We start from the raw sequence: 70,672 nt of genomic DNA, 5'->3' as shown, positions 1-70,672 counted from the left end.
GACACAACCATGTGATTGCTCAAAGATTATGCCACTCACTAGACCCCATCTCCTTAATGAGCACCATTCATTTCCACACAACAGAGTTATCTTTTCTACATTTCTCATCAAGGGTATTGATTATATATACTCATAAGATTGAGTTCTTTTGCACCTCAACTCCTCACATTCTCAAGTACTAGAGCTTTCTTTTGCGGAACTTTGAGATTTCTCTCTTTACTTACATTTTCATCTTTCTTCTTCGTTTAGAGACTTCAACAATCATGGGTTTTCGTTTTCCTGGCGTAGTTCATGCTAAGCAACTTATTCAAAGGCCTTTTTCTAGTGCAAAAGATGTCCCAAAAGGCTATTTGTCAGTTTATGTTGGGAAGAACAAAATGACAAGATTTGTGATCCCTGTCTCATACTTGAATCATCCTTCATTCCAAGAATTGTTGTGTCAAGCCGAAGAAGAATTCGGATTTGATCATCCAATGGGTGCTCTAACAATTCCCTGCAGTGAAGATGCTTTCAACAATCTTATTTCTAGCTTCAATTTCTGATGCTGAGTGTAGATAGATGCTAACTACTGACAAAAGTGATTGTTACAATTTTGTATGGCAAACAATGCCAATACCATCGCCATGTAAATATTTTTCCTTAGGCACTGAAATGAAAATGTCCCTGAGAATGATACAAATGAAACCACTAAAGATTTTCTTCAATGAATTATGTTTATTTATGTTTTAATCTCTTTATATTAAGATCTAGAATCCTTGTCCTTATTCTTGTTCTGTATTGATCTGCGAAATAGTACTGCAAAATTACGAATTTGGCACTTCAAAATAGTCATTAATTTTAGTTTTGAGTAGTCAGACTAAACAGATCAAAGAGCACCTCAGGACTGTTATGACACATTTTTCAAAATATAAAGAAGTGTGACAGCACAGTTAGAAGTTATTATTTCACCAGCTGATATGGATTAAGCAGAGAACAAATTTTGGTTCTACTCTTTGACAAAGCTGTCTCAAGAGATGTATGATTTGGGATTTTGACTGAGAATTAAAATCTGCGAACTAATTTAGTTATTTATAATACATACATCTTAGCAAAAAAACTATTCATACTACTTGTCAAATAAAGGCCATAGAGTTTTGAAGTTGGCATAGACAGAAACATTGATTAGAAGAAGATGGCAGCAAGAAAAATGGAATTACATACATATATAGCTGAATTCGACTGAAAGCAGAACAAGTATTGATCAAGTATTGGACAAGAAGACACATATATAGCTGTGGCTTGCCAACTTTCCCACTTTCAAATCCAGATTCGTTGTGTTTACATGAACTTTTTTTTGGCTTCGGTTACAAACTTGCATTCTCTCACTCATAATATGTCAAAAGCAAAATCTGTTTAAAGGAGACTTGTTTAGTACCCTAAACAAAATTGTATCAAAAAGTTTAAATCATTGAGTATGCAAGACGATAAAATTATAAGAAAACAACAAGGCAAGCTATTAAACTTTAAACCAATCCAAAAATTCTCAGCAATAATTTTCTACCTAATAAAAAGCTATTTCATTTTGTTTAAACAAAACAACACTACTTGTATTAATAATATAGTTCATAATACAAGAAATGATGGAGTGTACAATAGCAGTAACACAGAAAAAAAAATACGGAAAAATAAAATAAAAATACAATTCCTTTCCCTGATCAAATCAATATGAAAAAGAGGCTTGATGTATTATGTGAAATACAAGAGTAATAATATTATGATGTAGATTTTTGGAATAGTTTTGAGAATGAACAATTGACATACAGACAGAATTGAATGAATAGCAGCTGGTACAATAAAAAAAAGAGAAGAAATACCTTAAGAGATCATTGCAGCATGCATTTAATGGAAGACTTTTGCATCAATGTGTTCAATCTTATGCCAATAGCCAAGGATGTAAAGGAAGTAAGTTGCTGAAAGGCCTTGCTGTTCGGGGTTTCAAGGTTGCTAGAGTTCCAAATGTCAAGTTTAGTCATAGTTTTAGGGAGGTTCCCCTCCTCAAGGAAAGAATCATCATCCCAACCAGAGATATTTATGTACTCCAAAGAGGAGAGTCTTTGCAGATCCCATTGATTACAGTTCTCAAAAAGTCTTTTGGAGCTACATAGACAGAGAAACCTTATTTTCGAGTGTGAACTCCAGCTAAAAGCGACTCTAATACTGGACAGTTATCTATACGAATGGTGGCAATAGAGGGAGGGGATGTAATGGTCTGTTGTGTTCTCAGGAAGCAGAACCACCATTTGCTCACAATTACATATTATGAGATGTTCCAAGGATGGAAGATAACCAGGTAAACCAACACTAAGCTTTGGACAGTTCATCAGTACAAGTCTTTTTAGAAGAGGGAATATTTTACCACCTTGCATAGCTTCATTACTAAATGACCAATCTTTCCACACCAACATATTTTCAATCCTTAACACTTCTAGACAGCTGAATTGAGGACCTTTGTGATGAATCTCATCACCTATTGAGATCACTCTATCACATCCATCGATAATGAGAGATTTGAGAAAGGCTAGTTGTCCAACATGTGGTAAAATACAACAACTTTTACAATTGCTTATCTTGATTGATACTAAATTAGAAAATGCAAAGTCTCCAATCCAGTGTGAGAATATTGTATTTCTATAATTGTCAATCTCAAGATGTTTCAAGTTTGTATGGGGTCGAAGTGCATCAAGTATATCCTTTTCTTTTTGCGAATAATCAGCCACAAAAGTATCAACATTCCATCTCAAAGTTAGTTTCGAAAGTCCCTTCTTATCCTTCAAACTAGCCTCAGAAGCCTCAGCTACATCAATAATATTTTCCAGTCCCCAAATGCCATGTAGGTGTTCAAGCTCTGCTACCCTTTTCATTTTAATTCCCCCATTAATGTGCCTATCACTCAAAACCACATTTGATAAGAATTGCAAGTGTTTCATCTGATTAATTTGTTGTGGCATCTCTTTCAAAGGCACACCTTCAATGTCTAGATATCGCAAGTTTATTAAGCTTCCCATGTTCTTTGGTAATAGAGAAAGCTTCTTACACCATGACAACAGTAAAGTCTGTAAATTGTACAAAGTACAAATTGAATAAGGTAACTTTTTAATTTCTGTACAAGACAAGTCCAAGTACCTTAAATGCTTTATATTGCAAATTGAATCGGGCACCTTCTTTATTGAAGATTCACTTAAGGAAAGTACTCTTGATTGAACAACTTCCTTTTCTAAGCAATTTATCATTTCTTGTACAGCTCTTCCCATGTGTCACTGTTGAGATTTGATTGCTAAGGGAAGACCTTTGCACTTATCTACTATTTTTCTACCATTTACTTGAAGATCTTGGTAGTCATTGAGGTCAACATTATTTCCAAAAGCATGTTGAGTGAATAATTTCCAACAATCTTCATTTGACAAAGTTTGCAGGTGATGATTCTGCCCAGTAGCCATTTGATCCAGATTCGAAGGAACTCCTCAAAGTGTCCCAAATAGAATAAGTCTCATTCCAAACATCGTCAAGAACAAAGAGAAACTTCTACCCTTTCAATGCTTAGATCACAAGTACCCTGCTGGCGCTGCTCCTAGATTGATCATCTTCAAGCTTAGATCGCAGAGCTTCATAGTCAATCCTATCCACCAAGTCATCAGCTTCATGAATCACATCTTGAAGCTTGAAAAGCCACACCCTGACCTCCTCGTTTCGAAGTTGTTTGTTCTCAGCATCGTTGACCAGTACATGAGCTGACAACAACAAAGTGTTCAACTCATCAAGCTGGTCCAGAATGAGTTTCTTTCCATGGAACAACTGGGGTATACCCTCAGAAGCCAATCGCTGAAACAGGACCTGAAGCGAAGCAGAGAGTAAAGCAACAAGTTCAGCAGCCATATTGATATGGAATTTAGATTTGGAGACGGTGCAACAAGGGAATGACGATCAAGAATGAAGGCACATAATAGAGTCAAATAGATAGAAAATTGCAGGATTTTTCTTAAGGAGCACGGTATTGTTTGTTTAATTAGCACGGTTTAAACATGTTTAGAAGATACACATGTAATGAGTATGTTTTGTTGTATAAATATATATATATATATGTATACTGTTATTGTTTTCGGTTTTAACCTCACCACCATAGTAATATGTAGTAAAATCAGCAGCTCAATGTTTCAATAAAAATTTCAATTATATTAAAGGGACTGAAATAAATTGATTTTGTGAAGAAGTGGAGTGTTGTTAGAGACTATGTCTATGTATCCATCTTATTTGATTCTAAATTCTTCTAAAAAATGAGCTTTGAAGTTGGCAAAGGCAGAGACCAAGATTATAAAAAGATGTAACAGCAAAAAAATGGAATTCAACCGAAAAGAGAACATGTATTAATCAAATGAGTAATTTCTATTTACTAGTTTCTCAGAGAGTAAAAAAAACTCCCTTTTCTCTAAGAAAAAAAGGGTAAAAGTATATGATATACAAAATTGTGTTTCTGTCAATCTATGTCAATGCTACATAGTACAATCAATCAATTCAACAGAGATGTGATATCAATGAAGATGTCTTCTCTGCATGGAATTGTGAGTCCACCCATCGGATGCTCATATCCAAATTCTTCTTCTGCCATACTCAGCAAGTCTTGAAATGCAGGCTCATTTAGGTACGAAACAGGTACTACATAGCGCTTCTTCTGATCTTCTCCAACATAGACAGCAAAGTAGCCCTTTGGAATGGTTGAAGACTTCAAAGTTGCTTCTTTGTTGCCTGAAAGTGATCTTCGAAGAGCCTTCTTGCCCTGAACAAAGCCAGACAATCCAAATGCCATGTTGTTCTTTCTTTGTGTTTTTCTTTAGAAGAAGTATTAGAGTGCACAAAAATATTTTGTAGTGGAGAATGTGAGGACTTGATGATTCCGTTTGTGTGATTATGCACCCTTATATAGATGAATGGACTGTTGGAATGCACACATATCTAAGGCTTCTGAATAAGTGGTTCTGAAGTCATTTGGGAAGGTTTGACAAATTTGCAAGAGACATAAGCATTTGAAGTTCACATGGCTTTGCCTTCCAAATCATATATGAAAGTTTAGCTGTAATTAAGACATTTACACATATGATCTGTCTAACCATTACCAAGAGAACAAACAGCAACAGAGCCCATTTGTGCTATAAGATTTGCAACAAAGAAAAACCATTGCGAAACATATGTGATGAACTAGCTCATCATCCTTTTTCTTAATTTCTTTTTTTATTCAACCAACAAGAGAAAGAAAGTTATGTAGACTAATCCAGCTACTTATTTCCACCTTTCATTGTTAATTTCCTTAAAAAAATTCTTAAAAAAAACAGATCCATGTGATTGCTCAAGGACTATGCTTCTTACTAGACCCCATCCAACTACTTGCCTCTTTAGTCTTGACTATTAATTTGGATAAAGGAATATATATATATATATATATTTCTCAGTTGAATGCCATATTATGATATAAACAAAATGGATGACAAAAAATGTAAATATTTGTCCTTAGGATGGCCAGAAAAGAAATGTTTCCAAGAATGATGCAAATGAATGCCATTGCATTTCTTTGTCTTGAATGGATTATTTAATTGAAGTTGAAGTCTTTTTTCTCCTTGACTTCAGTATAGAAATCTTCTACATTTTCTTATTCCGTTATAAGATTAATATTGCATAGTAAGAATCTTAATGTCCTCTTTCCTCTCTCCAATTCTTCTTGACTTAAGTGTTTACAGTTCTTAGAACTGAGATCAAAGAAGATATCATCTCTGCAAGTAATTGTAATTTCACCCATCTAATTTTCATATCTGAATTCTTCTTCTTTCATACTTAGTAGTTCTTGACACAAACCTACTACATAACTCTTCTTTTAATCTTCCCTAACACAGACTGCAAAGTAGCCTTTTGGAATGTTTGTAGTCTTCAAAGCTGCTTCTTTAACATTGGAAAATGACCTCTTGGCAGGCTTCTTGCCATCGACAAAACCAGGCAATTTAAATGCCATGTTGACCTTTCTTTCTGAGTTTTCTTTTTAGTTAACAAATGATTTTTCAACAAACAATGTGAGAACTTGATGATTGAGCTTTTTGGTAATGTGCCTGTATATATAGATGAACGGTTCTCTGGCATACTCAAGCAATTGGGTATTTGAATCTTCACATGGCTTTGTCTTCTGACTCATACATGAACACTTTGTTGTGACTGTGACATATATATGTATAGACATTACCAGGTGAACAACCTACAAGGGAACCCCACTTGAAACATATGATATGTGGTCAACTAATGCATTCTTCAACTAACAATGTTTTCCTTTAGTCGCTTTATAACTTTGAATCAATAATACTGATTTGGAAGACACAACCATGTGATTGTTCAAAGACTATGCCTCTCACTAGATCCCATCTCATTTACTTCCTCTTCAATCTCCACCATTCATTTCCACACAACAGAGTTATCTTTTCTACATTTCTCATCAAGGGTATTGATTATATATACTCATAAGATTAGGTTCTTAAGCACCTCAACTCCTCACATTCTCAAGTACTTGAGCTTTCTTTTGCAGTACTTTGAGAGCTCTCCCTTTGCTTACCTTTTCTTATTTCCTCTTCGTTTAGAGACTTCAACAATCATGGGCTTCCGTTTTCCTGGTGTAGTTCATGCTAAGCAACTTATTCAGAGGCCTTTATCTAGTACAAAAGATGTTCCGAAAGGCTATTTGGCAGTTTATGTTGGGAAGAACAAAATGACAAGATTTGTGATCCCATTATCATACTTGAACCATCCTTCATTCCAAGAATTGCTCTGTCAAGCCGAAGAAGAATTCAGATTTGATCATCCAATGGGTGTTATAACAATTCCTTGCAGTGAAGATTCTTTCATAAATCTTATTTCTAGCTTTAATGTCTGATGAGTATAGATAGATGCTAACTACTGACGAAAATTGATCGTTACAATTTTGTATGGCAAACAATGCCAATTCCATCACCATGTAAATATTTTTCCTTGGGGACTGAAATGAAAATGTCCTTGAGAATGATACAAATGAAACTACTAAAGCTTTTCCTTAACGAATTGTTTTATTTAAATTTTTATCTCTTTATGTTATGATATACGTGATAATTATGCAAAGATACAATTCATAGAATTCAAATGGAGATAACAAAAAATGAAGAGAGAAAAGAGGAGTTATGATATTGGGGCAACCCACCATATTTGTTAAGATAATAAATGCTTTGCTTCTTTTAATGATACTCTCATTGCAAATACTGTCACTTTGCCCACTAGTTTGCAAATTCAAATAAAAAAAAGTCATTGTTCATTTGAATGATCACATCACTCTATAGATGTTCTCTATGGGCCACAATTCGCTTTTGTTATATGGTGTTTCTGTAGTTATTTCCCAGTTGTGCAAGCAAAGGCTGTAGCTTTGATGGTAGCTTTGGATTGGGCTTTACATCTATGTCTTTATTTATCTAGTGTAGAGATCCAAAAAATTTAATGACTTGGGTTCTTTAGAAATGATATTGCAAGTTTGTTGTTCAATTTCCTAGAGTGTCATTGATCCACATTCGTCGTTTGGCTAATAAGTCTACTCATGGATTAGTTATACATGCTTTTAGAGTGGATGAGGAACTTGCTTGGATAGAGTAGTATACTCATTTTATTCTTGATGTATTACGCTATAATTATTATCATTGAATTATTCATTGCTGAAAAAAACGAATATAAAGAAGTGGGACAGTAGCCATTTCTAGCTTGCCTTTAATAAAAATATGTGAGTTGAATTTGGATATTATTATTTGTTGTAACCACAACCTCAAAACAAGAACATAAAACACACCATAAACCAGAAACAATTGATCAATAATCAATCTATAGACAAAAAACTGGTTTAATCAAGGAATCAAATCTAAACAGAAATGAAACATAAAAAGGAACACAAAACACATACGTGGTTCGAATGAGTGTTGGCTAAACACCACTCTACTCCACGGCCAAACCAGCCCCAAGGGCTTGATAATCTCTTTATTGAGTCTGAGTTTCAATCTGTACAACAATGGAGTCTTGCTCCAATAATTCTCACTATACAGTAGTACAAAAATCTCTCTAGGCTCACTGATTTCTCACTCTGAATTGATAGAAGAGGAGCCTTATATATACACAAGAGAGGTAAGCAACTAACTTAACCTCTAAGTCCCGAGTACCAACTGTAGTAACTGAATTTTGAATATTCAGTTATGATGTCCAATAATAGCCGAGTTGACCTTGAGCATTTGACCAATACTTAACATTATTTGTGTTGAAATTTATTATAATTGAATAGAACAAGCCTCTCTTATTAGTTGTAGTTGATAATGTACATGTGTAAAAAGAGGCTTGGACATCTGTGGCCATAATACTTTTTTGTTTGACTAATGAGTCGGGACCTTGCATACTTGTTTAGCTAGCCCAATCCCATGATTCTTCTTAAATTTGTATCAACAACTAAGTTTTGCAAACTAATTTACTAATACACAATTGAGTTAGTATATCGAGTAATTATCAGTGAAATGAAATCTAAGTTGATTAGGATCAAAGAAAGTTAAGGCATCCATTGAAATCAGTGGCAGCAATTATTGATCTCAGTTACCAAAATTACATTTATAAACTAATGTTTGTGATTCAGTAATATTATTGTTTTAGTTGATTTCAAATTCTTCTCAAATAAAGGTCAATGAGCTTTGAAGTTGGCAAAGGCAGAGACATTGATTATAGAAAGATATAGCAGCAAGAAAAATGGAATTCAACCGAAAAGAGAACAAGTGTTAATCAAATGAGTAATTTCTATTTTCTAGTTTCTCAAGGACTCAAAAAATTTCCCTTTTTTCCAAGAAAAAGGGTAAAAGTATATAATCTACAAAATTGTGTTCTAGTGAATCTATGTCAAAGCTACAAATTACAATCAATTCAACTGAGATGTGATGTCAAAGAATATGTCTTCTCTGCAAGGAATTGTGAGTCCACCCATTGAGTGGTCATATCCGAATTGTTCTTCTGCCATACTCAGCAAGTCTTGAAAAGCAGGCTCATTTAGGTAAGAAAGAGGTACTACATAACGCTTCTTTTGATCTTCTCCAACATAGATAGCTAAGCAGCCTTTTGGAATGGTTGCAGACTTCAAAGTTACTTCTTTAATGCCTGAAAGTGATCTTCGGAGAGCCTTCTTACCCTGAACAAAGCCGGACAATCCAAATGCCATGTTGATCTTCTTTTATGTTTTTCTTTAGAAGAAGTATTAGAGTTCACAAAAATATTTTGTAGTAGAGAATGTGAGGACTTGATGATTTAGCTGTGTGGTTATGCACCCTTATATAGATGAATGCACACATATCTAAGGCTTCTGAATAAGTGGTTCTGAAGACATTTGGGAAGGTTTGACAAATTTGCAAGAGACATAAGCATTGGAAAGTTCACATGGCTTTGTCTTCCAAGTCATATATTAAAGTTGAGACATGTATACATGTGATCTGTCTAACCATAGAGCCCACTTCTGCTATTAGATTTGCAACAAAGAAAAACCATTGTGAAACATATATAATGAACTAGCTTATCATCCTTCTTTTTCCTTCTATATAGTTCAACCTATTTATGAAGACAAATCCAGCTACTGGTTTCCACCTATTTGTTAAATTCCTTATATTTTTTTTAAAAAAACAGATCTGAACTTTGAGTAAGTATGGATAAGTAGAAAGGCAATACCGTGTGATTACTCAATGTCTATGCTTCTTACTATACCCCATCCAACTACATGGCTCTTTAGTCTTCACTATTCATTTGGATAAAGGAATATATACATATATATATTATATCTATATACCAAATCATTTCCTAGCAAGGACATTGATTTTACAGAAACGTAATTGGGTTCCTTAGCATTTCTCTTAAATCTCTTTCTTTCCTATGCAAAAAAGACACTTATCCATATTATTTCTCAGTTGAATGCCAAATTATGAGTATAGAAAAATTGGATGGCAACAATGCCAGTACGATGTAAATATTTGTCCTTAGGAGCCAAAAGGAAAATGTTTCCAAGAATGATACAAATGAATGTTGCATTTCTTTTCTTTGAATGGATTATTTGGTTGAAGTATTTTTACTTATAGAAATCCTCTCCATTTTCTTATTTTATTATAAGATCAGTGGCTCGATGTTGCATATAAAGGACACTATTTACAATTCTGAGAACTGAGATCAATGAAGTATCATCTCTGCAAAGAATTGTAATTTCACCCAACTAATTTTCATATCTGAATTCTTTTTCTTCTTCCATACTTAGTAGTTCTTGAAACAAACATAGATTGCAAAGTAGCCTTTTGGAATGTTTGTAGTCTTAAAAGTTGCTCCTTTAACATTGGAAAGTGACTCCTGGCAGGCTTCTTGCCATGGACAAAAAAAAATAATAGAGAATGTGAGAACTTGATGGTATCATGTATATATAGATGAATGGTTCTCAAGAAATTAATGTGGCTGGAATTGGAAAAGAAACATAATAAGTATTTCAATCTTCACATGATTTTGCCTTCTAACTCATACATGGACACTTGGTGGTTTTGACTGTGACATACATAGACATCAAACCAGGTGAACAACCTACAAGGAAACCCCACTTGAAACATATGATATGCAGCAAAGAGAAACCATTTTGGAACATATGTGATCACCTAATGCATCCTCCAACTAACAATGTTTTTCTTTTGTGGCTTTCAAATAAGTCGACTTTCAACTTTGAATCAATAATAATGAGCTGGAAGACACAACCATGTGATTGCTCAAAGATTATGCCACTCACTAGACCCCATCTCCTTAATCAGCACCATTCATTTCCACACAACAGAGTTATCTTTTCTACATTTCTCATCAAGGGTATTGATTATATATACTCATAAGATTGAGTTCTTTAGCACCTCAACTCCTCACATTCTCAAGTACTAGAGCTTTCTTTTGCAGAACTTTGAGATCTCTCTCTTTGCTTACATTTTCATCTTTCTTCTTCGTTTAGAGACTTCAACAATCATGGGTTTTCGTTTTCCCGGCGTAGTTCATGCTAAGCAACTTATTCAGAGGTCTTTTTCTAGTGCAAAAGATGTTCCAAAAGGCTATTTGGCAGTTTATGTTGGGGAGAACAAAATGACAAGATTTGTGATCCCAGTATCATACTTGAACCACCATTCATTCCAAGAATTGCTATGTCAGGCTGAAGAAGAATTTGGATTTGATCATCCAATGGGTGCTCTAACAATTCCTTGCAGTGAAGATGCTTTCATCAATCTTGTTTCTAGCTTAAATTAATGTCTAATGAATGATGATTAGTATAGAAAGATGCTAACTATTGACAAAAATGATTGTTACAATTTTTGTATGGCAAACAATGCCAATACCATCACCATGTAAATATTTTTCCTTGGGGACTGAAATAAAAATGTCTCTGAGAATGATACAAATGAAACTGCTAAAGTTTTTCTTCAATAAATTGTTTTGTTTTAATCTCTCCATATTAAGATCTATAATCTTTTTCATTCTTCTTGTTTCATATTGATATGCAAAGTAATCTGCGAAATAACGAATTTGGCACTTCAAAATAGTCATTTTAGTTTTGAGTTGTCAGACCAAACAGATCATAGAACTCTGATTTACCAAATTTACAGTGAACCATTTTCTTGGAGAATGAAACTGCACGATTTCATTACTCTATTATTACATAAATAAATTTCTTGTAAGAAGTTCAATCTTTTTAATAAATTTCTTGAAACTCTCTCATTGCTTTCTACACCTCTCATCACTTAACACAGTGCCATAGGAAAATAATTAGTTGCATAACTGTGTTGGAATACATCAACACCAGCTAAGATCTTTGAAGTATTGCCTAACCAACATTTACAATCGATCAATGACATGGAAAATTCCACATTTAAAAACCAATATAGTTGTTCTAAGAATATTAGAAACTATGTCTCATTAGTCTCTTAGATTACTTCAATCATCCAATGGGAGCTCTATCAATTCCATTCAAAGAAGATTACTTCATAATCTTATTAGACATATTTCTCACTTAAATGCCTAGTAATGGGTGTAAGCGCTTATAGATAAAAATTACTAACAAAACTTATTATTATTTCAATTTTTTGTTTGCCAACGATCTTGTAAATATTTTTCCTTGGGGACCACGAGGAAGTAGTCATGAGTCCTTTTGAATAATTTCCAAGGAAATATGTTTTCTCTCATCAAATTTATTTGATTAGAACCTTTCTTTTTCCTAAAAGAATACTTCTCCATGTTCTCAGTCTACATTATTAAACTTGCACATCAAACAAGATATTAATTGTGAGGAAGTAAAGAACAATATTGAAAAGTAATCTCAGTTGTATTAATTCAATGAAGCTAAGTACACTTATATAGTAGAGGAAGCTAAGTACATTTGGTTACAACAGAAACAACTAAGTACAGTTGGTTACAACAGAAGCAACTGAAAGTAACAAACTATGAACACCTAGCTCTAACATCCCCCCTCAAACTTAGGGTAGCTAAGGAATGGACCCTAAGTTTGTCTCGAAGAAGTAGAAACCGTTGTTTTGACAGAGGCTTAGTGAGAGTATCAGCTATCTGGTCATGTGCTGGAGTGTGCTTCACCACCAACTGCTTGTGAAGAATTTGTTCACGAACAAAGTAAAGATCTAATTCGATATGCTTTGTTCTAGAGTGCAGGACCGGATTCTGAGACATGAGAATGGTACTCTGATTGTCACACCAAATAGTAGGAGGGTGTTGTGTTAAAGCACCAATTTCTTGAAGGAGAGACTGAATCCACATAAGCTCAGCAATGGCATGAGCTAAGCTTCTATACTCTGCCTCTGTACTGGAACGGGAGACAGTTCTTTGTTTCTTAGATGCCCATGAAATGAGATTTCCTTCCAGATATACACAAAAACCAGATGTTGACCGTCTGTCATCAGGGTCAAACGCCCAATCAGCATCTGAGAAAGTTGTAAGACGAAGTTGTGGAGAGTTGTAGAAAGTTAAGCCATAGTCCAGAGTACATTTTAAGTATCGAAGCACCTTCTTTACAACTTTCCAATGAATGTCTAAAGGAGTTTGCATAAACTGTGAGACTTTGTTGACTACATATGAAATTTCAGGCCTTGTAATCATCACATACTGCAAAGCCCCTACAACACTCCTATAGAGAAAAGGATCTTCCATTGGATCACCATCTTGGAGAGAGAGCTTTTCACCACTAGCCATTGGTGTAGGCAGAGAGTTAGCAAATTCCATCTTTGCATAAGTAAGAAGATGTTTTCTTTTTGGATCTTTGTAGGGAATGGATGTATTTGTGGTCTTAATCTTTATGTTCTGGTTCTTTTTCTAGGGCCTTGTTTTTGTCTTATTTTTGTTTCCACGGTATTCCTCCGCCAAAAGTGAGGGTTATAATTGATTTTGAGAGGAGGTCTTTCTGACCTCTGACTCATCTTTTCAAAAAAAAAAAGAAGATCCAATATATATTTCGTCTGACACAAGTGAAGACCTTGATCAAGATGGTGAACTTGAACTCCAAGAAAGTAGTCAATATTGCCAAGGTCCTTAAGAGCAAATAACTTGTTCAGATTAAAGACTAATTCCATGATAGCAGCATCTGAACTTCCTGTGACCAGAATATCATCAACACAGACTAGTAGGAAAAGTGTATGTTGATCTAATTTCCTCAAGAAAAGGGATTGATCTGCTCTTGAAGAAATGAAACCAAAGGAATGTAGAGCTGTTCGAAGCTTATTGAACCAAGCTCTTGGAGCCTGTTTTAGTCCATAGATAGCCTTGTTAAGTTTACACACCAACTGAGGAGCTGCTTTATCTTGAAAGCCTGGAGGTTGAAGCATATAAACCTCCTCTTGTAACTCACCATTTAAAAAAGCATTGTTAACATCTAACTGTTTTCTACAGCATGAATTTAATATATGTTTGATAAATTATAAATAAAAAATACTATAAAATACAAAAATAATAATACAGTTAGAAGTTATCATTTCACCAGCTGATTTGGATGAAGCAGAGAACAAATTTTGGTTCTACTCTTAGACAAAGTTGTCTCTTTATTATTGGTAGAAGCTGCTTGCTCCTCCTAAGCGAAATGAAACACATATTGTAGTACTTTGCCTTGTGAGTTTGTTGGTTTGGATCCTCATTAGGAGGAGATGAGGCCGGGGAAATTGTAATGTCAGCAGGGTCGATAGAATCGTAGGTCATGGGTGACTCGGGATGGTGGGAGGGAAGTGGGGTCGGGGAGGAGGTGGGAAATATGGGAGGTCGGGGTCATCGAGATGGTCAATGGGAAGAGTGGATGGTGAAGGTGGGGTCATGGTAGGGGGTGGTATCACGGTTTTGATGAATGGAGGAAGGGAATCCTCATTGCTCAAAAAAGCATAGTCACGAACATGCGGAGTGTAGTGTTTAGAATATGGAAAAACACTTTCGTCAAAAACCACATGACGGGAAATGATGACCTTTTTAGTGTGGAAGTCATAACATCTATAACCACGATGAGAAGATGGATACCCCAGAAAAATACAAGGGGTGGATCTAGGACTCAACTTGTGTGTGGTGGTTTTAGATAAATTCGGATAGCACAAACAACCAAAGGTGCGTAAGTGATGATAGCTAGCTACTCTTTGGAAAAGAACTTCCAAGGGAGTGATGTTATTAAGGAGACTAGTTGGGCGAATATATATATTTTTTTTTTGAAAAAGGAGATAGAGACCAAACACTAAGTCAGGCCCCCACTCAAAAATATAAATAACCCTCGCTTATGGCGGAGGAAAGCCTTGGTACAAACAAAAATCTAAATACAAGGACAAAGGGACACCCCCTACAAACCAGACTACACTACCAAAAAACTCTTCCACTCTCTAGAGAGATCCAAAAAGGATAAGCCCTCAAAACCCTTTGTGCGATACACCCAAGCGGCAACCCAAAACTTAATTCTCTCCCAAATGAATACACAAAGACTAGTCTTTTCATCAAAGATTCTGCTATTCCGTTCTAACCAAATTGCCCAAAAAGAAGCCAATATTGTAGCCCTCCACAACTTATTCAAACGTTTATCCCCATTAAACCACAACATAACAACTGAGAGCAAGAAGAAGGATGGCACCAGCTCACCCCAAACTCACCCCACACCTTTGACCAAATTGACTGGGCCAACTCACAAAACAAAAATAGATGAGATACAGATTCAGCCGCCTTTTTACAACAAACACACCAACTAGGAGAAAGGCACAGATACGGACGACGCCGCTGAAGAACATCATTAACACTTAGTTTCTCCATGCACAATAACCAGCTAAACACCTTTACTTTAGAAGGAACTTGACTTTTCCATAAGATCCTAGCCCACAACACATCAAACCGACCATTATCAAAATTGAGCTTCTGAAAAGCAAACTTGCAAGAAAACAACTCGCTGGGATCGGGTTCCCATACCCTCCTACCGTCCAAAATTGATGGTAAATTAACAAACTCCAAAACCCTTAGTAGCTCAATCAAAGATAGAACTTCCCTATCGAAAAGAGGCCTTCTGAACCGAAAGTCCCAATCCACCCCTTCTCCCACATCCCTTGAAACACCCATCTCAATAATTGGAGTGTTCCTAGCTTGAGAAATGATGGCCAAATCCGGAAACCTGTCCTTCAATGCTTGCCCTTTAATCCAAACATCCTCCCAAAACCTCACCAAATCTTTGTGCCCCACTTTAAAGGGAACCATCCCCAAATACTCACCATAAAGAGAGGAGATGTCCTTCCACGGGCCCCTTGCAGTAAATCTCCCTATCGACTTTGTATCCCACAAATTTTCCGCCTGGCCATAACGACTCAACACCACTTTATGCCACAGAGATTTACGCTCCAAAGGGAATCTCCATAACCATTTAATAAGAAAGGCTTTGTTCCTTTCTTCTAAATGTCCTATTCCAAGGCCACCTTGATAAAGGGGCTTACAAACATCGTTCCATGCTACCAAATGCTCGGACCCCTTATTATCTGCCCCATCCCACAAAAAATCACACATCAGCCTTTCCAAACCCTTCAAAATATTTTTTAGAGCTCTGAACAACGACAAATAATACACCGGTAATGAAGACAACACCGATTGAATCAAAGTCAGTCGACCCCCTCTAGAAAGAAAGACACTCTTCCACCCAGCTAACCGTTTTGCACACTTAGCCATAACTGGCTCCCAAAAGGACTTAAGTCTCGGATTGCCTCCCAAAGGAAGACCTAAGTACCTCATTGGCCATTTTCCAACCTCACACCCAATAATTGAAGCACGTGAAATCACAACCTCCTCCTCCACATTAAGCCCTAACAATTGACACTTTTGAAAATTGATTTGCAAACCTGAGATGGCCGAAAAAGCCTTAAGAATATCTAGCAAAGCCTGAAGTGACACCTCGTCATTTATAAAGAAAACTGTATCGTCAGCAAATTGCAAATGACTCACCTCTACCTTATCCTTACCCACCCAAAATCCTTTAAATACTGAAGAAACCTTTGCTTTGTCCACTAAGCTACTGAGAACGTTCGCCACAATGGTGAACAAAAAAGGAGATAAAGTATAACGCCCTGGATAGCCAAGACCGTTAAACTGTGTGTTTATAAAGTGCCAGACTTGCTAATCAAGTCATTTAATTAAAATCTTGTTACTAAAACTGTAAAGGAGCTAGGGTTTAAAATGGTTTGGTCTCGAAAGCCACATTTTCATTAAGAAACATTATCCTTTACACGGGATCCCAAAAAGACACAAGTTTTAAGATCGTCTACAAAAGACACAAGGTTTATACACAATATCAAGCCATGCTAAGGCAAAACAGACAATTAGGTAATCCCTGTCCTGGTCCACTCCTCGACCATGGCGATCGAACAGCTGGCTATGTACATTCCACCTCGGAGCTCTCCGTCTCAGGCTTGGTCCAACTTGCCTTTGCCTTTACCCGCACCACGTAGCACCCGTGAGCCAAGGCCCAGCAAGAAAACACAACAACAGAGCATAAGCAATAGACAGACAATCCCATATCTCACATTGTATCACAAGTTCTCAAACATATAATCATTCAGCATGACCAAGTATTCAACATACCAAGCATTTCAATTCATATCACATATCACTGCACAAATGATAACTAGGGCTAGCGCTCTCAGGCTGCTCCCGTTATCCCACTGACTCCGGCCCGCTTAAGTCGAGCTCAGTGAATATTCTTGGCTACCAGTGGCCAAGCCGCGCCCAGCGCGCAAATACTATGTACGGCACTCTTAGGCCACTTTTACATGTCCCATGGCGTAGTACCATCATTGACACGATACAAGTATCGGGAGCACTTAGTCCCATCACAAACATATAACCAGGTGCAGTTTTCTTACCTTTCAATTCACTAGCTTTGATCCCTCGACTCCTTGAGCACGATCCCCCTCAAGCCCTAGCGCTCACCTAAACACAATCATGGGCCAAAGTCATTATCGATCCTCAAGTTCAAAACCTAACCTCGGGGCTAATCCCGAGCGCCCGGGAAGTCCTAGTTCCACCAAACAAGGTGGTGGAATCAAACCCCAAACCCTAGGTCAAAAGCCCTTGCAAATAACCCTAAAATCCCCTTCAAAAGGCAGGGTAGCGCTACAGCGCTCATGGGAGGGCGCTACAGCGCTACAAACAGAAGCCAAAATCCCCTCGGCATTATGGCCTAGCGCTAAAGCGCCCAAAGGCTAGCGCTGTAGCGCTAGTCACAGACAGTCCAACACCAATTTTTCTCTTCTGCGATTTTCTCGAACCAACCTCAACAAAAACTCTTCCAACTCCTTCCCAAACTCAAAAACAACCTTATGACCATACTCCTCTCATCCCAAGCACCCCGAACACCTAGAACTCAAGTACATGCATCCACAAACTCAGAATTCACCATAGCCACTCCTAAGCTCTAAAACTCAGTAAAAACCAGCTTAACAACAAAGTTAGAGTTTAGAGTTTATACCTCTGGTGGAATTTCGACCTCAAGGTGCCTCTAGACTTCCTTGGCTTGCTTCTCCTCAACCCTTGGCTCCAACTTCCCTAGAATTCCCATCAACACAGCTTAGACAACTTGGCTAGGAACCCAAAACCAAAGTTGAAGAAACTTACAGAATTTTACCTCAAGTGCTGATGGACTCTTACTAAACCTCTGCCAATTTCTCAATCTTAGATTAGGGTGCTTAATGCTTAGTTTATCCTAGCTCTCCTCTGAGCTTTTCTCCAGAAATCCTCAAGAAACAGGTGAAGGAAATATAAACCAACTTAGAGAACTCTCTCTGTTTTTCTCTCTTTCTTTTCCTTTCCTTTTCCTTCTTTTTCAGACTTCTACATTCCTCTACACTTCCCACTAACATAAAGCCTCAGTGTATCTATTCCTTACATGCCAAATGACCCTAATGCCCTCCCCTTTATTTCTAATCCTTTAGTCCACTTAAGGGCATTTTACCCAATTTCTGCTAACTCCTCGAATGTCTCTAATATTACCCGCTTAATTCCCAATACCTATTTAATCACCATTAATATTTCTCAATGTCAAGATAGACTCCAGTATATTCCCTAAATTCCCATTTATACCCCTAGGCTCATCCCGAGCCGGGTATAAATCCCCGCCATGACTTTTTCGCTACTTTGCTCGCTAGGATCGTCTCGAGTCACAGATCACAGATATATCCACATAATAATGTGGTCTCAACAATTATCACATATATCAATACAGTTATGCCCATAATAGCCAAAATTACGATTATGCCCTTCTAACCTAATCAGGGCCTACATGCTTACTAATACACATAGTCATGCATCTCAAATACTCAAATAGTCATATAACATGCTTTAACTCATAATCATGCATCTTAATAATTAAAATCACACACATAATTCCCATTATGCCCTCCAGGCACACCAATCAAGGCCCTTAAGCCTCATTAGCGAATTTGGGTCGTTTCATAAAGGGTCCCCTTGACGAAGCCCTCAAGAGGCTCCAAAATTACCCCTCGGCTTACCATTCACAAATACTGAAAAAAAGACAAATGTGAGACAACCCTTCATCCACTTTCGCCAAAGAGCACCAAAACCTTTTTGTTCTAGCACATAATCCAAAAAATCCCACTCCACACAATCATAAGCTTTTTCAAAATCTATCTTGAACACCCAACCCCTCTTCCCTTTACTCCGATATTCTTCCACTGCTTCATTAGCCACTAGAACAGAATCTAAAATCTGTCGTCCTTCTACAAACACACCCTGAGTTTCTGAAATAGTCTCTGACAGCACCCCTTTCAGTCTATTGGCTAAAACTTTTGAAATAATCTTATACACACTCGTGACAAGGCTAATTGGTCTAAAATCATTCACGCGACAACTATTGAGCTTTTTAGGAATAAGACATATATAGGTCTCGTTGGAACCCTTCGGAATATAACCATCTTTTTTTTTTTTGAAAAATGAGTAAGAGATCGAAATGACCTCTTCTAAATAATATTGAAAACCCTCACTTATGGCGGAGGAATACCGTAGTAACATAGGGAAAAAAGAAAACAAAAGTTATGACCACAAATGCACCCACTCCCTACGAAGATCCAAAAAGAACACACCCTCAAATTCTTTCGTTCTATACACCCAAGTGGCAACCCAGAACCTGATTTTATCCCAAAGATTGTCCACTGAAGAAGAGGACTCGTCAAAAGTTCTTGAATTTCTCTCCAACCAAATAGCCCAAAATGTAGCGAGGACGGTACACTGCCATAAACGCGTCACCCTCTTTCCTCCCTCCAAATGAGAGAGAAACAATTGCGCACAGGAGGAAGGCATACACCAATCGACCCCGAATTCTTGTAAAACTTTATTCCAAATGATACTGGCGTACGAGCACCGAAGAAACAAATGGCCCACTGACTTGCTATTGTTGTTACAGTTAGCACACCGATTTGGCGACAAGGAATGGAAAGGTCTCCTCCTCTGCAAATTCTCATGGACACTTAACTTGTCCAAACACTTTAATTTTGTAGGGGACACCACATTTCCATAACCTCCTCGCCCACGGCCACTCTGGCCCTAACTGATCATAGGCTAAGCTGTGAAAGGCCGATTGGCAACTGAAAACCCCGCTACTGTCTGGTTTCCAGATCCTTTTATCTTCCAAAATTTCTGGCAGATGCACATCCTTAATCAAATCTGACATCTCAATCAAGCTAGGAATCTCCCTGTCGAATAAATTCCTTCTAAATCGGAAATCCCAGCCGAGACCTTCGGAGCTAATACCACCATCAACCACTAACAAGTCTCTGATCGAAACATTCGCTGCCTCGGACACCCTGAATAAATCATTGAACCGTGAGCTCAGGGAACATTCACCAATCCACTTATCCTCCCAGAAGCGAATCCTGTCACCCCTCCCCACTTTGAAAAAGACCCTACGCTTGTACTCCTCATACAACAAAGAAATGTCTCTCCACAGATCATGAACTGAAAATCTACTCCCCACGTTTGTATCCCAGAAACCAGCATCTGCACCATACCTACTGCTGACCACCCTTTGCCATAAAGAATTCTTTTCCAATGGAAACCGCCACAACCACTTCATAAGAAAAGCCTTATTCCTCAAAACCAAATTCCCAATCCCCAAGCCTCCGTGACTACGAGAATTACAAACATCAACCCAGGAGACCAAATGATCGGCACCTGACTTGTCCGCACCTTCCCAAAAGAAATCGCGCATCAGATTCTCAATAGTCATCTCCACATTCTTAGGGATACAAAAAAGCGACAGGAAGTACACGGGAATGGAAGACAGAACAGATTGAATAAGCGTCAGCCTCCCACCTCTAGACAGAAACGCACTCTTCCAGGAATCCAACCGATTAGCACATTTAGATATCACCGGGTCCCAAAACCCTTTGGATCGTGGGGAAGCCCCCAAAGGAAGCCCCAAGTACTGAATAGGCCATTCACCCACTTCACACCCAATCTCACTAGCTTTCTGATCCACCAGCACTTTCTGCAAATTTATCCCTAGAAGCTGACATTTCTGCAAATTGATAGATAACCCAGAAACTCCACCGAAGACCTTTAGAATGTCCAAGAGAACCACCAGGGACTCCTCATCATTTGCGAAGAAAATCGTATCGTTTGCAAACTAAAGGTGGCTCACATCCACTTTATCCTTGCCCACTGAGAAACCTCTTAGAGCCGAGGCACTTTTAGCTTTATCTACCATTCTACCCAAAACATCCGCTATCAAAGTGAACAAGAATGGAGACAAAGACTCCCCCTGGCGAATACCCCTGTAACCTTTAAACTTTCCTCTTGAACGCCCATTTACAAAGATAGAGTAAGAAGTGGAGGATAAACACCCACGCATCAACCTCCTCCAAACTTCACCAAAACCCTTCCTTTCCAAAACTAACTCCAAGAAACCCCAGTCCACACAATCATAAGCTTTAGTGAAGTCAATTTTAAACACCCAACCTTTTCTTCCTTTGCTTCTATATTCCTCCCCTGCCTCATTTGCAATCAGAACAGTGTCCAAGATCTGCCTCCCCTCGACAAAAGCACCTTGATATTCCGCAATTGTGTCTGAAAGAACTCCTCGAAGTCTATAAGCCAACACCTTTGAAATAACTTTGTACAGACTAGTGACTAGACTGATAGGCCTGTAGTCCCTTACCCGACAGCTATTCAATTTCTTCGGAATCAGGCAAATGAAAGTTTCATTGATAATTTCGTGGATAACACCATCTTTGAAAAAATCATGAAATACATCCATCAAATCCTTTTTCATTACCTCCCAATTGTTCTGATAAATTGCAATGGAAAACCCATCTGGCCCCGGGGCTTTAGAGCCATCACACGAAAAAACCGCTTGTCTGATCTCGTCTTCAGCAAAAGGACGCTCAAGGAAAGAAGCCATAACCGACGAAATTGGAGACCAGGAAATCCCGTCCACCCCCACCCAATCTCTCGGCACCGCCGAATACAAAGATGAATAAAAACCCACAATAGCCCTGTCAATATCGGGGTCTTTATCCCAAATAGTTCCATCCTCTTCCTCAAGCCTAGAAATGAAATCCCTTGCTTTCCGAGCACTAAGAATGCTATGGAAAAGTTTGGAATTAGCATCCCCTTCCTTTGCCCATCGACACTTAACCTTAAACCACACACTTCTTTCTTCTTCAAAAACAATTTGCTGCCAATCCTCCTTCACCTTTGATCGTTCCAAAAGAAGATTTCATTCCAAGAGCCCCCTTCCTCCAATATATCCAACTCAAACAGTCTTCTTTCCAAGAAATGTTTCCGCATTTTCCTCTCCCCAAAGACATGACGACTCCACTTCTGTTGAAGGAATTCAAAGCATAGTGGGATAGCACAAGCACACAACTATTGAAGGAATCACTAATAGATGGCATTTGGACAGCAATAGCACCTGAACTAGCATATTCGACACATAAAATCAGGGCATATCACAAATGGAGGAAAGTGAATATCATCATCATCGAGCGCTACGCTAAGCAAGACTAAACAAAAGTACCTCTTAATTACAAAGGCAAACAGAAACACAACAACAACTACTAAAGGGCATGAATTAAACACAAATTAAACAATAACAGAATGCAACAATACAAAAACAGTCAACTAACAGAAAATAAAAGAAACTAAGGAAAGGAAACCCCCTCTTTACTTGGAATCCTCGCCATGGGAGTCCTCTTTTTCTTCAACAATGCCATTCCAAGGCTCCAAAATGTGCTCTGGGAAAGCTGGGAATTGTGGACCAGATTTGGGCAGAGCCTTTTGCAGAACACTCCTCATTGCTGCATCCCGCTGCTGCTCATAACCCCAATGAGTGTGGAGACGCTCACAAATTTGTGTTTGCCTCATGGACAGCAGGTGCTGCATCTTTCCTTGCTTGGCCAACTGCTCCAGTATCGGATCACTGGAAGCTGAAGATGAGGCGGCGGCACTCTTCGGAGCACGAGCTGGACCGAAACTAATGAGGCCCTTTTGTGGAACCGTACCCTCCTCAGGCCAAATCGGTACACCTGCATCGCGACAGATGGCGGTGATGGTGGACGGCAGGAAGAGTTTTCCTTTGGGTCGATGCGCACAATCAAAAATCTCTTGGGCTATAACACACTGCCAATATCGACCGGCATGCCCTTCATGATGCAGTACAGCATCCACATGCGTTCCCTGCTCACCGTTGAATCATGGGACGTGGGGAGAAAACTGGATTGGACGAAACTGTATAAACACTTGATATCGTGATGCAAATCAGTCCGTCTGAAACGGAACGTCCCATTGTCGTCGATATCCCAGTCAGATTCGGGCTTGGCCAGCTCGGGGAGGATGTCTTGAATGAGCTCATCAGAGAGATGGTCACGGTTCTTGGAGAATTCACAGGGTACGGACTCCAGCAAAAATATATCATTGATGACCTGATCTGAAAAAGGCACCACTGTTCCTCGAACAGTCACTTCTGTTGGCCATTGGTCGACCAAGAAGTTGGAATAGAATTCTTTGACCAACTCGGGTACGGCTGGTTTCGGTGTTGAGCACAGGGTCTCCCAATTCCTCTCTGTGACAGTATCAATTAACCATTGTGGCAGATCTCCCAAGTTGGCGTCCTTAGCCATAATGCCTCGTTCTACGTAGAAATCCTTCTGGCGGATAGAGTTGTGGTATTTCACCTCTGCCGCCTGTGATGCAAATTTCGGCACCTCAGCAAAATTCTTTTTCTTGGATTTTTGAGCACACTGTTTCACCTTAGGCATGTTTCACTTTGCCTCACAACAGTCTTCAGCCACGAATGTACTCAATATCACACCAAACCCACACCTACACCAGCACAGAAAATTCAATTCTTCTTGCCAGACTCAGCAAGAATCAATCACAGAAATGGTAAAATTATGAGGTAGGAGATAAGCTAACAACCTAGAGAATAGCTTGAGGTAGTCACAAATGGTGGCGGTGATGATGAGCCTCGGTCTGGTTTGGGTCGCTGTTGGTGCGTGGTGGCTGGATGAATGGGTCCTTGAGTTCTTCGGAATGGTGAGGCAGAGATGCGGATTCTTGGCTGTTTCGGATGCTGGGGGTCTGAACGGGCTGGTGGGTCGACGAGGGCGGTTCGAATGAGGTGGTTTCGTGGGTTCGGTGCTGTGGGTGTTGCTGGGTTCGTGGTGTCGTGGTGGCTGGTGGTTGGGTCGATGGGTCGCGGCTGTGTGGGACGCTGGCCGTGCGGTGGCTCGACGAGGGCGGCTTGGATCGCTGGGATGGCGGGTTGGGGGGTGTCATGGCTGTGAGGTTTCTGGGTTGTGGTGGTTTGTGGAGGCGACGGTTTGGGTTTTCTGGGGAGTTTCGGGTGGAGCTGTAAATGATGGGGAAATTAGAGAATGTAGGGATAAGGATTATGGGTTATAATTTTTTTTTTTGGGGGTATTTAATTTTTTTTATTTTTTGTAAATTATTTCTCCTTCAGCTCTTCCCCCCTCCCCCCCCCCCTTTTTTTTTTTATAAAAGGCCTCAAACTTTCTCATAAAAAATGCTCATAGCATTTTTCCTCCTGCCACCTGTTAAATGCTGAAGCAATGCTATAACAACTGGGACTACCAGTTTTTTTTTTTTTTTTTGAAAATTTTCTATCTTTCACCAAACCTGTCCAGCTTCCCATATTACAGCTTCCTTTCTTCCACCTGCAATAAATCATTACAAACACCAGCAAACACACTTAGTAACCTAAAAAAAAACACAAGTATATGTATTTATATATATATTATTTTTATTTATATATTTTTTTTTTGCTTTTCTTTTTCTTCTCTTTTTTTTTTTTCCTTTTCTTTTTACAAGGGGTGGTACACCCCAAACTTAATTACATATAATATATTTACAGAGTTACAACTGGTTCTTTCCACTCCCGGGTTGCCCAAATGTGATGCAATGAGTACATTGCAACCCGTAGTCCTTCTTCTTCAATCCTCTTTCAATGTGACGGAAGTCTTTGCTCGATCGACCTCCCCTCCAAAGTAGTGCTTTAGTCGCTGCCCATTCACTTTAAATACCCTCCCGGACTGATCTTCTTTGACATCAACAGCTCCGTGAGGATAAACTTTGACGATAGTGAATGGTCCCGACCATCGAGACTTTAACTTCCCAGGAAACAACTTCAGCCTCGAGTTAAAGAGCAGAACTTGCTGTCCTTCCTCAAACACTCTATGTTGGATTCTTTTGTCATGCCATCTTTTGGTTTTCTCCTTGTACAGCTTAGCATTTTCATAGGAGAAAAACCTCATCTCTTCAAGCTCATTTAGCTGCAGCATTCGGGCCTCTCCAGCAGCATGGAGATCAAAGTTCAGCTTCTTTATGGCCCAAAAAGCTCTATGTTCCAGCTCCACCGGCAAATGACAAGCCTTCCCATACACCAATCGATACGGGGACTTGCCCAAAGGTGTTTTATATGCTGTACGGTAAGCCCAAAGAGAGCCATCCAACCTTTGAGACCAATCCTTGCGATTAGGATTGACAACTTTTTCGAGTACACCCTTGATCTCTCGGTTAGAAAGCTCGGCTTGACCGTTGGTTTGAGGATGATAGGCAGTAGCAATCTTGTGTTTAACATTGTACTTGGCCAACAAGGTAGCTAGGATCTTGTTTACAAAGTGAGTACCTTCATCACTTATCAATGCTCGAGGGGTTCCAAAACGAGTGAACACTTGCTTTTGGAGAAACTTCAACACCACCTTGGAGTCATTGGTAGGACTTGCTACTACTTCAACCCATTTGGAGACATAATCCACTGCCAACAAAATGTAGAGATTGCCATAAGATGGTGGAAATGGCCCCATGAAATCGATTCCCCAAACATCAAAAAGTTCTATTTCAAGGATGCAATTCAATGGCATTTCGTTCCTTGCTGAAATGTTGCCAACTCTTTGGCAACGATCACACCTTCTTGCAAAGTCATGAGCATCCTTGAAAATAGAAGGCCAATAATACCCCGATTGAAAGACTTTAGCGGCTGTTCTTTGACCACCAAAGTGTCCACCATAGGGAGATGAATGACAGTGTTCTAGGATGCTTGAAACTTCCTCTTTCGGCACACAACGCCGCATAATTCGATTCGCACACTGCCTGTACAAGTAAGGCTCATCCCAATAGTAGAATCTCACCTCATGGAAAAACTTTTTAAGCTGCTGCCTATTCAAATCAGGAGGCTGCAATCCGCTCACCAAGTAATTTACAAAATCAGCATACCACGGAGTGGTATCTTGATTACAACCAGAAGCTGTTCGTCAGGAAAACTCTCTCGAATTTGCACTTCATCTTGCTTGCTACAGCCTACTTTAAGCCGACATAAGTGATCAGCCACTTGGTTCTCCGTTCCTCTTCTATCTCGAATTTCTAAGTCAAATTCTTGAAGAAGAAGAACCCAACGAATAAGTCTCGGCTTGGCATCTTTCTTGGCAATTAAGTATTTGATTGCTGAATGATCGGTGTATACTATCACCTTTGTTCCCACAAGATAAGACCTGAATTTTTCTAAGGCAAACACCACAGCCAGCAACTCTTTCTCGGTGGTTGAGTAATAGATTTGAGCATCAATGAGCGTCTTACTTGCATAATAAATGGAGTGAAAAATCTTCTCTCTTCGCTGTCCAAGTACTGCACCAATGGCGAAATCACTAGCATCGCACATTAATTCAAAGGGCAAGGACCAATCCGGAGCGACAATGACTGGAGCAGTAACTAAAGCCTTCTTCAAAGTCAAAAATGCATCATGACATTCTTTGGTGAATTCAAACTGTCGGTTTTGTTCCAGCAATGAACAAAGGGGTTTTCAGATCTTCGAAAAGTCCTTAATGAACCTTCTATAGAACCCCGCATGCCCCAAGAAACTTCTAATGCCTTTGACGGTTGTAGGTGGTGGCAATTTCTCAATCACTTCCAGCTTTGCCTTGTCCACTTCAATACCCTTATGAGAGATTTTATGACCCAAAACAATACCCTCCTTCACCATAAAATGGCATTTCTCCCAATTGAGAACCAAGTTTGTTTCCTCACATCTTGCTAAAACTCGCTCCAAGTTAGCCAAACAACTGTCAAAAGACTCCAAATACCGAGAAGTCATCCATGAAGATTTCAAGAATGTTTTTTGCCATGTCTGAAAAAATCGCCATCATACACCTTTGGAAGGTGGCGGGAGCATTGCATAAGCCAAACGGCATCCTTCTAAAGGCAAAGGTGCCGTAGGGACAAGTGAATGTTGTCTTTTCTTGGTCTTCCGGCGCAATAGAGATTTGATTATATCCAGAATATCCGTCAAGAAAATAGTAAAATTCTTTTCCCGCCAACCGATCCAACATTTGGTCAATAAATGGCAGCGGAAAATGGTCCTTCCGAGTGGCTTTATTCAGCTTCCTATAATCCATACAAACTCGCCAACCAGTCACCATTCTTGTCGGAATCAATTCATTGTTGTCATTAGTCACCAATGTAACTCCTCCCTTTTTAGGGACACATTGAACCGGGCTGACCCATGAGCTGTCTGAAATCGGGTACACAATGCCATAATCCAGCCACTTAATCACTTCTTTCCGAACCACTTCCTTCATAATGGGATTCAACCTTCGCTGCTGCTCAATAGAGTTACTACAGCCAGCTTCCAGCAGTATTTTGTGCATACAAAATGTCGGGATAATGCCTTTTATGTCAGCCATAGTCCAACCAATTGCTTTCTTATGCTCTTTCAACACCTCTAGCAATGAACCTTCAGCGTCAGCTCCCAACAATGCTGAAATAATGACTGGCAGCGTTTCATTTTCCCCCAAATAGGCATATTTCAAGTGACTTGGCAAGGGTTTCAACTCTAGCTTTGGTGGTTATTGAATGGAGGGCTTTGGAGGCTTAAAATTCCCTTCCGACAGATTTAGAGACTCAAAATGCTTGCTGAATTTCATGGCTGGTTTGCTGGACTCTACCCAAGTGACTTGGGACTCCTCCTCTTTGCTAAATTCCTCATCATCTTCAAAGATATTCACCCCCAAATCAGCCTTGCAAATTTCTTTATTAAAAGTTTCAACCACAAGTGTCTCAATTACACTCAATCTAGAGCATTCTTCGATGTCATCCGGAAACTTCATGGCTTTGAAAACACTAAAGGTCACTTGTTGATCATTCACCCTCATGGTGAGTTCTCCATTTTGCACATCAATCAAAGTCCTCCCGGTAGCAAGAAACGGCCTCCCCAAAATGATTGGTACATCTCTATCCGCTTCATAATCAAGAATAATGAAGTCGGCCGGAAAGATGAACTTGTCAACTTGCACTAGAACATCTTCAATTTTTCCTTCCGGATGAGCCATAGAACGGTCCGCCAATTGCAAATTAACTGTGGTTGGTCTAGCTTCTTGAAAATTGACATAGGCATTAAATTAATACTAGCACCTAAGTCACATAGAGCTCTTCCCACATCTCTTCCACCAATTGAACATGGAATTGTAAAGTTGCCCGGATCTTTTAATTTAGGAGGAATTTTACTTTTCAACATAGCACTACAGCCTTATGTTAAAGCAACTGTTTCGAATTCACCAAGCCTTCTCTTTCTTGTCAAAATGTCTTTCAAAAACTTTACATAATTGGGCATTTGCTCCAAAGCTTCCACCAAGGGAATGTTGATATGGAGCTGCTTCAAAACATCCAGAAACTTCCTGAATTGCCCATCTTGCTGCTGTTTTTTGAATCGTTGAGGAAATGGCGGAGGTGGCTTATGTAACATCTTTTCTGCAGTAGAATGTTGACCCGATACTGTATCAACTGGGGAGAATTCAACAGCTGCACTTGCTGGTTTTTTACTCGTTTCCCCTTCGGTTTGGATTGAAGTGGGCTCCTTGCCGCCCTTTGTTTTCTCCTCATTCACTTCCAGATTTTTCCCACTCCGTAGATTGATTGCCTTGCATTTTTCTTTGCCATCCCTCCTTGGATTCTCGGTGTCACTTGGCAAAGAACCTTGGGGTCGATTTTTCAAGTCATTAGCTAAATGCCCCAATTGAATTTCCAAATTCCGAAGAGAAGCTGCCTGGCTTTGAATTACAGCGTCATTCTTGGCCATATAATCTCTCATTAAATTCTCCAAAGAACTTGTTTGAGAGCCTTGAGGTTGGTGTGGTTGTTGAGGTCTTGGTTGTTGAGAAAATCCCGGTGGAAATGACTGTTTTCCTTGTGCTGGTGCTCTACTTGAACTTGCTCCTTGACCCCCCATGACAGATTTGGATAATGCCTCCAAGCTGGATTGTAAGTGTTAGAATATGGGTTGTTGTTGCGGTTGGAGTTTTGATTACCCACATAGAAGACCGAAGCTGGATTTGAAGGGCAATTCTCAAAAGTATGCCCATCCCCACAATACACACATGATACTTCTGCACTTTGAATGGCAGCAGCTGGCTGTACATTTCCTCCCATACTCATGTTCTTTAAAATGTTGGTCATTGAGGCCATTTGAGCAGTTAGAGCGGTTAGAGCATCTACGTCAAGAACACCCGCTACTTTTCGGCTTGCAGGAGCTCGAGTATTTGACCATTGGTAGTTGTTGCTTGCTATTCTTTCCAAAATCTCAAAAGCTTCATTATAAGACTTGGAAAGAATGGCTCCATTGGCTGAAGCATCCAATACCATCCGACAGGCTGCATTGAGACCATTGTAAAATGTCTCCATTTGTATGCAATGAGGGATACCGTGGTGCGGACACTTTCTTAATAGCTCTTTGAATCTTTCCCACGCTTCACTAGTAGACTCATCTTCCAATTGCTGAAAAGACATAATCTCACTTCGAATCCTTGCATTTCTAGTGGGAGGGAAGTACTTCCTTAAGAATTTTTCAGCCAAGTTGTTCCAATTTGTCACCGAATCGGAAGGAAGGGTGTTGAGCCATGATCTAGCTCGATCCCTTAAAGAGAACGGGAACAACTTCAATCTTAGCGCCTCTTCACTTACTCCTTGTAGCTTGAAAGAGTCACTCACCTCCAAAAATGAGCGAAGATGGAGATGAGGATCTTCCGTTGGCAACCCACTAAATTGACCAACTGTTTGGAGCATTTGGAACATGATAGGTTTGAGCTCAAACTGAGGTGCTTGAATTTCGGGCCTCACAATGCCCGGATTGAGCTCGTTGAACATAGGGGCAGCATATTCCCTTATTGCTCTGGCTCTATCATCCGCCAAGATAATAGGATTAGCCATGTTTTGCGCACCCCCTGCTTCTCCATCATTTTCAGCCATGATGCAGCGGCTTTTAGCCTTTTGTGTCTTTCTCCTTCGTCTAAAAGTACGTTCAATTTCGGGGTCAATAGGAGCAAGTTCAGATTCTGCTTGTTCGTTCATGCACTAGATTAAACCTGAAATACACACAGCCCAAACAAGCAGAATTAGAACCAAACAAATAGAAATAAATTGCAAAATAGTTGATAATACACAATTTTAATTTCAATCCCCGGCAACGGCGCCAAAAACTTGTTGTGAAAATTAATATACGCAAGTATACGCAGTCACACAAGTAATATAATGATAAGTAAGATCGTCTCCACAGGGATTGCAAACAAAATTCAATGTAAAACCAACTAATTAACAACTTAAAATAAATGGAAAATATGGGAATGATTGGGTAATGAATCTAAATTTAAATGACTGTAAATAAAACCTGCTTAAAATGTGGCTACAATTACTTGAAAAATAATTGCAAGAAAAAGTATCTATGGAATGATAGATTTGAATAGCTAAATCCCCCCTATGTTTAATCTGCCCAGTTGTTATAGCATTCGTTCAGCAAAGTTGCACAGAGTTAACAGAATTCTAGATATGCTTGTGAGGTTTTTCCAAAACTCACTGATTTAATTCTACAACTTAATTTAATATATTCCTATATTTAATCAAGTTGCAAAACAGCAATTAAACACCAATTCTCAAGTTATGCAAGGTAGCAAAATATTCCTATCTTACTTACTAAGAACAACCTAACATGGAAATTCTCTTGCATCTTCCAAGTTATATCCACTAGATTTAACCTTTCCAGAATCAAATCCAGCTAAGCAAATTGTTACTCATGGCCAGTAATTAACAATTATTCAACAATCAGCTCACTTGAATGAACAAAGGCAAAGTTGCTAAACTCATGCATTCTCATTAATTAATCACAACATAGGGGTCCATAGCTATTCAAATCTCAAAAGGATTAGCTCATGTTCAAACTGATAATTACAACCCAAAACAGAAATTGTTCATCCATAGCAAATATTCAGTTCACAAATTATAGAATCAAGAGTATACACTACAGAAAAGGAAATATAGAAGAAAGAGAAGAAGTAGAATCGGGTTCTAGAGTCCTCCTTCCTTAGCCGTGGGTCTCCTCTTATGGGTACTGCCTTTTTCTGTGTATATCTCTCTGCATCAGCTCTTTTCCCTCTTTCTTGCTTGCTGAATAAAGGACTGTCCTCCTCCTTTAATATTACGGCTGTACTTCCCTTTCTCTAGGGTACAATTCTTTTCTTTTTACCCTAATTAGAAAGCCCACTTTCTTCTCTTTGGTCCACTAGTCCAATCCACATCAGCCAGCTGACCTAACTTTTAAGTGACTGCCACATAAGCGCTGAGTTAGATGAAGAAAAACCTGCTGGTATTTTGTCCACGTAATTTCCCAGTACCCAGAAATGCTATAGCATTTTGTTCTCCAGCAATTCAGCAGCATTTCCAGCTTAGTGTTCACTTTGGCCTCGGATTCATTTCTTTCCCTTAGCGATTCAAAAATTCCTTTCCTAAACAACAAAAAAAACAGAATTAATTAATTAATTACATTTAATACTGACAACTTAAAAGACTCCTAAATTAGTACACTAACTAGAAAAGAAAGATAAAAACTAATCAAACTTACAAATAACATCACATTCATTACTCTTTTCACCAAAATTCAAGTTTAAAGTTAATAAAAATAACTCTATATCATAGAGTTATCAACTTCCTAATATGACCACGAATAGAGTCTAGTTTTGACATAAATTTCATTCCCGACCCCCCTTGCCCCTTAGCTGAACCCCACCACTTCTGGAAAAGAGGAGAGAAATCCTTGTGCTCCAACCAAGCATTATCAAATCTGAAAGGAGAAGGGCCCCAAGACGGAGGATTAGAGTCCAACACTACCGGACTATGATCAAAAACTACCCGAACCAAAACCTCCTGCCGATTGAAAGGATAAAATTCCGACCACGAAGGAGAGTGAAAAAACCTGTCCAGCCTATAGCAAATTGGCTTATGTCTGAAGTTTGACCATGTATAACGACCATTTTGAAGCATTGGATCAACCAATTTTAATTCTCTAATCAAAGCGTCGAACATCTTCATGCTCCTAGTATTAGAATTGCTATTCAACTTCTCCTCAATTCTTCTAACCACATTGAAATCTCCCCCAACACACCAATTATCTCCACAAATAGCACTCAACCCAGCCAATTCATCCCAAAAACTGTCTCTGCTACCATAGACTACAGGACCGTAAACACCTGAGAACCACCAGGGACCCTTCCCCTCAGCCTCCAAGCGAATTGAAACTGAGAAATCCCCGACTAAAGAATCAATTACAGAGACACACCTCCTATCCCAAACTACCAATGTGCCTCCCGAACGGCCTAATGGATGCTGATAAATCCAAGCTTTAAACCTAGATCTCCAAATGCTTCCAATAAAACTCCTATCAACGGAGCTCCTTTTTACCTCTTGAAGGATAATAATGTCTGGGTTTACTTTACAGATCAATTCCTTAATTGTTTTCCGTTTGCCCTTATTGCCACAACCTCTCACGTTCCAAGTAAGCATCCTCATAACTTGTAACTGTGCCCCAAGCCCCTCTTTTTCCTGTTTCCATAGTTAACATTAAAGCTCAGCTTGCGTAATTCCCGGTAACTTTTCTAAGACAGACTGATAGAGTCTCCTAAACTTTCCCCTCCCAAAGCAGAATGGATCACCGATATACCCAAAGAATCCATAGACTTAAGAAGTCTAGAGGACTCACTCAACTTCTCCTCTTCCTTGCTCCTAATATTGTCGATAGAGGCTGGCCTCTCCTGCGAATTACCTGTTAGGAAAAATAATATTGCCTCAATGGAAATGGTAAGATAATGTTACAACTCTATGCAAAATATTACAATGGACAAGATTGATTAAATAAAGTGTTACAACTCTATAACTGAAAATACAAATAAAACAAAGGAAATGAAGAAGATGATGAAGAAGAAGAGAATAGTAAAATACAACTCAAAACAAAAGTTACAGATAAAATAAAGTGTTTGGACCAAATGAAGAGATTACAACTCTTAAACAAAATATACAAGTAAATAAAACAAGAGAATAAGAAGAAGAACAATAGAATAAAAGGAAGAACATAAACCACAAACAAACTCTCACTTACACAACCTAAGTGAAGAGGATTGGGGATCACCAACTTGAACAAGGTTTAAAACCTTTGTCTGAAAGCTTATTTCCCCCTAACTCAAGCACTAAGGGATCTCTCTCAGATTTTGGAAATGCCTTCTGGAATAATCAAGCCTCAAGGTGTTTCTAGCCAAGTGCTCTAGTGGATAGAAAAATGGTGTGTCTTACAAGTGAGCATTAGGCTCCTATTTATAGAGTTTAGAGACACCCTTTGAATTTCAAATTCCACCAACCCCATGGCTGTTACCAATGATTAATTGGGTGTTTTATGGAATTAAAATAGAGACTTGGGAGTTACTTGGCTGTTGGAATCGTTCAAAATTGGATAAAAACCGAAATTATATGAATCTGTCAGCCATTAGGGCCGCGGCGCTTCAGTCAATTTCAGCAACACATTTTTTTAGTTTTTTCCAAAACGTTCCAATTTATTCCCACTTGATTTTGTAACTTCCATACACAATATGGGAGTTAAAATCACATCTCTATCAGCCATTTCTCATATGGCTTTAAGAAATTCATCTCAATATTGTGTAACAACAAATCTACACAATAATGGGTGATATTTATGAGTTACAAATTTGTGATGAATTTGTAACACCAAATATGTTACATGTTTGGATATTTCACATATATCCAAATAATGTAACTCTCTATTATATGTTACAATATGTGACACTCTATGTCACATTTATTTAATCTAAAACATTATATTATAAAATAATATAACATTACCTCCCTCTGACGACCCTTCTACGCACGCAGTCCCGTGAACTTCCTCAACCTGAGTGCTTTCTTCATTCCTTCCTCCATCCCACAGGTATCTCACCTGCTCAACACAGTCCTCTTTGTCATTCATTTCGCCGTCTCCAATCTCATCCACATATTCATCTTCTAAACTGCCTGAATCAAGCTCCTCATCGATTGGAAAAACTAAATCCTCCTCTTCTACTACAGTTTCAAAAGAAGGCTCCCCCTATCTTGATCTTCTATAAAATACTTACTTTCTACGCCACCGTTATTTTGCCTGCGAGAATACACTTTCAATCCAGCCATGTTATCTTTAAGCTCTGACTCCTTCTCCTCAAACTTCTCCAGCAGTACACTCTGCTTCGTATTGAGCTTCCTTCACACCGAAACATCCCAATAAATGATATTCCTTTGTGAAAAACTGCCACGCTGCTTAGGAGAAATTCCTTTTGAATTGGGCAGCTTAGCTATTGATTCTGTATAACCCAAACCGTGGCCCAAAACCTTTAAAAGACTTATTGGATTGAAGAGAGCCCATGGCTTGACAATCAAATTAAATAAACAAGGCCCATTTGCCAAATTAATTTGAATCCGGCCCAAAGAAAGTGCTGAAACAACCCAACCTTTATCCTTAAAATGCCACGTGTAAGAGTCATTTTGAACCACCTTTTTGAAATTGATGCACGTGCTTGCCATCCCTCTAAATTTAATAGATAAGTCTGACTTTATTCCATTAAATATTCTCCTTAATGGCAGGCATGAGTTACGTGAAGCAACGGAAAACTCATTAATGTTGACCGTGTTCGGCGCCGACCCTCTCCTTGCTGTCTGCAACTTCCGATTAGTCATGGCCACCATGGCGTCGCCTTCCATCTCCTCAACTACCCCACACGTCTCTTCGTTCTCAACGTTGGTCCCCTGCTGCTTCTCCGAACAACCTCCTTCATCGGGACCCGAGCCACACCTAGACTTCCTGGGCGTTTTCCTCACCCAGAATTTCCGGACCGGAAAAAGCTTCTTCCCTCGAGCTTTAACCAGACGCAAGGAAAGCTGATTGCCATCATACGGCAAAGAGATCAAGCTTGGAATAAAACCCGAAGCATCCCCCTTCACTTTAATATAGGCACAAAAAAGATTCTTCCTTTCCAAAGTGTGCTTGTCTATAGCTAATAGCCCTCCACAGAGTGACCCGATCACCTTGAAAACATGGTGGTTCCATATATTCAACGGAATACCTTCAATACCAATCCAATCATGTTTACAAGAAATTTTCCTGTTCTCCATTTGATTTCTCCAACTCCATATTGCAAAGGAGACTGCAGACACTCCAGGAATAGTAACCGAGCCAATAGATATCAGCCTTTCCTTCTCTCTCTCATTTGCACACCAGATTAGAGCCCTGTCGTCTGAGAAATACGAAACACATAACTTTTTCCCCCACCATCTTTGGACTCCCTCATGAACAGCCGACCAAGGGCACCGACTGTCCCTTCTGAACATGAAAACAGCCAAACTCCAATCGAAACAGGCCTCATCCCCTGTTAACAAAGAGTGGCAATCCTTAAATAACACATTATCCGGTTTGACTGCCCCTTCCTTCGCATCCATGATCACCTCCTTGGGGTTTCCTTTAACGATAGAAACCCAAGAGACTTTTCTATCCACCTTCCTTCCGAGATCTCCTTGTGAATCAAAGCCCTTCTTCTTAACCAAGTGCCTCAAGCAATCCTCTAGTCCTTTCCATCCCTGAGCAAAGTCCTCCTCCGGAATGATGATCGAATTGAAAGCACTGTTTTTTAGTACGGAAATCTTCAAAAAAATTCCTCTAACATTTTGAAAACATTCCAGCCACACCCTCATGGAATAATCCCTGAAAGTTCTCCTCCGATGCACCCTAAGGTCAGCTCTAGCATCGATCAACCACACTACTTCTTCTAACAGCCACCTAGAAGCGTCTAAAGATAGTGAAATCTCATAACCTGATAGCCTTGTCCTCTCACAGATCCTTACTGAGCCGCCATCCTTAGAAAGGGTCAGCATGAACACCTTGAAGGCTGTACGAAAGCTCCAATACCTCTGACCAGAAGACACGATGGGACCCCCCGAACCAGAATTTTGTCCAACTCCAGTGGGAAAATGGACATATTTCTTCCCATAACCAGTGGGGTTATGGTGCGCAATAGACCTGGACATACACTCTCTCTCTCTCACTACTCTCCAAAAAACCCTTCGGAATAGAACCATCGCCTTGGAATTCCTTAAAAACCTCCACTAAATCATCCTTAATGACATCCCAATTTGAATGAAACACAGCCAGAGAAAACCCATCAGGCCCTGGTGCTTTATCTCCAGAACAATCAAAAACAACTTGTTTGATCTCCTCCTCCTCAAAAGGCCTCTCAATAAAGGAGCTTAGGAAACCAGATAGTCTTCTCCACTCTATGCCCCGAATTCCTTTCCATTGACGCTCAACCGCCAAATATAAATTTGAAAAAAACCTAACAATCTCATCAGCAATCTCACTTTCCCCATTTAGCATACTCCCGTCCAATCTCTCAATCCTAGAAATGAAGTTCTTTGATTTATGAGCACTGAGAATACTATGGAAAAGTCTGGAATTATAATCCCCATCTTTGGCCCATTGACACTTGAGCTTCAACCAGTTTCCTCTCTCCTCTTCTAAAACCAAATTTTGCCACTCCCTCTTAACTCTACTTCTATCAGCTATAAGAGAATCATCCCAATTACCAATTTCCTCTATTCTATCCAATTCTGAAATACGTCTTTCAAGAGCCTGCTTTTCCCACTTCCTTGGACCATAAATCCTTCTACTCCACACTTGAACCCTTTGTTGCACTTCTCTCAATTTTAGCATAAACTTTTTTCCAGACCCACCTCTCAGAGACGCACCATGCCACCAATTAATGAAATTTGAGCCAAACTCCTTATGCTCAAGCCAAATGTTGTCGAATCTGAAAGGTCCGAGACCCCAAAGAGGGGGATTTGAATCCAAAATCACCGGACAATGATCCAAAACCACCCGCACACACTAGTGGGGCGAATATTAAGAAGATATATGGCCATGTGTAAGGCTTCCACCCAAAAGAAGGGGGGCAGAGAGGCATGAAATAAAAGAGAACGAATAATATTGTTAATAGTACGTATCATACGCTCAGCTTTCCCGTTTTGAGGTGAAGTGTGAGGACAAGAGTGACGATAAAGCATTCCATTTGAAGTGGAAAATTTGTTGAAACTATGATTATCATACTCTCTACCATTATCGCATTGCAAAGCCTTGATGGGAACTCCAAATTGAGTGTTGACATAAGAGTGGAAAATAGAGAAAGTAGAAAACACATTTGATTTTTGTTTGAGTGGAAACGCCCATAAATAATGAGAATAATCATCAAGAAGCAACACATAATAACATAATCCAGAAGGACTTAAAAATGGAGAAGTAAACAAATCACTATGGATAATATCAAAAGGTTTCATAGTCAGAGAAAGAGAAATAGAAAAAATGCAATTTGCAATGTTTTCCCAGTTGACAAGCATGACAAAGGGTGGAGGTCGCAAAACGGGTTCGCCAGGATGACCCAGACAATTGTGCCACGTGGAAAGAGGTAGGACAGCATTGACAGATGGTAAGGTGGAAGATAGGGATGATGGAGACAGAGGATAAAGATCACCCACACTACTGGACCTCGTCAAGAGAGCCCCCGTTCGAAGATCCTTCACATAGAAACCAAATGATCAAATTCAACATACACATGGTTATCTTTAGTAAATTGACGAACAAAAATAAGATTTTTAACTATATTAGGGGCATAAAGAATATTTTTGAGAGCAAGGTTAGGGTGTAAGTTAGGGAGAATGGATGAGCCCGAACCATGAACTGGAATTTTAGAGCCATCACCAACCAAAACATTTGAATTGAGATTGTGCCAATTGATAATTGAAGGAAGGATACCTGGATTGTTCATGACATGAGAGGTGGTGCCGGTATCCATATACCAATTCTCATCTAGTTGTTGAAGCGACAAAGCATTAAAAAATGCTGGTAAATCAGTCGGTTGGTAACCATTTACGAGGAGTGCTTGGGGCTGCTGTTTATTGACACGTGGTGCAGATCCTAGTAGACCGTGGTTGTTGACCGAAGGCATTCCACGCCACTGTGGAGGTTGAGTAGGATAAGGACACGGTGGAGAGGCCCATTGTGGAGCCCATGGGCCAGCCCATCCATAGTATGGTGAGTGTTCAACCCCACGATCATAGCCTCGACGACCACCACCACCTCGGCTTGGCCCTTTTTTTCCCTTTATTATTGCGGCCACTAGTGTCACGACCACCATTATCACGGCTGCCATGGCTACCACTGCCCGAGGGCTGCCACGGCTACCACTGCCCGAGGGTGACTGTTGAGTATTGGACAAATGGGAAGAATCATTAGATGCAACAAGAATAGTACCCTTTTTATTGTTGTCACGGCTCATGCGATCCAAATCAAGCATCGAGCAAGCTTTGTCAAACGATGGCAAGGGATTTGATTGCTGAATAATGGTGGCTACCGTGGCATATTCGTCAGTGAGATGAGCGACTAATTGAAGAACCAAACGCGCCTCCGAAACGGGATGACCAATAGCAGAAAGTTGTACGATGAGCGACTAATTGAAGAAGAAGGAACGATGGTGGCTAGGGTATGGCTCATACCATGTAAGAAGATAATTGACTCCCTTCAGTCGTGATTGCTTATTCCTTCCGTATATATAATATTACAACCTATTTTGGGAATATAGAATATACAATCTTTACTATAATTAATTAAGGGTATACAATATTTACATATATATTAACAGTTTAAGGCTTATTATATTCTACTTTTTCTCATATTATCTCTAGTCCCTGCAATGAAAATTTAACTCAAGAGGTGTATAATTTGGAGTTATGATTAAGAAACAAAATTTGCACACACACACACTTGAGTTAGTATATCAAGTAATTATCAGTAAAATGAAAGCCAACTGGAGTAGTAACAGAAAGAAAGTAAAAACATCCATTAAAATCAGTGCCTTCATTTTGGCAGAAATTATTGATCTCAGTTATAAATTTATATGTATAAGCAATGTTATTGTTTGTGATTTAGTAATATTATTGTTTTAGCTGATTCTAAAGTCTTCTCAAATAAAGGCCAGGGAGCTTTGAAGTTGGCAAAGAGAGAGACATTGAATAGAAAAAGATATAGTAGCAAGAAAAATGGAATTCAACCGAAAAGTGAACAAGTGTTAATCAAATGAGTAATTTCTATTTTCTAGTTTCTCCAGACTAAAAAAAATTCCCTTTTTTCCAAGAAAAAGGGTAAAAGTATATCATCTACAAAATTGTTTCTGTGAATCTATGTCAGAGCTACAAATTACAGTCAATTCAACTGTGAGGTGATATCAATGAAGATGTCTTCTCTGCATGGAATTGTGAGTCCACCCATCGGATGCTCATATCCAAATTCTTCTTCTGCCATACTCAGCAAGTCTTGAAATGCAGGCTCATTTAGGTACGAAAGAGGTACTACATAACGCTTCTTTTGATCTTCTCCAACATAGATAGCTAAGCAGCCTTTTGGAATGGTTGCAGACTTCAAGGTTACTTCTTTGGTGCCTGAAAGTGATCTTCGGAGAGCCTTCTTACCCTGAACAAAGCCGGACAATCCAAATGCCATGTTGATCTTCTTTTATGTTTTTCTTTAGAATAAGTATTAGAGTTCACAAAAATATTTTGTAGTAGAGAATGTGAGGACTTGATGAATTAGCTGTGTGGTTATGCACCCTTATATAGATGAATGCACACTTATCTAAGGCTTCTGAATAAGTGGTTCTGAAGACATTTGGGAAGGTTTGACAAATTTGCAAGAGACATAAGCATTGGAAAGTTCACATGGCTTTGTCTTCCAAGTCATATATAAAAGCAACAATAGAGCCCACTTGTGCTATAAGATTTGCAACAAAGAGAAACCATTGTGAAACATATATTATGAACTAGCTCATCATCCTTTTTTCTTTTTTTAATTCAACCAATGAGAGGAGGAAAATTATGAAGACAAATACAGCTACTGGTTTCCACCATTATTTCTTAGTCACCATAAATTAGGAAGACAATACCATGTGATTGCTCTCAAGGACTATGCTTCTTAGTATACCCCATCCAACTACTTGGCTTTTTAGCCTTCAATATTCATTTGGATAAAGGAATATATAAATATCTACCAAGTTATATCATTGCAAGGACATTGATGTTATAGAAACATAACTGGGTTCCAAAGCATTTCTTTTAGATCTCTTTCTTTCCCTTGCAAAAAAGACACATTCATCCATCTTATTTCTGAGTTGAATGCCAAATTATGAGTACAGACAAAATGGCCGAATGACAAACAATGCCAATATAATGTAAATATTTGTCCTTAGGATGGCCAATAGGAAATGCTTCCAAGAATGATACAAATGAATGCTATTGCATTTCTTTTCCTTGAATGAATTATTTGGCTGAAGTCTTCTTTTCTTATAGATTCTGGTATAGAAATCTTCTCCATTTTCTTGTTCTATCATATACAGGACTTGATGTCCTCTTTCCCCTCTCCAATTCTTGTTTAGTGCTGCTATTTACAATTCTTAGAACTTAGATCAATGAAGATATCATCTCTGCAAAGAATTGTAATTTTTATATCTGAATTCTTCTTCTTCTTGTTCCACACTTAGTAGCTGGAGACAAAGGTAATACATAACTCTTCTTTTGATCTTCTCCAACATAGATTGCAAAGTAGCCTTTTGGAATGTTTGTAGTTTTCAAAGCTGGTTCTTTTACATTGGAAAGTGACCTCCCGACAGTCTTCTTTCCATGGACAAAACCAGAAAATTCAAAATGCCATGTTGACCTTTCTTTCCAAGTTATCATTTTTTATCACAAATGATTTTTCAATAAAGAATATGGGAACTTGATGATTTAGCTTTGTGGTAATGAGCATATATATATATATATATATATATAAAAAGATGAATGGCTCTCTGTCATACTCAGGCAATTGGGCAGGTTTGAATCTTCACATGCCTTTGTCTCTAACTCATACGTTGACACTTGGTTGTGACTGTGACATATCTATAGACATCACCAGGTGAACAACCTACAAAGGAACCCCACTTGAAACAAAAGATAACCATTATAGAAAAACCATTTTGGAACATATGTGATCAACTAATGCATCCTTCAACTAATACTTTTTTATTTTGTGGCTTTCAAATAAGTCGGTTTCCGACTTTGAACCAATAATAATGAGAAGGAAGACACAATCATGTGATTGCTCAAAGATTATGCCACTCACTAGACCCCATCTCATTAATTGCCTCTTCAATCTCCATCATTGATTTCCACTCAACAGAGTTATCTTTTCTACATTTCTCATCAAGGGTATTGATTATATATACTCATAAGATTAGGTTCTTTAACATCTCAACTCCTCACATTCTCAAGTAATAGAGCTTTCTTTTGCAAAACTTTTAGAGCTCTTTCTTTGCTTACACTTTCTTCCTTCATCTCTACCTTAGAGACTTAAACAAACATGGGTTTTCGTTTTCCCGTAGTAGTTCATGCTAAGCAACTTATTCAGAGGTCTTTTTCTAGTGCAAAAGATGTTCCAAAAGGCTATTTGGCAGTTTATGTTGGGGAGAACAAAATGACAAGATTTGTGATCCCAGTATCATACTTGAACCATCCTTCATTCCAAGAATTGCTATGTCAGGCTGAAGAAGAATTCGGATTTGATCATCCAATGGGTGCTCTAACAATTCCTTGCAGTGAAGATGCTTTCATTAATCTTGTTTCTAGCATAAATTAATGTCTAATGAATGATGATTAGTATAGATAGATGCTAACTATTGACAAAAATGATTGTTACAATTTTTGTATGGCAAACAATGCCAATACCATCACCATGTAAATATTTTTCCTTGGGGACTGAAATAAAAATGTCCCTGAGAATGATACAAATGAAACTGTTATAGTTTTTCTTCAATAAATTGTTTTATTTGTGTTTTAATCTCTTTATATTAAGATCTAGAATCGTTTTCCTTCTTCTTGTTTTATATTGATATGCAAAGTAATCTGTGAAATAACGAATTTGGCACTTCAAAACAGTCATAGAACTCTTACTTGCCAAATTTACAGTGAACCATTTTCTTGGAGAATGAAACTGTACAATTTCATTACTCTATTATTACATAAATAAATTTCTTGTAAGAAGTTCAATCTTTTTAATAAATTTCTTGAAACCCTCTCATTGCTTTCTACACCTCTCATCACTTAACACAGTGCCATAGGAAAATAATTAGTTGCATAACTGTGTTGGAATACATCAACACCAGCTAAGATCTTTGAAGTATTGCCCAACCAACATTTACAAATCGATCAATGACATGGCAAATTGCACATTTAGAAACCAATATAGTTGTTCTAAATACATATATACTCTGAATATTAGAAACTATGTCTCATTAGTCTCTTAGATAAGAGAACTATCCCACTTTCCAAGAATTGCTGAGTCAAGCTGAAGTGGAATTTGGATTCTATCATCCAATGGGAGCTCTATCAATTCCATTCAAACAAGATTACTTCATAATCTTATTAGACTTATTTCTCTTAAATGCCTAGTAATGGATGTAAGCGCTAATAGATAAAAATTACTTACAAAACTTACTATTATTTCAATTTGGACCACGAGGAAGTAGTCATAAGTCCTTTTGAAAAATTCCCAAGGAAATATGTTTTCTTTCATCAATTTTATTTGATAAGAACCTTTTTTTTCTTCTAAAAAAATACTTCTCCGTGTTCTCAGTCTACATTACTAAACTTGCACATCAAACAAGATATTAACAGACTTAACTGTCTTAGGGCCAGTTTGGTATTGCTATACTGTGAGGAAAAGTAGCAGTAGTTGTGATGTAGGCAAAAATAGATATAGTTGTGCTGTGGGGAAAATTTGCACAGTGTTTAGTAAATTATAGATTTAAAATGTTGTGAGTTGGAAAAAAAATAGAATATTTGGTAAACTATATGATTAAAGTACTTTTAAATATTAAAAGATCAAACTAGATGTCATATTTATTTTATTTTATTAAAATAAATTCACATATATTAAATAGATTTCAATATAAATATTGTATTTATTTAAACATGCTAAAATTAAAATATATTTTTTATAAGACACTAATAAAGTAATCATCAACAAAAATGTTATATCGCTTTATATAAAAAGTGTATAGATAACGAAAATTCTTGGTTTTAACATTCTTTTTGTTAACTTTAACGAAATATTCTAAATATTTAATGGAAAATATCTTCCAAACTAATTAAAAATATATATTTATTAATTATATTAATATAAATTCAAATATTATAAAATATAATTATTATAATAATATTTCATACAAGACTACATATTTAATACTAGGTAGAAACATCGTGCAATGCACGTTTGCTTAGTTTTAAAGTTGTAAACATTGTCTATAATTATAATAAAAACTAGTTCACTATTTAAAAAAATAATATATATACATATAACATAATGAATTATAGTTCTATAGTATATACAAATATTTATATCAATAATTTTTACATATATGATATTTAAACACAACGTTGACATATATATATATATATTTACATGGCTACATGACATATATATAAAATACAATAATATTTTAAAAGAAATTAAATAATAGAAATAAAATAAGAATAGAAAAAGTCATAGTGTAGATAGTAGTATACATACTTCAACTATTTTTAGGTACTAATGTATCTCGCAATGCCCTTTGGTAAATTTGATGAAGAAAAAAAAGCTTCAATTACTTGATGAAAAACAAACTATCACACAAATTTATAAGATAAAAAAATGATATGTATGCCTTTATTATTTTAAAATAAATATGATTTAATCATTTAAATTATCATAAAATATCTTTAAAATATCATATTTTAATTAATTTATTTTTGTTTAAGTTTATGTTTATATATTATATGTTTAATATAATATTAAGTTTAAGTATAATTAAATTTTATTTAAGTCATAAAATGTATGATTTTATTATTTTTAAATAATTATAATTATAAAATATCTAAAAAATATCATATTTTTATTATTTATTTATTTATGTTTAAGTCATGTTTACAATCTACGGTTAAATATAAGAATATTCCGTTAAAATTAACGGAAAAAAATAAAAAAAACCGTTAAAATCAAGAATTTCTATTATTTACAAACTTTTTATATAGAAGAGAGATATTAATATGAATTAAAATATTATAAAATTTTATTATTATAATAATATTTATACAAAACTAGATATTTAATACTTATATTAATATAAATTTAAATATTTTAAAATATCATTATAATAATGATATATAATACATAATCTTAATTTTATTAAAAAAAATTATCACTTATATTTAAAATGGTTATCATATTATATATATTGTTGATGCAACAACTTTGTCTTTCTAAATCTGGAGGTACTTGCCAACAAATTCTAACTCATCGGTGCTTCTTCGTCAATGAAGATGACTTTGCTGATCGTTGAACTGTCAGGGTACATGCAAGAAAGACACTCCGATGCTTAAGTCAGATTTTTTCTGATCCCTCCAACTGAATGAGAACTAGGTATTTATAATAAAAAATAATAGGTGGTTAGTCGGTTAAGTTTGCTCCCTGATTGGTCGGAGGAATAACCGAATTTCCCTCCAAAATGCTTTTGGATCTATTAAGTGTGCAAAGGACAAAGGCGAATACTGCCTCTGACCTACGACTTCTGACTCTGGAGCTTCTGTAGGGCTCAAAACGCTTCATTCCAACTTTCTTAAAATGGGAAAGCCCTTTGGGCCAAATATTTTGGACCCAACAAATGCCCCTCGCCCCGAGTTTCGAATGTGGTATGCACGCCAAACGGTTCGAACCTTGGGCTGACTCTTCATCTCCAAAATTTTCGCCCAACGTCGTCGCTTCCTGTCAATCGAGGTGTGCTGCACACGCATGGTCACATTGTTCCCTAACAAATGTTCAAATTAAATGTGAACACAATTACCAAGTATTTCACTTGATTATGGTATTTCCACTCCCACTTTGTTGCTCCAATTCAAATTACTTCATTTTCAAATCTCCCAACTCTTACTTCTACGTTTTTAGAGAGGAACATAGGAAAAAACCCTAAGATCATTTACCCCTTCACTTCCGTAGGCAACCAATTTTCCTAACCATGTCTTCACGCTCGTCTCCTGAACCAGTGGACCGTGAGGGGTACAAAGTTGCACTTGACCGTGTACGCAAATAGTTCGACGTCCTAGACAATGTTACGATTCGAATGCTCACAGATTCTGAGCTAAGAGAATGGAGGTTTAAAGATGTGGTCAAGCCCAGTGAGATTTTCATGAGCCTGAGGCACATTGAGTGGCTCTGGTTTCCTCTTCCTGCTTTGCTGGCCCAGATAATTTCAAATTCTGGGGCTCACATTTCTCAGATTCTTCCAAACGCCATTCAGTCCATAGTTGGATCTCAGATGATTGGAGCTCTCAGGAACGTCGACATCCAATCAGATGATATCTATGCGTGCTTTACCAAATCGACAAACAAAGCAATAGAAGGTAAGCCCTGGAAGACCTTCTACCTTTCTCCCAAGAAAGACCGAACAATTTTTACTGATTTTGACAACTCCCACAGGAATTGGGACAAGTATTTCTTTGCAGTCGGAGGTGCGTGGTACCCCGAATTCTTGCCCCAAGAGATCTTCCCTCTAGCCAGGATTTTCATAAGAGGTGAGCTTCGTCTTCACTTTGCTCTTTCTCTTCCTTCGTGTAAATATGTTGCGTTTAAAGGACTGTCTATTGATCTGGTCCTCTGTGTTGAAATTTTATTTTATGTTCCAGATCTCTCGTGGCCTCAGGTCAGCATGAGCCTTGAGAGACAAAACCTGCTGACAGAGAAAGGGCTTCTTCATGAGTCCAAAGAAAATGCCATTAGTATCAGAGGGGTAATGAATCCCTACTGCATGCAGATTATGACTCGGATCTGCTTCATGGATCGAACTGATCTTGGGGCTATGCGAGTCAGGGCATTGAAGGGTGACATGTCCCTCGCCAAGGTCACTGCCACGTGTGCAAAGAAATTGGGTATGTTCTTAAAAAGGTCTCCCCCTGCTTCTCTGACTCTATCATTATCAAAGACTGAGTATGAAAGGGCATGCTCCGAGACCTTCGCAACATGTGCCAAGCGACAAGGGGTCCCCGAGAGCAAGAAGAAAGATGGCTCTAACCCACCCCCTGCCGCAGAATCGTCCCCTGACAAATCTGCTTTGGCTCGTAGGTCCTCTCGCATACATGGGTGATCTTCCACGCCCTCTGCTGCTTTGCAAGTCCAACCTCTCCAACAGGTGCCTCTGCCAAAGGATGCCCTGGGAAAGAGGAAGTCTCGAGAAGAATCTTCTGATGAAGATTCAGACAATGGGAAATGCATTTCGTCCAAGCTTCGCATTTCAAGATGGTCTGGTTCTGCCACCGGAGGCTCTTCTTTGACAATCCCCAAGCTTATGCCTGGGAAATTACCACTTGGGAAAGCTCTGACTTTACCCAAGGCGCCTCTGGGACTTGCCCCAGTTGATCCTCTACCACTGCCGTCCTCTTCCTCTTCTACACCAGGGTCCTCTCTAGGAGAGGGCCAGAAAAGCGTCGTGCCTCTTGCAGCTCTATCTTCTACGATAGTCAAGCCGTCAGAAGCGATAGCTACTACTCAGATGCAAGATGACTTGCTGGTGGAGGCGAGATCTCCCAACACCTGTACAAGATCAACAGAGGTTGTGTCTTCTGGCTCTACTTTGACTGGAGGGTCTGTCATCAGCCATAGGCTTGGATCAGAGGGGAAGCGCCCCACTTCTGCCTCCCCCAAGAATCATTTTTTAGAAGATGCTTCCGGGGGTGGTTCAGGGACCACGCCCAGTCCTTCTCGGCCAGTCGATGCGGGCCAAGCCATCACTTCGGAAATTGCTCCTGTTTGTCAGAAATCAGGAGCTACCGAGGCCGTAGGCGGTCAGAACTTGGGTGTTGGTACTCGCATAGCATCCTCTGCAGTGACTGGGACATCCTTGGGGGAGGCCATCATTTCATCCTCGGAGGGGACAAGTAACTTTGAGTCACCCAATACCTTTCTAGAGCAACTGGCGTCTTCTGCGGTGCATGCGCCAGTGTTTTTGCCAAGTGACCCAGGTGAGGATGTTTGTGAAGGGTTGTTTGTTCGTCCCTCCATGCCACAACTTCCTGAGGTGGGACTAACTGCTTTGACATCTGATAGCCTTGTGGTGTCATCACTAGCAAAAGGCAGGGAACCAGTTGCCCCCGTTGCTTCTGTTGCTGCATTAGCAGGGAGAGAAGCAATTGATAAAGCAGAGGGTTTGCCAGAGTATGTGTCGTCCGCGTCAACGGAGGTGATGGAGGAGATGTTGCGCATCAGTAGGCCACACCTTCTGTAACGCCCCAACTCCTGGGACCGTTACGGTGTGCCTTGTAAATAGTGCTAAACTCGCTAATCGAGTCATTTGGCCAAATCGTGAACTAAGTATGATTAGCGATTTAGGGATTAAACATTTTGGTTAGGGTGAAACGTTTCACTAGAACGTTTAATATATACATTGGGATCCCGAAAATAAAGTTTCAGAGTTTATTACAGAAAATATTTACAACAGGCCGTTCTAAGCGGCAAAACAGGGTTCAACCCTAGTTCCACTTTAAACCTCGGCCGTGGCGGACGAGCAGCCGCATATGTACACGTCATCACCTAAGCTCTCCAACTCAAGGATGGTCCAGCTTCCTCTTGCCTTTACCTGCACCACGTAGCACCCGTGAGCCGAAGCCCAGCAAGAAAACACAATATATAACATGATATAATATCAACAATAATCATAGTAACCATTCGGAACCAACGGTCCATACAGATAGGTGACAATAGCCAAAAGTCACAATAATGAGCATCGCTCCCTCTAGCCATGTGACGATAGGGTCACCAGGGCTTAAGTGATAAGCGTTTCTTTCATAAGCTCGGTTAGGATAGGTGCATGGTGATTAGTCACCAACATAACCATCCTCTCGACTCTAGAGTCGTGACTAAGGACAGCGTCCCCCAGCCATGTGACAAACAGTCACCGGGGTCATATACCTTGGCTGAAATCATCTGGTCTTAGACCAGGCAAGCGCTTTTAAGTTCTTCGACCCTAGGGTCGGTCTAACATTAATGCCATAGAGCCATTCAATGCATGATTCTCGACTTTAGACTCGGTCCCTGATTAGTCAGTGCCATACACAAGCAAGTCATGCCACCAATCATATACCACATGTTCAATATCCATAAACAAGGTACTCAGCATGCTTACTTAAACAGATACCAGTACAATTAGGACCATGTACAATCACAGAGGCTCAAGCTCTGAACAATATCATACCCAGTATACAAAGCATGTCCTAATCACATGTTTCTCGTGCATCATATGCAATATATCCAGCAATCTAACATGCTCCAATAACAGCCATGCATGTCACGCTTAGTAGTCAACCAACATGCATCAAGAATAACCATGCATGTCATACATAATAATCAACCGACATGCATCAATATTAACCACGCATGTCATACTCAATAATCAACCAACATGCATCATATAGCCATGCATGTTACATATACACAGGGTGCAGTTTTCTTACCTCAAAGTCGAGCCAGAACGATTAAAAGAACGACCCTTGAGAACGATCAACTTTTAGTCCTTTAGTGGTCACCTAGTCATAACCAAATATAAGGTATCATCAATAAAAATGATCAACATAAGTTCCCCAATCAATATCTAGCCTCCGGAACATCAATCCCCACTTAATCGGGTACTAGGTTCAACCCCGAGGTCTATGGCTTGAATCCCCAAGCTAAAAAAATGTTTTTGGTCAAAATGGCCTTAAGGGCCGCGGCCCTCCCCTGCTGTGCCGCGGCGCCCCTCAAACAGAGAGGATCCTACCCCTGCCAGATGCCAAGGGCCGCGGCGCACCATAGCTGCGCCGCGGCGCCCAGCCCAGAACAGCCAAAACGCCCACGCACGAACCCAGTTTTTCCCATGTGCTATTTCCTCTCAAACCAGTCCTTCAAACCATCCCTAATCCCCCTCCAAACAAACAATTAAACCCCCAAATAACACCCATAGCTCACCCTCATCAAATTCCAATCAAACCAACACAAAAACTCCCTTTGATTCTCACTTCCCACATCAAGATTCATGAGCTAAAAACTTAAACGAAAACAGAGCAACATCTGAAATCAAAGACTAAAACCCACCTTGAAACCGGTTTTGGACCTCCCTTACAAGCTGAACCAAGCCACCAACCCAGCCTTTAAGTTTACCTAGCTTGAAACCTCTCCTAGAGCTCAAGAACACCAAAGGAGAAATGAAGAAGATGATGTACGGGGAGGAGTAGGCAAGTCTCTGTTTTGTTCTGTTTTAATCTACCACTTTCCACAGCCAGCAGCCTTTTAAATCATGTATATCCACCCTTAAATGACCAAATTACCCTAGAGCCAAATAAACCCCTCTAAAAGCTTCCGAGGGTAAAACCGTCCTTTCCCGCCTATCTCGTTAATTATAATTAACGCTCTCCAATTCCCGCTATCCTCAATATTCCCAAATACCAATAAATCATATCCCATTACCCTTTAATTCCCGGTAATGCTCTAATCATTAAATTCACCCCGAGACTCACCCCGAGCCCCGAACTTAAACCCGTTATGACTAGACCGAACACTTACATCTCATGATCGTCTCATGTCGAATAGCTCGAACCAATCCACCTTATAATGTGGCTATATTAATTAATCACAACCATCCACCCAGAATATACAACTACGCCCACAGTGGCCAAATTACCAAAATACCCTCACAATAATAAATTCTCCCATATGCATGCATGCATTCACCATCATATAATAATATAATTCACGTAAACATGCATATAATAATTAAATGTCATAATAAATCAATTATGGCCCTCCCGGCCTCCTAATCAAGGTCCTAAACCTTATTAGGAAATTTGGGGCATTACACCTTCCTGCTGAAGCGGTTGGGTCGCTAAGCGGTCAGGGCAATTTGCTCCAACAAGTATCTAACCACATATGGATGGTGAGTTTTGATTGATAGAATATGTATACGAATACCCTGTATGTGTTTAGAGTTAGTATCATGTAGTGCCTGTCGCGTTTGATGTTTGACAAGTTTAGTGAATATTTTGCAGAGCTATGTATGCGCATCTGCTGCTAGAAGGGAATATGCAGCGGCTGTGCAGAACAGCTCTAAAATGGCTGAACAGGTGGCCATGCTGGAGGAGGAGCGCGAGGGGAGAAGGATGGTCGAAGCTAACCGTGATGTGCTTGTAGAGGCTATAAAAAAAGTTAGAGGGGGAACTAGCAGCGGTGAAAGAGAAAGTGGTGGCCACGAAGGCAAAGTTAGTAGGGTCTGTCGGACTAGAGATGGAACGTGACAAGCTGAAGGCAGACTTGGTGGCGATGACTAACAAATGGATGGAAAAGAGCCAGTTCTGCGCGCAACATGAACCGCGGATGGAGAATCTAGATAACATAATTAGTGATTTGCAAGAAGATGTTGTATCCTTGCAAACGGATAAGGAGATACTGGAGAAGGAGAAGAAGGAATTGCAGCAGAAGGGGGGGTTGGAAATGGACGTTGCAAGCGCGCGTAAGCAGAAGTAGGAGGTATAGCTCCAGTTAAACAATAATTTGAAAGAGAAAGATGGGGCCATAGGCAGAATCAAGGGACAGTTGAAAGAAATGGTTGAGGTATGTGTTGTATAAATTGGTATGATGACATTATGGTTGAGTTTTGTGTTTCATGTGCTGAGTAGTCGACTGGTTTGTATTGCAGACAGCAAAAGAGGCAGCAGTAGAAGCCATGAGGCAGCGCATTAGGGATCGCGAGATTACCGAATGCAAGTTCGTGAGGATTGCCGAAGTGGATACTGCAAAATATCTAGATCTTGCACTGCATAATAAGAAGCAGACTCCATAGGAGAAATGGGCTAAGCTGGAGATGTATTGTAAAAGTATCGACGTGAAGATTGGAGAATATAACATCGATCAGTATCTTAGTGAGCTCAGGGATCTGCAAATCAACTACCCAGCGCAGCATCTGGAAAAATTGAGGCAGAGGGGTGACACCTTGGGCACAATTTATACTGTAAGTGGGGAGCTTGCCGAAGAAGGTGATATCGCAGGGCAGGTGTCTTCTGTTGTTGGCACTGTTGTCATGGCAGAGGCTTCTGGACAGAGGGTGGTGGACCTACACCAGAGACAGAAGCAAGGCCGATTGGTGAAAGAGGTATGGTAGAATGATCGACGTAGTTTTGCTATATTTGTGCATTCGTGTTGACTCTTCTTTGTTTGTGATTGTTTTGACAATTGTAGATGTAATGATGTACAAAATATTAATACAATTTATAAAAATTCATTCATGTTCTATGTTTGGTCTTTGTTGAATGTGTTTTCTTGATATTATGATAGTTAAAATATTATAGTTGATGAGGTTCAGTTGACGTATGTTGATAAGAGGCTACATACACCCTTTAGGCCTTTGCGCGTGAGATACAGTAAGAATCTGTACAGATGGTGGGAGAGAATGCCCAGTTAAGTGTTGAGTTAGTTACATGGCATAATTTTTTGAGGTGATTGAATGGTTTTGATGACATTTCCATTTCAGGTGACCACCGTGATTGGGTAAATGTGCCATTTCTGAGGTGGATCTCTGATAAGCCGCATTGGTTGTATTCAACGTTTTCGTTGAATGAATTAGTGAGAAGTGGAATCCCGTATTACATAGCGTGTGAGCGATATGGGTTAGGTCATCCGAAGCTAGAGAGTGCAATGGCAGAGTATACGCGTCGTATTGAATGGGATTAGATATTCCCAAGAGATGCATGTTATAAGTTACGTTATTTGTATCTCAAGCGAGAATATAGGCGAGTGATGTAAATAACTGTAAAGTAATGTTGAACATAACATATTTTATAAATAAAGTTGATCTTTTGAATTAAAAAATTTATATTCATTATTCGTGTGACGCCCCACATCACTATGGCTGCTTTCTGGAATGACGACTGGCCCTACAAACCAAGACAAGTCTTTCCAGCGTGCTTTGTCCTCACTCGCACACTTCCTGGGAAAACTTCTCAGGAGGTCACCCATCCCTAGATTACTCCAGGCCAAGCACGCTTAACCATGGAGTTCTCAAGTGGTGAGCTACCGAAAAGAAGATGCACCTTCCTGATATAGGTAGTACCCATCAATCCATTTAAGCCATCTTCAACTGTGCAGTCCCATACCTACACAGTCTTAGAATCATTACACTTGACCTTCCCTAGGCGGTGTGGGATTGCACAGCTTACCCGGTCTTTCCCCATACGGATCACGGGATTTTGTCTGTCACAATCACCCCCCCTTACGGGCCCGACGTCCCCGTCGGCCACACTTCCGGCTGGGTCAAGGCTCTGATACCATTATGTAACGCCCTGGATAACCAAGACCGTTACACTGTGTGTTTGAAGTAGTGCAAGACTTGCTAATCAAGTCATTTAGTTCAAAATGTGTTTCTAATGACACAAGCGGATTAGGTTTCAAAGAATCTCGGTTATAAACAATTAAATTTTATTAAAAGCAGATGTTTAAAACATGGGATCCCAAATCAAGGTTTAAATAACGTGAATACAAAGCTCTTAATTACAAGTAGTAACCGAGCCACTCTAATGGCAAAATACAAGTTTTAGGTTCCTGTTCCTGAACAAACCCTCGACCGTGGTGGTCGAGTATCTGACAATGTACACCTTGCCCCCAGAGCTCTCCAACCCATGGTCGACTCGTCTTACCTGCACCATGTAGCACCCGTGAGCCGAAGCCCAGCAAGAAAACATAATATCACGACATAACAGTATTAACAGCTAGCAATTCACAGAGCATAGTCCAATAACCACAAAATACTATTCAGTACCATCAGGCCTTAAAATGCATTCAAGCAACACATTGACCAAGAACCATTAATCCAGCTCCAGACACTCATTAAGTCACAGACATTAATCCACAACAAACACATATCAAGCAATAACTAGGGTTAACGCCCGCAGGCCGCACCCTCTGTTTAACTCATCGCCTTTGGCTCGCTTAGGCCAACTACAGTGACATGCCCACTGACTCCGACCAGCTTAACCGAGCTCAGTGCATAATAAGCTTTCCTCGGATACCAGTGTCCGAGCCGCGCCCTACGCGCAAGTGTGGATTTCGGCACCCTTAGGCTGTTACCACATGTCCCCGTGGCATGATACCACCTTATGACATTTATACAATTATAGGGAACTCTTAGTCCCAACACATTCACATGGTTTATTATGATCACATAACGATACATTCAAATATAGGGAACACTTAGTCCCATCCTAGCCACATACACAGGTGCAATTTTCTTACCTTTAATCTGTGCGGTTATAGAATTACGAGCAACGCCCCTCAAGCACGATTCGTTCCCGAGCCTAGGCCTTTATTACCTAGTCACAACCAAAGCATAGGGTTTCATAAATACCCAAATATAGGTTCCAGTTATAAAACTAACTCCCGGGATATCAAATTCCACCAAGTACGGTGGTGAAACCAAACCCGAGCACACTAGGTCACTTCCCCATGCTTAAAACCCTCAAAATCCTAAGTGTGCAACCAAGGGCTGCGGCCCTTCACCAAAACGGAGCCAACACCACACCTGAAGGGGACACGCGCCGCGGCCCTTGTTTTGGGCGCCGCGGCGCTTGCCTTTGGCCGAGCCTTCTTGGCTCCTTTGCAAGCTAGGGCCGCAGCGCTCTAGAACAGAGCCGCGGCCCTTTCCGTCGAACCCAGAATTCCCACCATTTTCAACCTCCAAACCTTACCCAAAACCACCCCAAAGCTCCCTATTTCAATACCAATCATTCCCAACACTTTAAAACAACTCTAACATCATAATTCAACAGGAAACCCAACCTAAAACCCATTGCAATCCATGTTTCAATCTCTGAAACTCAAGAACATCAAACACCACAACCAACCATCCAAAACTCAGATTTAAACTTCTAATTCATAAATTAAAGTTTACCTCTTCAGCTGAACCTCTTCTCTAAGCAAAATCTTAGCTGGTTCCCAAATTCTAACTTCAATTCAACCTTAAACATAAAAATCATGATTATCCAACTACCCAGAAAACTCAGAGCTTCTAACCTCAAAATCACAGTTGATTCCCACCTTGGCTTTAGTTGAATGATCCTTGGATAATCCTTGCACCAAGCTTTTAAATCCCCACTGAAATCCTCTGAAATCCCAGCTTAAATTCTCCAAATTCCCTCTGTTTTCCTTGTGTTCTTCTTAGTTCCCTTGAGAGAGAGAAGGGAGAGAAAATAAGAGTCGGTTTATGTTTTTCTTCCAAAAGCTTCCTTAAGTCTAACTTATCTATTAAGTTAATCCCGAGGCTCGGGGTGCCGGAACCGTCCCCGAGGCCAAAATGGTAAAATCCCCCAATATTCCCGCCTAGACATTCTAACCTCAAATATATCTCCATATATTTATTTCCGTGTCCCGATAACCCAAATTACCATCCGCTATCTAAAAGTATCCTCGACTTCCCCAAAGTCTTATCTTAAACCCTCATTGTGACTTTTCCCACTATCTGGCCCTAGAATCGTCTTGCGTCGTGCTCAATGAACCTGTCCACATAATAATGTGGTTCTCACGCATATATCACATGTCATATTACCACATAATATAACCAATTATCAGATAAACATTATTAGACATATATATTTATCAATCTACCCACATAATAATGTGGTCTCAACAATTTATCACACACATTCACATTTATGCCCTTACCGGCCAAACAGGGCCTGCACACTTATCCAATACCCATTACACACTTTCTTACCATTAATTCCCTTAACTTCCAATTATGCCTTCCTGGCACACTAATCAAGACTCTTAAGCCTTATTAGTAATTTTGGGTCGTTACAATTCGTGTGATCGCTGAGAGAGTCGAGTGCGTTGACCTTATATGCTTGGAGAGAGTTGTGTTGCTCTCTCATTAGAACTAAGTTGTCCCCTTGGGTGCGTGAAAGAGCAAGTTAGATGCTCTACCATTTGCCAGAGGGGGCGACGTGGCTGAGCTCGGATGCAGAACGCAACATGCGGGATTAGGCGCCGAGGCAGAGCTGAGAGAGGCAGAACCTGGGATCAGACATTTTTCCATTGCACCCATACTGAGGTTTATTTGGTACCTTTTGCTGGGATAGGCTATCAAACCCAACAAAGGTAGTCGGCGTGTAAGATGTGGGTGCGAGTGCTGGAAAAGTTCCTCCCAACCTTGGATTGCCAAACCAGTTACTTCGTAACGGAGGCAAAACCGAAGTGGGATGTCTGATGGTTATGATGCAGTAGTCAAGGCAGATTAGACTGCATGATGGGGTTCCTTTATTTGCTGGACCCGATGGGGCTCCTCTGCGACCACAACAAAATAAGAGGACAGGGTAGACGGTGAAAATTACCCTAGTCGGGCAGCCAAACTTTCGTAGTCAGGCCAGATTAGACTACGAAATGGCTGGCCGTAGCTCCCCGTTAGTTTAGTCAGGTCAGATTAGAACACGTTTAGGTGGGTAATGTGTGCCATGATGGTGGACACGTCGTGTGAATGCCATGAGTTAGAGAAACTTATAGTGATTCCTGTGTCATACTTGAACCAACCTTCCTTCCAAGAGTTGCTGAATCAAGTTGAAGAGGAATTTGGATTCAATCATCCAATGGGAGCTCTAACAATTCCATGCCAAGAAGATTCCTTTGTCAGTCTTATTTCTCACTTAAGTGCCTAATCATGAGTGTAACACTGATACATGAAAATTACTAACAACCCTTATTATTATTTCAATCTTTTTCTCTTTTTGACAGAAAATGTCAAATAACCTTGTAACCATTCATGTGTCTCCAAGATTGATTCCAAATAAATACATTAAAAATATTCTTTCATGAATTTTATTTGATTGGATCCTTTTTTTTTCTTTCTAAAGAGTACTTGTCTATGTTCTTGGTTTACTTGGTGCATATGTATCTTATTAATTTTGATTGCCCATTTAGAAGTTATAAATTCCATCAGCTCATTTGGACTAAGCAAAGAGCAAATTTTGGCTATACTATTTGACATAGCTGTCTCTTTATTATTGGTAAAAGCTGCTAAGGGAAATTTTGTCAAAAAAAAAAGCTGCTAAGGGAAATGAAATACATATTGTAGTCCTCTGCCTTGTGATTTTGCTCTTTTATGGCTTATTATATTCTACTTCTTCTCATACCAGTTCTAGTCCTAGCAATGAAAATTTAACTCAAGAGTTGTATAATTTGGAGTTATGATTGAGAATTGAAATTTGAAAACCAATGTAGTTATATATATTTATATATATAGAAGAATTTTCAATGGTAATATATATACTTGAGTTAGTATACCAAGTAAATATCAGTGAAATGAAAACTAAGTTTGGTAACAAAGAAAGTAGAAGCATTCATCAAAACCAGAACCTATTTATTGATCTCAGTTACAAATTTATATTTAGAAGCAATGCTAAGGTAATGTTTGTGATTCACTAGTATTATTGTCATAGTTGATTTTAAATTTTTCTCAAATTAAGGCCAGTGAGCTTTGAAGTTGGCAAAGACAGAGACATTGATAAAAAGATATCAGCAAGAAAAATGGAATTCAACCGAAAAGACAGCATGTATTAATCAAATGAGTAATTTCTATTTACTAGCTTCTCAATTAGTCAAAAAAATTCCCTTTTTTCCTAATGAAAAGGTAAAAGTATATCAATGCTATCTACAAAATTGTGTTTCTATGAATCTATGTCAATGCTACAATTACAATCAATTCAACTGAGAAGTGATATCAATGAAGATGTCTTCTCTGCATGGGATTGTGAGTCCGCCCATCGGATGCTCATATCTGAATTCCTTTTCAGCCATACTTAGCAAGTCTTGAAATGCAGGCTCATTTAGGTACGAAAGAGGTACTACATAATGCTTCTTCTGATCTTCTCCATCATAGACAGCTAAGCAGCCTTTTGGAATGGTTGCAGACTTCAAGGTTACTTCTTTAATGCCTGAAAGTGATCTTCAGAGAGTCTTCTTACCCTGAACAAAGCCAGAAAGTTTAAATGCCATGTTGATCTTCTTTGTATTTTTCTTTACAAGAAGTGTTAGAGTTCACAAAAATATTTTGTAGTAGAGAATGTGAGCACTTGATGATTCAGCTGTTTGGTTATGTACCCTTTATATATAGATGAATGGATTTTTTGAATGCATACATATCTAAGGCTTCTAAATAAGTGGTTCTAAAGACATTTGGGATGGATTGATGAATTTGCAAGAGACATAAGCATTTGAAAGTTAGACATAAGCTCTATATTTCATACAAAGGACTTGATGTCCTCTTACCTTTCTCCCATTCTTGTTTAGTGCTGCTATTTACAATTCTGAGAACTTAGATCCATGAAGATATCATCTTTGCAAAGAATTGTACACTCACCCATTAATTCTTTTTCTTCCATACTTAGTAGCTCTTGAGACAAAGGTACTACATAACTCTTCTTCTGGCCTTCTCCAACATAGACTGAAAATTATCCATTTTTGGAATGTTTGCAGTCTTCAAAGCTGCTTCTTTGATATTGGAAAGTGACTGACCAGGCAATTCAAATGCCATGTTGACCTTTCTTTCTGAGTTTTCATTTAGAGCACAAATGATTTTTTCAATAGAGAATGTGGGTACTTGATGATTGTTTGTGGTAATGTGAATGTATATATAGATGAATGGTTCTCTGGCATACTTGAGCATAATAAGTATAGACATTAAAAAGAAAGGGTAAGTATTTCAATCTTCACATGGCTTTGTCTTCTGACTCATACATGGACACTTGGTTGTGACTGTGATATATGTATGGACATCACCAGGTGAACAACCTACAAGGGAACCCCACTTGAAACAAAGATATGCAGCAAAAAGAAACATATGTGATCAGCTAACAATTTTTTTCTTTTGTGCTTTCAAATTAGTCGGTTATTAACTTTGAACCAATAAATATGATAGGAAGACACAACCATGTGACTGCTCAAAGATTATGCCACTCACTAGACCCCATCTCATTAATTCCACACAACAGAGTTATCTTTCCTACATTTCTCATCAAGGGTATTGATTATATGTACTCAATAAGATTAGGTTCTTTAGCATCTCAACTCCTCACATTCTCAAGTAATAGAGCTCTCTTTTGCAGAACTTTTAGAGCTCTCTTTGCTTACACTTTCTTCCTTCTTCTACTTTTAGAGACTTAAACAATCATGGGTTTTCGTTTTCCCGGCGTAGTTCATGCTAAGCAACTTATTCAGAGGTCTTTTTCTACTGCAAAAGATGTTCCAAAAGGATATTTGGCAGTTTATGTTGGGAAGAACAAAATGACAAGATTTGTGATCCCTGGGTCATACTTGAACCATCCTTCATTCCAAGAATTGTTGGGTCAAGCTGAAGAAGAATTCGGATTTGATCATCCAATGGGTGCTCTAACAATTCCCTGCAGTGAAGATGCTTTCATCAATCTTGTTTCTAGCTTAAATTAATGTCTAATGAATGATGATCAGTATAGATAGATGATAACTACTAACAAATATGATTGTTACAATTTTTGTATGGCAAACAATGCCAATACCATCACTATGTAAATATTTTTCCTTGGGGACTGAAATAACAATGTCCTTGAGAATGATACAAATGAAACTGCTAAAGTTTTTCTTCAATAAATTGTTTTATTTGTGTTTTAATCTCTTCATATTAAGATCTAGAATCTTTTTCATTCTTCTTGTTTCATATTGATATGCAAAGTAATCTGCGAAATAACGAATTTGGCACTTCAAAATAGTCATTTTAGTTTTGAGTTGTCAGACCAAACAGATCATAGAACTCTGATTTACCAAATTTACAGTGAACCATTTTCTTGGAGAATGAAACTGTACAATTTCATTACTCTATTATTACATAAATAAATTTCTTGTAAGAAGTTCAATCCTTTTAATAAATTTCTTGAAATTCTCTCTTTGCTTTCTACACCTCTCACTTGAATTTAGGCAAGTCATTACACTTCACTTGTTAACACAGTGCCATAGGAAAATAATAGTTGCATAACTGTGTTTGAATACATCAACACCAGCTAAGATCTTTGAAGTATTGCCCAACCAACAATTGCTGAGTCAAAGCTGAAGAGGAATTTGGATTCTATCATCTAATGGGAGCTCTATCAATTCCATTCAAACAAGATTACTTCATAATCTTATTAGACTTATTTCTCACTTAAATGCCTAGTAATGGGTGTAAGCGCTAATAGATAAAAATTACTAACAAAACTTATTATTATTTCAATTTTTTGTTTGCCAACTATCTTGTAAATATTTTTCCTTGGGGACCACGAGGAAGTAGTCATAAGTCCTTTTGAATAATTCACAAGGAAATATGTTTTCTCTCATCAAATTTATTTGATTAGAACCTTTTTTTTTTTCCCTAAAAGAATACTTCTCCATGTTCTCAGTCCACATTATTAAACTTGCACATCAAACAAGATATTAACAGACTTAATTGTCTTAGGGCGAGTTTGGTACTGCTATACTGTGAGTAAAAATAGTTGGAGTTGTGCTGTGGGCAAAAATAGATGTAATTGTGTTGCGGGGAAAAAATGCACAGTATTTAGTGTATTAAAGATTTAAAGTGTTGTGAGTTGGAAAAAGTATAGGTGGTTGGTAAACTATATGATTAAAGTCCTCTTAAAAATTAAAAGACCAAAATAGATGTGATATTTATTTTATTAAAATAAATCCACCCATACTAAGATTTCAATATAAATATTGTATTTATTTAAATATGTTAAAATTAAAATATATTTTTGATACTCATCAACAAAAATGTTATATCTATTTATATAAATAACGTAAATTTTTGGTTTTAACGTTGTTTTTGTTAACTTTAACAGAATATTCTAAATATTTAATGGAAAATACATTCCAAACTAATTAAAAATAGATATTTATTAATTATATTAATATAAATTCAAATATTATAAAATGTAATTGTTATAATAATATTTAATACAAAACTGCATATTTAATAATTATATTAATATGAATTAAAATATTATTATTATAATAATATTTATACAAGACTAGATATTTAATAATTATATTAATATGAATTTTAATATTTTAAAATATCATTATAACAATGATATATAATACATAATCTTAATTTTTATTAAAAAAATTATCACTTATATTTAAAATGGTTATCATATTATATACATATATATATTAAAAAAACCATAAAAAATGTTTTGATTCAATTTTTCTTTTAGTATGTTTGTGTCATTCTTTTATATATAATATTGTTTATTTATTTGAAATTTATATAACAATGATACTGTTATCCAAAAAAATAAGCACGAGTGACGTGGCAGATATTTTTGAACACGTGGCCGACACCTGGCAGAGTTCTGTTAGAGTATCGACCAGTAAGACATTACAAGCGCAGCAGTTGAGTTTTTATCACGACCAACATGGTCGTATATTCCGAATATTTCAAGATAATTTTGTAGAGAGCATAATCAATTCCGATATTATCTCCAATGATTCCTGATTATTCGATTAATTAGGACAGAATATCTATAACAAATTCATGTAATCCTCCTTGAGCCTATAAATAGAGAAAGATAGCTCAAGGGAGGGGGTCTTTTGGTTTTTGCTTAATTAAAATTACATACTTACGAGAGAATTAGAGCTATTGTATTGTTTTTCTCTCTGAGGTTTGAGAAACTCGAAGAACCCTAGCTCTTTGATCACCCCTTTGAGATCTTATATCAATAATAGCTTAAGTGGACGTAGGTCATTACCAGTTTCTGGGGCCGAACCACTATAATTTCTTGTGTCCTTTACTGTTTTTGTCATTATATTCATTCCAACACATTCATCCACATCAAGCATTTTGACTTCGTGTCAGTTGACTAAAATCAGGGTCAACATTCTAGTGCTCTCGTTGAGAGCCTGATACGATATTGTTGAAGCATAAATGGCGAAAACAACAAAGAAGACTGGGCAGGCGGCTGGCGCTGCACCATCTCAACCGCCTCCTCCTCCAAACATGGCTGAAAATGAGCCACATTTGGAATTTGATGAGGAAGAATTGGATTCCGAGACGCTGAGAAATACCCTGGGGGTATTGCAGGATGAACTGGCCAATCTGAGGGCCAGCCAAGAAAGTGCTGCTGAGGTTATGGCGCGATAGCAACAAGAGATTGAGCGACATCGCCAGGAATTGAGTGAAAGGCAGGCGGAGATGGACCGCCGTCAGAGGGAGGCCATGGCAGCCCTCGAAGCAGCCCTACAGTTGGCTAGGAATCAGGCTGCACCTGCCTCACAGCCTGATCAACCTTCAAACGGGCCACCCCAAAGGGGTCCCAATCCTAGCCCGCCGATCCAGCCCTCGAGCCCCCAAAGGCCCGAGCAGCCACCAATGCCTCAGGAGGATGTCCCACCAAGGGATCCTGAAGCGCAGCCTCCATCTCAGGTTGGTCAAAAAATTCCCCCGCAGCCAAGGCAGAATAGGGCCGGGCAACAGCCTCGTAGTCCTAGACGCCATAGGGGCAAAGAGCCAAACCCCCCGAGCAGAGGACAGCGTCCTTCTGGTAACAGAAGGAACTCAGAGATAAGCTCTGCGGTCCGGGGCCCCCCACAACATGATAATGCATGGGGACCTACCGACCAACGCAGGCCGCCCTCTAACGCTCGGGAAGTTCCAGCCCGAGGAGGCAACCGAGGGGACAGTCGATCCCACCATAGCCAATCGAGGCTCAGAGATGGCCATGGTTACAATGAGGCCGACTCAGGCAGAGGAAATGCCAGTCGGAGAAATGGAGAGAGAGGTGGGGGCAGAAGCCCGCCACCTAGGGATGACCAACCCGAGAGACGTGACGCTGGGGGGCAGCCCAGGCAAAATAACGTCTTTAACCGGCTCGGAGCAAGCGAGCAGCGGTGAAGAGACGATGATTTAAGAGATGTACTCAACGATCGCCGAGAACAGCATGACGAGTACATTCCCCCAGCACCAGAGGCCCCGGTGATTCCCGACGCCATGCAAGCCCAAATAGATGCCCTGAACCAGGCAGTACAATAGCTGGTCGGGGGAAGGACATCACATATCGAGTACGACAGGAGAAGAGGCACTCCTTTCGTTTAAAGGATAGCTATGGCAGAAACTCCAAGCAAGTTTAAGATGCCCACGCTTCCAAACTTTGACGGGTATGGTGACCCAGTATCTCATGTCAACAAATTTGAGATACAGATGGACATTCAGAAAGTGTCCGAAGACGCTCGGTGTAGGATCTTTCCTGCAGCACTTTCTGATGCTGCACAGGAGTGGTTTTTCAAATTCCCTCCTGCAAGTATTGTTTCTTGGGAGATGTTCGTAAAGGAATTTTACAGATAATTCTATGCGGGTCGTGTGCACCCAACTGAGGCGAATCAGCTGGTGGAAATACGCCAGCAAGAAGGAGAGCCACTGAAGGATTATGTCCCGCGCTTCATGTGAGCAGCGGCTGGAGCTAAGACAGTGGGAGATGAGGGCAAGGTGATGGCCTTAACTGCAGGAGTTAGGCGTCATACGCCTTTGTGGAGTAGCCTCAGAAAGCATGGAGTTAAGACTACTCAAGAATTTTTGGACATAGCTGATCGGTACATCAAGCTCAAGATGCCATCGCCAGCGAAGGAAAACCCCCAAGCAAGGATAAGGGGACTGCCGATCCCGCCAAAGCCGCCAATGGGTCAAAACCCAACGGAAACGACGAAGGCAACATGAACGACAATGGCAATGGCAAGAATGGGGGGAAACGGCTGCATAATGAGCCTTCCATTTCTGAAAATAAACGCACCAAGGGCAATCATTATGAACTGTGGTTCACTAACTACACTGCCCTTATTGAGTCTCGGGGAGAGGTGTATCAGGCCACGAGTTCTAGTGTGCCTTACAAAAGACCCCTCCCATTCGGAAGGATATTTCGAAGAGAGAAACAACCAAGTTCTATCGTTATCATAACGACTACGGACACGATACAAACGAATGCAACCAGTTAAAGGATGAAATCGAGTTCCTGATTAGACAAGGACACTTGAGAAGATACGTACGGGCCTTGGGAAATTCCCAACGAGAGGCTCCAGGTGGCAACGAGCAGACGCCTGCACGTCAGTGCTCACCGCCTTTGCAGCCTGATCCCATAGCTGGCACTTTACTCACCATCTGTGGAGGCCCGCACCTCGCGGGAAGTAGTGGAAAGGCGAGGGAACGATATGCTCGGACCCTATGCCACGACCAGGACATCGAGATGATGACTGTGGAGGACAGGGCATCAAATAAAGCTCGATCAAAGGATGGTGAGATAACCTTCTCTGATAGCGACGCCCAGCATGTCCGGTTCCCACATTCCGATCCGTTGGTCGTGGACGTTCAAATCACCAACATGATGGTGAAGAGATTACTGGTCGATACAGAAAGTTCAGTAAACATCCTGTACGAATCTTCGCTGGAACGCATGAAGTTGTCCGTCAAGGACTTGGAGCCCTGCAACCAAACAATTTGCGGCTTCTCTGGTGAGGGACTCGCCCCAACGAGGTCAATCAGACTTCCGGTAACAGCGGGTACAGCACCTGCTACCAGGACATTACTCGCTACTTTCATAGTAGTCGATTGTCCTTCGGCGTACAATTGTAATGACCCACTACTCTAGACTTTTGGACCATTAATGAAACTATACATACAGACCTTAATAAGACTTACATTTTGCGAAAATACCATAAATTTATTAGAAACTTGTAGAAACAAAAGTTACTTTCATAAAATAAGTAGGATATGGGTACCCATTGTCTTTAAAACAAAACATAACTTAAAGTGAAAAGGAGTTACATAGAAAGTGCGGAAAAATACATGTAAAACCATAAAAAGGTAAAACAAGACTACATCCTCGAAAGATCGAACTCTCGACTCTTTGAATCCATTCAACATCGATACACAATCTCCAAGCATCCACGAACCTTACCACCACTAATAGCTATTTTCCTGCACATAAAACAAAAAGGAATGAGCCTAATGCCCAGCAAGGAAAATCTAGCACATACATCATGTACATAAATTTCATAATAATCATAAAGACATAACATAACACTTAATACATACACATACTATAATGGCCATTATTACTTGGGGTCCCATAGACTAAACAAGTCATATGCCCATGAGATTAGTGGGTTCCTACTAGCTAGTAGGTCATATGCCCATAATCTATTTGGGGTCCTACTAGCTAAGCAGGTCATATGCCCATAATCTATTTGGGGCTTGTTAGTCATATGGGTCATATGCCCAAGCCTACAAACATACATATCATAACATATTCTATAACATATTTCATAACATAAAACATAAGATAACATAAGCATAAAACATAAGATAACATAAGCATAAAACATATAGATTCTATCCTATTTTCCTTACCAAAGTTACCGGGATAAGAGGACAGCGTTGGGACTTTTTGGAACACTCCTAAAACCATATATAACAGGGTGAGTCTAATGAAGAAAAAGAGATGAAATGAAAGGAATGGAAAGACTAAACCATTGAAAGTCACACTTACCAAACTTATGTGCTCAAGAACTTAGATTCCCTAACCAAAATAAGAATGAGGTTAGAAGACTGAGTAGAAGACTAAGAGAAAGAAAATAACATAAAACCAATGAACTAGAGTTTTGGTTTACCTCAAAGACTTGTAAGACCAATCTACACCATAAACCGAAATACTATAGAACCTTACTTCCCAAAGTGTTTGATAAGCTTATGATTTCCCCAAACCAGGTGTTTACACTCTCACACTCACTTAGCACTTGCAGCCTCTGAACTTAGAGCAAAAGATGAATAATGGCTGGGTACTAGGTCCTATTTATAGAGTTTAGGAATGAAAGGATCTTGATTTTACTTGAATAAAAATAATAGCTTTTTAGGTGAAAAATATTTGAATAATCGTTCAGCAGAGGCTGAAGACTCGTTCAAAAAGATGCTGGACTTATCAAGAGGTTGAATGGCTGAAAGGAAAAAGAATTCAAAAACATTTGAATTATGCTGAAGGAGGCGATATATCGCCCCCTGTAGGCGATATATCGCCTGGGCCAGTATGCCCGAGGCGACCGTGCATCGTTTCGTGTTTTCCGTATCTACGTGCTGCTATATATCACCCCCTATAGCTGCGATATATCGGCACACGCTGAATATTTAAACACGAAATTACACATTTTTAGCTAAGATTGAATGGAGTAAACAGCCTTGACTATGCCCTCAACGTATTCAAAGCTGCTGACTGACCTTAAAGCATTCAAATTTTACCCTTATTAAATTAAATCCTCAAAATACTTAATCCTTAATCACCCATACAAAACATGTGCTTAAAATCCTATTGGTCCTCATCTAAACTTTATAGTATAATAAATATTATCCTTAATATCAGTCATATAATCAAACCTTAGGTTAAACTTAATATTCTTAAACTATAGGTTAAACTTAGAAAATCTACAAGTACTACTATGAGTGTCCAAATAATTCCCGGTCTGAACCAAAAATCCACAGTTACAAAGATAATACTATACATACTATAATACTACTATCTAATTAGCTAAGTAAAGTTCTTGGACTCTACAACAATGCTGTGATTGGAAGGCCCATACTGGTTGACCTTCGGGTCGTCACCTTAATATGGCATCTGGCCATGAAATTCCCAATAGACGCAGGGGTAGGGCGCGTGTTGGGAAATCAGAGAGAAGCAAGAGAGTGCTACAATGCCTCGATCACGAAGGCAAAGAAAGGAATGGTGAAGAGCACTCCCCCAGAAAGGTTGCAGATGGCCATTGACACACAAGCCCAATCCGGTGATGGAGTCACCAAATAGGGTGTTGCCCAAAGTGAGGATAGAGGTTTAGATCCTCGCTTTAGGGATTTTGAAGAAGATGTTGGACCTGTCGAGGACCTTGATAAGGTCCTACTTGATGAAAAAGACCCGACCAGAGTTGTAAAGGTCGGAAAAAATTTAGAAGCAATAACGAAGCATGCACTGGTGGAATTTTTGAGAAAGAACCAGGAAGTTTTTGCCTGGTCACACAAAGACATGGCTGGGATAGATCCTGCAGTTATCAGCCATGTCCTGAACGTTGACAAGAGTTTTCCACCCGTGCTACAGAAAAGAAGGCTGCTCGATAAGGATAGATCGAAATCCTTAAAAGAGGAAGTTGAAAGACTGAAGGAGAATGGGTTCATCAGGGTGGCTTTTTATCCATAGTGGGTCTCTAATCTAGTACTGGTTCCCAAGCCTAACGGCAAATGGCAAACCTGTGTGGATTTCACAGACCTTAATAAAGCCTGCCCAAAAGATTGCTTCCCACTCCCAAGGATCGACCAGCTGGTCGATGCAACTGCAGGACATGAGATCCTTTCTTTCATGGATGCATACTCAAGATACAATCAGATTAGTATGCATCCCCCTAACGAGGATCACACTAGATTTCGGATCGATACAAGGTTATACTGTTATAAAGTAATGCCCTTCGGACTGAAAAATGCTGGTGCGACTTACCAGCGATTGGTTAATCACATGTTTAAGGAGTTGATCGGAGTAAACATGGAGGTGTACGTGGACGACATGCTGGTAAAGTCAAAAAAGGCAAAAGGACATGTAAAGGATTTACAAGAGTGTTTCAATGTTTTGAACAAATATCAGATGAAGTTAAATCCTCTCAAATGTTCCTTTGGAGTAGGATCAGGGAAATTTTTGGGGTTCATTGTCAATTCAAGAGGAATCGAGGCCAACCCTGAAAAGATCAAAGCCCTGATCGACATGAAATCGCCGGTGAAAATCAAGGATGTGCAAAGTTTAACTGGAAGGATTGCTGCACTAAGTAGATTCATTTCCAAGTCGACGGATAAATGCGTCCCTTTCTTTAATATACTTAGAGGCAACAAGAAGTTCGAATGGACCGGAGACTACGAACAGGCTTTCCAAGCCTTAAAAGCCCACATGGCATAGCCTCCTGTTTTATCAAAACCCATAGATGGAGAAACTTTGTTCATTTACCTGGCGATCACCGAATTTGCTGCTAGTGCGGTACTAGTACGAGAAGAAGAAGGCGTACAAAAGGCGGTTTACTATGTTAGCAAGAGGTTAATCTGGGCTGAATTGAGGTATCCTCCCATTGAAAGATTAGCCTATTGCTTAATTTTGACCTCAAGGAAGTTACATCCTTACTTCCAAGCCCATCCCATCACAGTCTTAACTGACCAGCCCCTTCGGCAAGTTCTGCAAAAACCGGAAACGGCTGGATGCTTGTTAAAATGGGCGGTCGAACTTGGGCAGTTCGATATCACATATTCACCGCGAGCAGTAGTAAAGGGACAAGTCTTGGCTGATCTTATCGCTGAATTCACTGAGCTCCCAGATAACGAGCCGTGCGAAAAAACTTGTGCGCCTGAGCCCCAAGTTGAAGCTCCTTCGTGGAAGTTATTCATGGATGGATCGTCCAACGAATCTCACGCCGGAGCAGGAGTGATATTGATAACGCCAGAAGGGCATCGATTTCACTGTGCTATTAGGTTTGATTTCACTGCATCAAACAATGAGGCCAAATATGAAGCACTACTCGCTGGACTAAGGTTGGCCAAAGACATGAGTATAAAAATGCTTGATATTTACAGTGATTCACAGCTGGTAGTGAATCAGGTCTTAGGGGAGTATCAAGCACGGGGCCTGAAGATGGTGGCCTATCTTAATAAAACCAAAGATCTGTTGGCGCAATTCGAGAAGTACATCCTCTAGCAAATACCTCGGGATCAAAATTCAAACGCAGATGCCTTAGCCAAACTCGCGAGTGCAAAAGACGCTGACACTTTAAATATAGTGCCAGTGGAGAGATTATGCGAGCCGAGCATACGGGCGGATGAAACCAATATGGAAATTTGGATAGAGGATACATGGATGGCACCGTACTTGGAGTATCTCACAAATGGTGTACTACCAGCAGATAGAAACAAAGCCAGGACTCTTCAGAGACAGGCTGCTAGGTATATACTGGTCGAGGGTATTCTTTACCGAAGAGGATACTCCATGCCACTGCTCAGATGTATTACACCGGAAAAGGCTAAAGAGCTGATGAGGGAAGTACATGAAGGTTTCTGTGGGGATCACGCTGGGGGGCAGAGCTTGTCGAAAAAGATTCTAAGGCAGGGTTATTTCTAGCCGACTATGAACGAAGACTCAATGGAGTTTGTGCGAAAATGCGATAAGTGCCAGAGATTTTCCAAGATCCCACGCGCATCTCCCAATGAGTTAAAGCTGATGCAAAGTTCGTGGCCCTTCACAGTATGGGGTATCGATTTAATTGGATCCTTGCCAATGGGAAAGGGTGGAGTAAAATACGCAGTTGTAGCAGTTGACTACTTCACCAAATGGGCCGAAGCTGAGCCGCTTTCTACCATAACGACAAAGAAAGTTCTTGACTTTGTCATCAAGAACATTGTTTGCTGATATGGTTTGCCTCGAAAAATTGTCTCAGACAACGGCACCCAGTTTGACAGTGACTTATTCACAGACTTCTGCGAAAGGCATGGAGTCGTCAAAAGCTTTTCTTCAGTTGCGCATCCACAAGAAAATGGGCAAGTTGAAGCAGGGAATAAAACACTTAAAGATACACTGAAGAAAAGGCTCGAAGACGCTAAAGGAGAATGGCCAGAACAGCTGCCTGAAGTACTCTGGTCGTATAGAACTTCTCATCGAACAGCGATAGGTCATACTCCGTTTTCCTTAGCATACGGGTTTGAAGCTATGTTTCCAGTCGAGTTAGATCCGCCTTCACATCGAAGAATCACATATGACCAGGACCAGAATAGCCAACTGTTGATGGAGTCCCTAGACTCTCTTAAGGAGAAACGAGAAAAAGCCCAACTCCGAGTAGTTGCGTACCAGCACAAAGTCGCCCGGTATTTTAACTCAAAAGTGAAAGAAAGAAAGTTCAACGTTGGAGACCTAGTACTTCGACGAGTTTTCTTAAACACCCGCGACCCAACTACTGGAGTACTCAGACCAAACTGGGAAGGACCTTACCAGATTAAGGAAGTCCTTCATCCAAGCACATACAAACTTGCACGCTTAAATGGAGATCTCGTTCCATGCTATTGGAACGGAGAACACCTGCGCAAGTATTATCAATAAACAGTCCTTTTTAAAGGACTGGCTTGTATTAATTTTTACTTTTTACAAGTTTTGAAAAAGGGTTAGCCATGTTATATGGCTAATTGCTTATAAGTGTAAGATCTTTTTAAGATCACTCATAAAGACATGTTTAGTCCATTTTAATACGAGAATTATAAGGGACTATGCACAGCCAGTCATTCTTGCCAACCTTTGTTAATTTTTTTACAAGTATTTGTTCATTACATGTGTTGTTTTGCGGTATTATAAGTGTTGCATTTCCTACCGAGCAGTAATGTTCGTACAGGTCGTGGTCAAGGCAAGTGACCAAGGACCTAAAGCTCCTCAGTCACTTGGGGGGCATATAAGGTACATCGATAGCAAAGCATACCAAGAGGTATGTAAACACATGAACAAAATAAGTGAAAGCATGCTACGGTACTTAGAGTATTTTTCAAAATTTATATTTTGTTAAATCAAGCCAAAGTACTATGCTAAGTTCAGTCATGCGAACAGATGTTATAATAAGCAGAAATATTATAATATCAAAAGGAATTCTTTTACACCACAAGCAGTACTGCTTGGATGTAATTGTTCAAAGTAAAAGGAAAATATGCTGCCCATGTAGCAAAATTAAAAAGAAAAAATTTAGTCTTTACATCACGATCCGTAGGTCGTGTGATTAAAGAAAAATAAAAGAACAAAAAATCCTAAGGAGCCTCAGGAGCAGGAGGATTCTCTGGAGCACTCTGGTCGACCACGTCCCCTCCAGCTTCTCCTCCCTCCACTTCGGCGGCTGGCTGAATGCTTAGGGAGGCAGGGCCCCTAACTCTTTCTTCGGCAGCTAACCGAGCAGTGCAGCGGGCTAGCTCGGCCTTCCTAG

At 39.4% G+C, this 70,672-nt stretch overlaps 10 protein-coding genes and 1 non-coding gene across 11 annotated transcripts; 4 read left to right on the top strand and 7 right to left on the bottom strand.

Annotated features, from left to right (window-relative positions):
* Positions 1-2,204: 2,204 nt before the first annotated feature.
* Positions 2,205-3,912, bottom strand: LOC133792530 (putative disease resistance RPP13-like protein 1). The gene is made up of 2 exons (XM_062230440.1): positions 3,592-3,912; positions 2,205-3,092 (listed from the first exon to the last, which is right to left on the bottom strand). The coding sequence occupies exons 1-2, from the start codon at positions 3,910-3,912 to the stop codon at positions 2,205-2,207; spliced, it is 1,209 nt and encodes a 402-aa protein (XP_062086424.1).
* Positions 3,913-4,374: 462 nt separating this feature from the next.
* LOC133789076 (auxin-responsive protein SAUR21-like) lies at positions 4,375-5,181 on the bottom strand. The gene has a single exon (XM_062226798.1). The coding sequence runs from the start codon at positions 4,838-4,840 to the stop codon at positions 4,544-4,546; it is 297 nt and encodes a 98-aa protein (XP_062082782.1). The 5' UTR covers positions 4,841-5,181; the 3' UTR covers positions 4,375-4,543.
* A 5,839-nt stretch (positions 5,182-11,020) lies between these two features.
* LOC133789084 (auxin-induced protein 15A-like) lies at positions 11,021-11,583 on the top strand. Its single transcript, XM_062226806.1, has one exon. It carries the CDS (start codon positions 11,086-11,088, stop codon positions 11,359-11,361), a length of 276 nt encoding a protein of 91 aa, XP_062082790.1. The 5' UTR covers positions 11,021-11,085; the 3' UTR covers positions 11,362-11,583.
* A 10,989-nt stretch (positions 11,584-22,572) lies between these two features.
* On the bottom strand, positions 22,573-24,610 carry LOC133789072 (uncharacterized). Its single transcript, XM_062226794.1, has 2 exons — positions 24,043-24,610; positions 22,573-23,946 (listed from the first exon to the last, which is right to left on the bottom strand). The coding sequence occupies exon 2, from the start codon at positions 23,880-23,882 to the stop codon at positions 23,235-23,237; it is 648 nt and encodes a 215-aa protein (XP_062082778.1). The 5' UTR covers positions 23,883-23,946; positions 24,043-24,610; the 3' UTR covers positions 22,573-23,234.
* Positions 24,611-29,223: 4,613 nt separating this feature from the next.
* Positions 29,224-30,480, bottom strand: LOC133792529 (uncharacterized). The gene has a single exon (XM_062230439.1). It carries the CDS (start codon positions 30,478-30,480, stop codon positions 29,224-29,226), a length of 1,257 nt encoding a protein of 418 aa, XP_062086423.1.
* Positions 29,831-29,937, top strand: LOC133792858 (small nucleolar RNA R71). Its single transcript, XR_009874330.1, has one exon. It is a non-coding gene; the product is annotated as a small nucleolar RNA R71 (small nucleolar RNA).
* A 6,010-nt stretch (positions 30,481-36,490) lies between the features above and the next one.
* Positions 36,491-37,601, bottom strand: LOC133792528 (uncharacterized). The gene is made up of 2 exons (XM_062230438.1): positions 37,494-37,601; positions 36,491-37,372 (listed from the first exon to the last, which is right to left on the bottom strand). The coding sequence occupies exons 1-2, from the start codon at positions 37,599-37,601 to the stop codon at positions 36,491-36,493; spliced, it is 990 nt and encodes a 329-aa protein (XP_062086422.1).
* A 172-nt stretch (positions 37,602-37,773) lies between these two features.
* On the bottom strand, positions 37,774-39,035 carry LOC133789074 (uncharacterized). The gene is made up of 2 exons (XM_062226796.1): positions 38,294-39,035; positions 37,774-38,055 (listed from the first exon to the last, which is right to left on the bottom strand). The coding sequence occupies exons 1-2, from the start codon at positions 38,832-38,834 to the stop codon at positions 38,018-38,020; spliced, it is 579 nt and encodes a 192-aa protein (XP_062082780.1). The 5' UTR covers positions 38,835-39,035; the 3' UTR covers positions 37,774-38,017.
* Positions 39,036-39,674: 639 nt separating this feature from the next.
* LOC133789075 (auxin-responsive protein SAUR21-like) lies at positions 39,675-40,088 on the bottom strand. The gene has a single exon (XM_062226797.1). It carries the CDS (start codon positions 40,034-40,036, stop codon positions 39,740-39,742), a length of 297 nt encoding a protein of 98 aa, XP_062082781.1. The 5' UTR covers positions 40,037-40,088; the 3' UTR covers positions 39,675-39,739.
* A 1,696-nt stretch (positions 40,089-41,784) lies between these two features.
* On the top strand, positions 41,785-42,422 carry LOC133789083 (auxin-induced protein 15A-like). Its single transcript, XM_062226805.1, has one exon. The coding sequence runs from the start codon at positions 41,927-41,929 to the stop codon at positions 42,200-42,202; it is 276 nt and encodes a 91-aa protein (XP_062082789.1). The 5' UTR covers positions 41,785-41,926; the 3' UTR covers positions 42,203-42,422.
* A 16,342-nt stretch (positions 42,423-58,764) lies between these two features.
* Positions 58,765-59,272, top strand: LOC133790083 (auxin-induced protein 15A-like). The gene has a single exon (XM_062227662.1). The coding sequence runs from the start codon at positions 58,826-58,828 to the stop codon at positions 59,099-59,101; it is 276 nt and encodes a 91-aa protein (XP_062083646.1). The 5' UTR covers positions 58,765-58,825; the 3' UTR covers positions 59,102-59,272.
* Positions 59,273-70,672: the final 11,400 nt, after the last annotated feature.

Source organism: Humulus lupulus, chromosome 7 (genome assembly GCF_963169125.1).
Source record: "Humulus lupulus chromosome 7, drHumLupu1.1, whole genome shotgun sequence".
NCBI classification, from domain to species: Eukaryota; Viridiplantae; Streptophyta; class Magnoliopsida; order Rosales; family Cannabaceae; genus Humulus; species Humulus lupulus.
This window is presented reverse-complemented; position numbering and strand designations above follow the sequence as displayed.

What these genes read in the sequence shown, in the direction of transcription:
- LOC133792528 (XM_062230438.1), bottom strand. Translation starts at nt 37,601, where the DNA reads ATGGTAGAGAGTATGATAATCATAGTTTCAACAAATTTTCCACTTCAA. An exon ending in TCAAAACGGGAAAGCTGAGC is followed by an intron (nt 37,373 to 37,493) that starts GTATGATACGTA and finishes TCGCCCCACTAG; the next exon opens with TGTGTGCGGGTGGTTTTGGA.
- LOC133789083 (XM_062226805.1), top strand. Translation starts at nt 41,927, where the DNA reads ATGGGTTTTCGTTTTCCCGTAGTAGTTCATGCTAAGCAACTTATTCAG.
- LOC133789075 (XM_062226797.1), bottom strand. Translation starts at nt 40,036, where the DNA reads ATGGCATTTGGATTGTCCGGCTTTGTTCAGGGTAAGAAGGCTCTCCGA.
- LOC133789084 (XM_062226806.1), top strand. Translation starts at nt 11,086, where the DNA reads ATGGGTTTTCGTTTTCCCGGCGTAGTTCATGCTAAGCAACTTATTCAG.
- LOC133789072 (XM_062226794.1), bottom strand. Translation starts at nt 23,882, where the DNA reads ATGCCTAAGGTGAAACAGTGTGCTCAAAAATCCAAGAAAAAGAATTTT.
- LOC133789074 (XM_062226796.1), bottom strand. Translation starts at nt 38,834, where the DNA reads ATGCTTGATTTGGATCGCATGAGCCGTGACAACAATAAAAAGGGTACT. An exon ending in TCATGTCATGAACAATCCAG is followed by an intron (nt 38,056 to 38,293) that starts GTATCCTTCCTT and finishes TTCTATGTGAAG; the next exon opens with GATCTTCGAACGGGGGCTCT.
- LOC133792530 (XM_062230440.1), bottom strand. Translation starts at nt 3,912, where the DNA reads ATGGCTGCTGAACTTGTTGCTTTACTCTCTGCTTCGCTTCAGGTCCTG. An exon ending in CTAGGAGCAGCGCCAGCAGG is followed by an intron (nt 3,093 to 3,591) that starts GTACTTGTGATC and finishes TACAATTTACAG; the next exon opens with ACTTTACTGTTGTCATGGTG.
- LOC133789076 (XM_062226798.1), bottom strand. Translation starts at nt 4,840, where the DNA reads ATGGCATTTGGATTGTCTGGCTTTGTTCAGGGCAAGAAGGCTCTTCGA.
- LOC133792529 (XM_062230439.1), bottom strand. Translation starts at nt 30,480, where the DNA reads ATGAACGAACAAGCAGAATCTGAACTTGCTCCTATTGACCCCGAAATT.
- LOC133790083 (XM_062227662.1), top strand. Translation starts at nt 58,826, where the DNA reads ATGGGTTTTCGTTTTCCCGGCGTAGTTCATGCTAAGCAACTTATTCAG.